Consider the following 70,187-nt stretch of genomic DNA (forward strand, 5'->3'; position numbering starts at 1 on the left):
ATTCCAAAGAGGCTTCAATTCCCCTGCTGTGGTTGTCCAAGCTGTTTATTCCATGAGACGAAGGGGAAAAGAGAGAGGACCAGGAAGGGACAAGGCCTCATCTATGCTCAGAACAGGGAAGGCCCTTTGGCCCTTTGCCAACCCTGCTGGGGCAGGAAGGAGGGGACCAAACTATCAGATCCCAGTCACAGGGGTCTCTGGAAAGGGAAAAAGCATAGACCGAGAGCAATGCAACACATGGTGGCCAGAACAACATCGTGGCCAGAATAAATGCCTTGATCCTCTGACAATAAAATGTTGACAGAGGGCTTTTTTTATCTTGAGGTTTCAGTGACATCTGGACATGCCAAGCCCAGCACAGTGGGAAAGGGCCCATAGCAGCCTCATTCCTCCATGGCAGCGTCATTGCCCCACTGTTGCTTCCCTAGAGGAAGGAATGGCTCCCTGGCAGCCTCTGCTGCAGGAAGGAAGGCAATGCCAGGCACGGGCACAGGCACAGGAGGTGATTGCTGTGCCGGGCTCAGCCGGGCTCAGCCCTCGGCGGGGCTGTGTGGCAGCAGCTCTTCCCCCAGGCCCTGCCCTTGCACGGCCCGGCAGCAGCCAAAGCTGGAGGCGCCTGGGCTTCCGGGCCTCTGGAGCTCGTTGGCAGCCCCGGGGAATCGGGACTCTGCACCAACGTCCCTCCAGCTGCAGCTGCTCCCGCAGCCGCCCTGAGTGCCCAGAGGCCCCAGGCACAGGAGCAGCCCCGAGCAGGAGCCCTGCTGCCAGCCCAGGGCCAGAGCCAGCCCTGGCTCCCGGCTGGGCAGGGGCTGCACTGGCTCCTGACAGGGCCTGGCTCTGTCCCCTGGGGTGGGGGAGCTGTCCCAGGGCAGGGAGGGCCAGGGCTGGCAGGGGCTGCTCAGGGATGGGTTTGGCCCCTGTCCCTCCAAGCAGCCACGGCCCAAGCAGCTGCGCTGGCCCCGGGCTCTCCTCCCAGCCTGCTGGGCTGTGTTGGGAGGCAGGGAGCTGCCCAGAGCCGTCCCCTGCTCGCCGGGGCCTCGAGGGGCAGCTGTGCAGCTGGGCCAAGGTGTGCCAGCCGCTCCAGCCGTGCTGGGGAGCCCTGCCAGCTCTGGGCCCTGCTGTGCACGAGGATCCCTGTTGCAGTGTGATTTCATGGTTTAACCCTGAACCCCGGGTTTCTCCCCTGATCATTTCCTCCCAGGTGTGTCAATCACTCCTCCTTTCCCCCCCCGACCCCTGCCATGCACTGTCTGTCACTTCTGGAATTCCAGAAGGGCATTGAGTGATTGGGCAGATTCAAAAGATGTCCTCTACCCCTTGGGACTTTGGACCATCCAGGTGTCCTTTGTCCCCTGAGACCTCCTCTCCCGTTCCTGGTTGTTGGGCTCCCTTACCCCTTCCCTCCTCCCCTCCCCCAGGTAAAAGAGACAGCAACTGTGGGCAAGCACATTTCTCTCCCTCTCAGTATTTTTCATAGATGTGCACAGAGAGAAATGAAAGAGAAAACAATTTCTATTTCTGCTCCTTGTTTTTTTATGTGGAATGTGTTTGGAGAATTGTTTACCTGGAGTGAGTGCTTGATTGGATTCTGGTGAGGATCGTTTGAGCCTGATGGCCAATCCAATCCAATCCAATCCAATCCAATCCAATCCAATCCAATCCAGTACACATGTGTCTGGACTCTCGAGAGAGGGTCACAAGTTGTGTTAGAGTTAGAAAAAGGAGTATGTAGTTTTAGTCTCTTCCTTTTTATATAGTATTGTTATAAATGAAAATTTATTCAGCCAAATTAAAAATAAAAATAATTTTATTAGCGGTCAAATTCTATCTAGCCAGCCACGGAAAAAACCCAAAACAACACAGTGCCAAGCCCAGGTATCGACCCTGGGTGTGCAACAAGGAGTTAGCCTCAGGAGAGGTTTTTCCCCTATGCCCACACACCTCCATCCTGGTACAAGCAGATTTTATGGGGAAAATTCTGCCTGAGGCCAAGATTTCAGCAATCAGTCTTTTCTTCCATTCAGAGTCCATAGGTTAATAAGATTTTCTTTTTTAGTGATGAGGAAGAACAATTCAGTGTCTGGAGTTGTTGAATCCCTTGATGAAATTTACAGGAGCGCTGCATTCACATGTATGTGCCTGAGGATTTCCACGATATCCATCCCGGGTCATTCAGGCGATGATCAGCACCTGGGGTCCCATATCTCTCCAGACATGGCTCATCTCCTGGCCGAGCTGCACCTTCTTACTTGTAAATCAGTTTCCAATATACACCCTGTCTCGCCTGTGAGGGTGGAGGCAGGGATAATACAAACGAGCATAATCTAACAAGCATCCAATATTACACATTTCATTCAAGGAATGGCGCAAATCATGTTTACTACACATAGCAGTATATTAATGTATATTAGCCACAATTATAATAAAGAAATCAGTCAGCCTTCTGAATTGAGTCAGACATTGTCATTTCTTCCCATTGGGTTCACCTGCATTTACAATAAGCAACCATGCAGTCGGGGAGTTCTGTTGGAGCAGTTGCTGGATTCAGAGTCCCGCAGGCCAGAATAAAAGCTCTGGATTAAAACCCTCCATCAGAACTGACTCTTTTCCTTCACTTTCACTTCAAAAGCATCTCCAGCAGATAGAATCCTGAGGGAGCGGACCCTCTATGAGAGGAAGCTCCATCCCGCCGCCACCGGAGCTCTGGCATGCCTGGATTTGTCTCCTTGTGCCCAGCTGAAACATCCAGCTAGCCAAAAGTGTCTCTGGGGTGAGAGACCACAGTTGCCGCTATTTGGATCAGCCGAAGGGGCCAGACAAGCCAAGGCATGTCCCGGCCTCATTATTGGCAATACCAATAGGTCCCAGTGTGCCACTGGCAGCTGGGGCCTCAGCCACCTCCTCTCTCCACAGCAGCGCCTGTGCAGCCTCACAAGATTGGACAAAATCTTCACTTGCAGAGACCTGTACCTGCCATCAGCCATCCCCAAGCCAGGTTCCAAGATCTCGTCCACAGCTGCATTATCAGCTTGTTGCTGGGGCATGGTGACACCGCCCAGAACAGGACCCTCTGTCCCCGAAGGTGCTGGCCCTGGTGTCTGGCCAGGACTGAAGGGAGGCCCCTCCTGCCAGGGAAGGGCTTGAGCAACATCTTTGGGCTTCAGCTCAGGTGGTGCTACCACCAGCACTGGCGGAGCTGCTTGTCTGGCACAGCCAGGGGTGGGCAGGCAGCGGCTGGGCAGGGGCTCCTGGGACACCATGTTTTGGCTTTGCTTTTCATTTTAGAAATTACAAATTTTTAGAAAGAAAACCCCAAAAATTTCTTCAGTTTTTCCATAGTACTTTAAGAATTTTCAAAGTAGTTTTAAAATTTAGAAAAACTTAGAACATTTTTACACTTCTAGAGTAAAAATTAGAATTACATTTAATTGGTCATATTTACTCTGGGAAGAACTGAGACAACCCATGGCACCTAGTCTACTGGAGAGGCTCTTTTCCCACTGCAGATTTGTACCTAGCCACAACAACTAATGTAAAACCTTTTCCCTGATGTTTTCCAGGATTTCTGACAAGCTCGCCTCTTAATCTTCAGAGGCAAACTTTGAGCACAGTGGGAATCTCCTGCTGTGCAGGTAGGGCTCCTCTTTTTATCTTGGTTTAGGGCAAATTTGGGAGATGACCTCCAAAGGGGTTCCTGAGAAAACAGCAGCCCTGCCCCCAGCTAGTTTGGGAAAAATATTTTTTTTTGAGAAAAGTGGAAAAAACCTCTATATTTAACAGGCAAAGCATTCACCATCAGGGAAAAAAAAAAAAAAAAAAAAAAAAAAAAAAAAAAAAAGAACATTATTAAACAATAAAACCTCTCGCCACATAGAAGAAATTACAAACTCAGAAAGTCCCCTCTGTGGGCTGTGGCTCTGCAAACTCATTCTGTTATCAGTCCCTCTGGCCCTGGAAATGCCGCAGCCCAGGCCCAGCCTGGTGGGCCACAGGTGTGAGCTGCTGGGGCTCTTCTGGGTGTTCAGTCCAGAGCAGGTTGAAACAGTTCCATGAAAAAAGAAAAATCACAGTCCAGAGAAATTCCCTTCCTCAGCTAGCTAAATACTAACTAAAAAGCAAAGGAGAGCTCTATCCTGCTGTCTTGTCTGTCTGCAGACAGCAGAGTCCAGGAGAAGGATGTGGGGGAGCAAGTGCAGTTTCTGACAATAAACTCTGCGCTTCTTCTTGCCTCCCCCTTCACTCTTGGAACCAGTTTTAAAGGTGCAAAACTTATTTCTGGGCTGAACTGACAAATGGGGATATAAGCATCATAAAGGCACCCAGGGACAGTGTCCCAGCTGCAACTGGGGCCTCAGCTACCTCCTCTCTCAGCAACTGCTCCTCTGAATGGGGCAAAGAATTCCAAGAACGGCCAAACAACTCAGTCAGGGACACATCTGCCCACATTTCCCATCTCCATGCCCATGCCTGATGTCCCTGTCACAGCTGCATTACCAGCTTGTTGCTCTGCAGATGCTGCCTCCACCCAAACAAAACCCTGTGTCCCTGAAGGTTTTTCTGAGCAATGGCCCTTGGATGAAGCAAAACCTTTACAGTCAGGGCAGTCCATTTGTACAGAAGGGGGTACACTCTGGGGGTACAGCTAAGAGCATGAGGTCACAGCGGGCTCTGGGTCACAGCAGGCCGAGGTCACAGCGGGCTCTGGGTCACAGCAGGCTGAGGTCACAGCAGGCTCTGAGGTCACAGAGGTCCCAGAGCCCCGTGGCTGCACAGCACCACAAGGCCCCAGCAGGCAGTCCTGGAGCACAACTGCTGCGGCAGCAGCGGCGGTGGCAGCAGCGGTGCTGACATTGGGACAGCGGCCTCAGGACAGTGGTGGCAGCGAGAGCGGTGGGACTGGCACAGGGCAAGGCACCATGGCCCTTGCTCTGCGCCTCCTCCTCCTGCTCCTCCTGGCCGTGGCCCTGCCTGCCAGGGCTGCCCAGGCTGCTCCGCTGGAAGCTTGGGGAGCAGGTGAGCCGGCACCTGGCTCTCCTTTCCCAGGACAGCGCTCCCTGCTCCCCGGGAAGCGCTGGGGATGGTTTTCCCGTGGGCTTTAGGGAGGGTTTCCTCTGTAGGAGGGAGAGAACCCCCCCATGGGCCCTGGGCAGCCCCATTTTCCTCTCCAGGGATGTTACACAGGACAGGGAAAGAGGGTGGAGAGTGACCAGGAGCCAGCCCAGAGCTCCCCAGGCCCCTGTGCATCTTTGGCCTTGCCCATTGCCACCTGGCTTCCACAGCCTTATTGATCCCATTGCAGTGCCCAGTTCCCGGAGGCAAAAGGGGATCACAGCACAATGGAAATGGGTCTGGTCTCTGCTTCCCTCTAGATTTGGATCGCGACTTGAATGATTTGCAAGTGCTGGTGAATGACACGTTAAAGATCTTGGAAAATGCTGAAGGCAAGTTCTGCATTTCCATTTTCCTGACAGCATAATCAGTATCAAGGTGGCAAGAACTCACACATGCCATTTTTGTTGAAAGTTGAAGAATGCTGAAAACTTTTCCCTGCTCCCCTTCTGGAGCCCTGAGTGATCCCACAGGATCACTGTCAGTGGGAGGAAGGAGCATTTAGCTGTCCATCTTCCTCCCATGTGCAATGCCAGTGTGTCCTTCCATGTGCTCTGCGCAGCCACAGAGAAGAGCAGAGAGGGAAGGGGCAGAGCCCAGGGCTGGGCCCTGGGGCTGAGCCTTGGTGCAGCCTGAGGATCTCCTACATTGCCACAGGAGATGTTTTGTCCTGCCTTTCTTTGCAGCTGAACCTGTTGGTGAAGGTGGTGCAGCTTCCCCACCCATACGCATTACTGAGCCTCTGGGAGATGCTGAGGGTAGGTCAAGGCCTTTCCTGCTGTGAGAGCTGCCAGCTCAGAGCCCAAAGCTCGGCCAGAGGGGCATCGCTGCAGGTGCCAGGACAGAATCACGCTCATGTGTGCCCTCGCCCTGGGCCATCCCCTCACCGCTCCTGCGGCTCAGTGCTGCCCGTGCAGATCTGCAGAGATGGCAGAAGCTCCTGTGGCTGTTGAGTTACAGGTGTGGCTGCAGGGAGGACTTTCCCGGGTCCTTTGCTGATTACTACCCACAAGCCCAGCTCCCATCGCAGGGGTGAGTAGTGTGTCCCTGCTGATCCCGCAGGCTGGGCATGGGTTTTGTGGGATCCATTCCTGGGAAATGGCATTGTTTTGCTCTAAGGTCCTCCGACAGGAAAGAACAAAGCTACAAGACGCAAGAAACCCCTTGAGCCATCCGAAAACATGAGGCAAATGCTGAAGGAAATTCTGCAGGCAGGACAAGGTGGGTGCATTTCCCTCACCCTTCCCCTGGGACTCAGCAGCCAAGGGGCTTTCCCTGCACATCTGGACAGGCCGTGCCCGGCACAGTGGGAAGGGATCCATGGCAGCCTCACTGCCCTGCTGCTGCTCTCATGCCCTGCAGGGCTGTTTCCCAGGCTGGCCTGGCTGCAGCTTCTCCCCAGCCTCTGCAGGAAGGCATTTGGCACCAGCTGACAGGGAGCCCAAATTCCACCACAGCCCATGCCCACCCTGAGTTCCTCTGCAATTTCCCACTCTCAAGGCCGATTAGGAGAGGTGGCGGTTTGGAGGAGGGAGTGGGTCGTAGCCTACCCAAAAATTTTATGGGGATTTCCTGATCCTTAACCATGCTTTCCTTTGACAAGCATTGCCTCCTGAAGATGCCAACTCCACTATGTGGAACAGCCCCGCCTGTGTCTTTTCTTTTTTCCAGAAGTGGATGTAGAAGCTGGTCTGAAGGCGGCATTTCCCAGAGGAAGCAGTGGCTCATTGGCAGCCTCTGCTGCAGGAAGGGAGGCAATGCCAGGCACAGTCACAGGAGGTAATTGCTGTGCCTCTGGGCCTGAGCCCTGCTGAGCCTTGAGCTGCCCTCTCTGCTGCTTGGCAGTGCGGGCACAGCCCAGACAGGGCCGGCACAGCCCTGAGGAATTGTTATGCTCAGGGCACTCGGGTACTGAGCAGTCCTGCTGGGGTCCCTCCGTGGGAGACACGTCCTGAGACCTGGGAGCGACTGCACGGGGTGCCCATGGTGGGGAAAAGACAGAGGGGGAGAGCAAGGCTCCAGGGTGTGCTGTAAAAGCTCTGCCGTCTCCCGTTGTGACAGGGGAGCTGTTTCAGCCGAAGGATGATGGGCAGTTGGTAGGACAGGAGGGAGGGAGGGAGTTAGGAAGGGATATTTGCATCACTGCCTTCTGCAGTTTTCCCCAGGGATTAAAGAGAGTTTCCTCTGTGCAAATGAAACATCCCCATGGGCCCCGTGCTGCTCCAGTTTCCTCTCCAGGGATGTTGCACAGGGCCTGCAAAGTGGATGGGGATTGATCAGGAGCCAGCCCAGAGCTCCCAAGACCCCTCTGCAGCATCAGCCTTACCCTTTCACATCAGGCTCCCACGACCTTCCCCAACCCCCTTGGAGAGCCCCTTCCCTGAGGCAGAAGGGGATCCCAGCACACCATGGAAATGGTTCTGATCTTTGCTCCCTTCTAGACTGGGATCAGAACATGGATTATCTGGAAGCCCTGCTGGATTACGGCTTGAGACTCTTGGGAAATGCCGGAGGTAAATTCTTGATGTACCTTTTCTGACAGAATAGGCAGCAACAAGGTGGCAAAAGCTCATACATTTGCCCTTTCCCTTAAGACCATCTCAATTTAGATGGATTTAGGAAAATCAGCCTGCTCCCTTCTCAAACCCTGAGTGATCCCACAGGATCACTGTCAGTGGGAGGAAGGAGCATTTAGCTGTCAGTTTTCTTCCTGTGTGCAATGCCAGTGTGTCCTTCCGTGTGCTCTGTGCAGCCACAGAGAAGAGCAGAGAGGGAAGGGGCCGAGCCCAGGGCTGTGTCCCAGGGCTGAGCCTTGGGTGCAGCCTGAGGATCTCCTAAATTGCCATGGGACCTGTTCTGTCCTGCCTTTCTTTGCAGATAACCCTGCTAGCAAAAGTGATCTGGCTTCCCAACCTACGTTCAGGATTGAGCCTCCAGGAGATGCTGAGGGTAGGTCAAGGCCTTTCCCTCTGTGAGAGCTGCCAGCTCAGAACCCAGAGCTCGGCCAGGGGGGCATCGCTGCAGGTGCCAGGACAGAATCACACACATGTGTGCCCTTGCCCTGGGCCATCCCCTCACTGCTCCTGCGGCTCAGTGCTGCCCGTGCAGATCTGCAGAGATGGCAGAAGCTTCTGTGGCTGTTGAGTTACAGGTGTGGCTGAAGGGAGGACTTTCCCAGCTCCTTTGGTGGATGTTGCTCACAAGCCCAGCTCCTATCGCAGGGGTGAGTAGTGTCTCCCTGCTGATCCCACAGGCTGAGCATGGGTTTTGTGGGATCCCTTCCTGGGAAATGGCATTGTTTTGCTCTAAGGTCCTCCAACAGGAAAGAACAAAGCTACAGGACGCAAGAATCCCCATGAGCCATCCGAAAACATGCAGCAAATGCTGAAGGAAATTCTGCAGGCAGGACAAGGTGGGTGCATTTCCTCAGCCTTCCCCTGGGACTCAGCAGCTGGGGGCTTTCCCTGCACATCTGGACAGGCCGTGGTCGGCACAGCGGGAAGGGATCCATGGCAGCCTCGCTGCCCCACTGCTGCTCTCATGCCCTGCAGGGCTGTTTCCCAGGCTGGCCTGGCTGCAGCTTCTCCCCAGCCTCTGCAGGAAGGCATTTGGCACCAGCTGACAGGGACCCCCAATTTCACCACGGGCCATACACACCCTGATGCCCCCTGCAATTTCCCAGTCCCCAGAAGATCAGGAGGGATGGTGGTTTGGAAAAGACAGAGCCCTGTCACAGCCCCAAGAGCCTGGGCCTTTTCCTGATCCTTATCCATGTCTTTGACAAGGATTGCCTCCGGAAGTTTCCAGCCCCTTGATGTGTAATGGTTCCATCTGATTCACCTGTGCCTCTTCCTTCCTCAAGGGATGGACAGAGACGCTCTATGGAAGGCAGCATTTCCTGAAGGAAGGAAGGCGATGCCAGGCACGGGCACAGGCACAGGAGGCGATTGCTGTGCCGGGCTCAGCCAGGCTCAGCCCTCGGCGGGGCTGTGTGGCAGCAGCTCTTCCCCCAGGCCCTGCCCTTGCACGGCCCGGCAGCAGCCAAAGCTGGAGGCGCCTGGGCTTCCAGGGCTCTGGAGCTCGTTGCCAGTCCCGGGAATCGGGACTCTGCACCAACGTCCCTCCCGCTGCAGCTGCTCCCGCAGCCGCCCTGAGTGCCCAGAGGCCCCAGGCACAGGAGCAGCCCCGAGCGGGAGCCCTGCTGCCAGCCCAGGGCCAGAGCCAGCCCTGGCTCCCGGCTGGGCAGGGGCTGCACTGGCTCCTGACAGGGCCTGGCTCTGTCCCCTGGGGCTGGGGGAGCTGTCCCAGGGCAGAGAGGGCCAGGGCTGGCAGGGGCTGCTCAGGGATGGGTTTGGCCCCTGTCCCTCCAAGCAGCCACGGCCCAAGCAGCTGCGCTGGCCCCGGGCTCTCCTCCCGGTCTGCTGGGCTGTGTTGGGAGGCACAGCCTGTGCCAAGGGGCGGCAAGGTGCCTGCAGGCCCCAGCTCTGGGCAAACAGAGAACGTCCTGGCCGTATGCACCGTGCTGCCAGCTCAGCAGTGCAGCACAGCGCGGGCTCACGCTCCCCATTGCTCCCACAGATGCAGCCGGCCCCACAACAACTGTTCCCGATGCCCAGAACAGCCTCAGAAGTGGTTGCTATTGGGAAACACACTGTGTGCTACAGTTAATTGCAGGTCTGCTTTTTTTGGAGCTTATCTTCATGTTGTCCTGTGTTGGAATCTGGTGTTACTGGAAGAGAAAACGGTGAGTGTTTTCATCATCTTTCCCTCAAACAGTTTCTTTTAAAAGTCTAATGTAGATGGGAAACATTTACAGTGAGCTGCAGTGGAGTTGTGGCCAGTCCATGGCTGTCCAAAGCACTCTGCTGAGGGTTCTGCTGCTGCCCAGTGCTTTCCTTGGCCTCTTCATTGCTGGGCCTTGTCCTGGGGGGCCGCTGGGGCTGCAGCCAGTGCTGGGTCCCCCTGAGTCTGCCTGGCCAAGAGCAGCCCCAGGGGCACAGGGCAGAGGCACAGCAAGGTGGGCAGGAGAAAGAGCGGGGACAAGATTGCCCCTGGAAGGCAGAGGGGCTCGGGGGCTGCTCCTGGCCAGGGAGCTGCCCAGAGCCGTCCCCTGCTCGCCGGGGCCTCGAGGGGCAGCTGTGCAGCTGGGCCAAGGTGTGCCAGCCGCTCCAGCCGTGCTGGGGAGCCTTGCCAGCTCTGGGCCCTGCTGTGCACGAGGGTCCCCGTGTGCCACTGGCAGCTGGGGCCTCAGCCACTGCTCTCTCCACAGGAATGCCTCTGCAGCTTCACAAGACCAGACAAAGACTTCAGTCACGGTGACCTGTGCCTGTCATCAGCCGTCCCCAAGCCAGTTTCCAACAGCCCTTCCAGAGCTGCATCACCCACTTACTGCTGGGGACATGTTGCCGCCACCCATAACAGAACCCTCTGTCCCCAAAGGTGCTGACCCTGGTGTCCAGCCAGGACAGGAGGTGCAGCCCTCCTGCCAGGGCAGGGCTTGACTCCAGCAGCATCTTTGTGCTTCAGCTCTGGTCCCTGGCTGCTACCACAAGCACTGGTGGAGCTGCTTGTCTGGGCACAGCCAGTGCTGGGCAGGCAGCAGCTGGGCTTTGGGCTCCTGAGACCAGCAGCTACTGCATTTATTTTTCATTTTGCAAGATTTATGAATATTTTTCATAGATAATTCTCCAAACATTTTGTCCCTTTTCCCACAACAGTTCTATATTTTTCAAAGTAGTTTTAGAATTCAGAAAAACTTAGAATATTTTTACACTTCTAGAATAAAAATTAAAATTGTATTTAATTGGTAATCTATGCTCTACTAAAAACTAAGACACCCTATGACTCACAGCCTGCTTTAGAGGCTCTTTTCTCACTGGACACTTGTGCCTAATCACAACAACTAATCTAAAACCTTTTCCCTGATGTTTTCTGGGATTCCGGACAAGCTCACCTCTCAGTCTTCAGAGGCAAACTTTGAGCACAGCAGGAATCTCTACAAGTCACCATCTTTGTTTGCTTCTGCCTGTGTCATAGAGCGGGGGCTTTGCTCAGCTTCCATCCGCCCCGCTCCCCCCAGGGCTGTCCTGAGCCCTCTCCTGCAGCTGCTGCTCTGCCATGGAGCTGCTGTGAAACACAACAGCTCTGCCACACCCACTCAGCAGGACTGGAGAAGCTTTCTGGCCGTGCTTACATTAGGCTGGTGGCTTCTCTAGACACAAGCTGAGCTTTTGAACGCTATGTCTCACCTGGCACAGGAACTGATGCTGCCTTTCTCATGGAGGCTAAACTCCCATGGGCTTTAAAAGCTTTCTGGCCAGCGTAAGGCTTGGAAAACCATGTAATGCAGCCATATAGTATTGAAAATGTCCGAGTCTATGTATCCAAGTAGCTTGTTTAAATGCTGGAGCCCTCCAGAGAATCCCTCCAGGGCATATCTGTCTCTCCCCCACCTCTGCCTCCATGACTGCCAAACTGCACCTTTGAGAGTTCTTTTCTCCAGAAGCTGAATGGCACCATTTTATTTGGGGGAGGAAAAAAAAAGGAAATGTTCTATGATACTATCAGCATCATCATCACAATGAGCTGCAAATTAGTTCAATGTCATCAACGACTCAGACTGTGGACTTACTTCTCAGAGTGCAGCACTGGCTTTACTATCCCTTGAATCTGCAGATGTGCTACAGTCTTTAAAATCCGTTTCATGATTACCTAATTTGGAGTGAAGCACAGCTCTGTGAGAGCTTTAGGGATTTGGCCTACCCTGGCACTCTCGTGTGTCTGGAGTGACCTGCCCAAGGCATCTGCCACCTGAAGAGCAAAGCAGGGTACGGAAAAGCACAGGCTGCAGAACAGCTCGAACTGCAGGGAGCCCATTCCTGTCAGGAGTAACACGATGTCATGGTTTGACACTGGCACAATGCCAGCGCCATGGTTTGACACTGGCACAATGCCAGTGCCCCCATGAAAATGTAACCTATCAATTGAATGCTGTGAAATTCGATCGAGAACAGAGCAAAGCAGGCCAAACTTAATAACAAGGGGAAAACTTTATTACACTACTACTACTACTACTATAAAAGGAAAAAAAAGGGAGGAAAAAAAACACACACAGAATTTGAAATGAAAATCTTTCAAAACATTCCTCCTCCCACCACCCACCTCCAACAAACCACAGCGAGACACGATTGGACCCTTAATCAAGTCTTCACCCTTCCACATAATCAATACCGAGTCCATCAGGGGAGAGAGGAGTCTCCCTTGCACCATAGACCCCCAGGAAACACAGATGCCACCTCTTGTCTTTCCATGTCATACATGGCACCGCCCAAACACACCAAGCCAGTCTGACACTCTCCTCTCCATGTCACAGTGTTCTCACCACCGTGCATGGACAGAGACTGCTTATAGGGCCCCTTTAAGGATGCTTTGCCAAGGACCAACAGGAACAACAGTCCAGTGTCTCATTTTGGGACTACAGTTCCCCCCATTTTCCCCTGAGGCCAGGGGTCCAAGAACAGAGATCGCCTTCTCTTCTTCTCTGAAGACGGAGAGCATCATCACACCCTCCTCCGCTGACCTCTGTTCATCCCTGAACTGGTATTTGCTGGTGGAGTTTCTTGGCTCACCATTGCATCCCCCTAAAATGCAGTCTCTCTTGGAGAAGTTGGTTCAGTCTATGGCTGACAAGAAGAGTCCAGCCAACAGCCACTCCATCATCTCCCCCAACCTTCTTTCCCTAACAACTGAGGTCCCCGGCTGTCTCTCTTTCCTTCAAATTGAGGAGGAGCAATATTTCACAAAGCCTTCATTTCACAGGAAAGGGTTAAAATTCCCGGACTCCCCAGACATCTGAAATCTCTCAGCCCAGGACTCTGTCTCCCGTTCCCATGCTGGGTATCTCCCCTCTCCTCCCCTTCTCCTCTGCCAGCAAACTCCCAGGTGTCTGCAGGCTCTCTATGTCTTTTCCTCTAGGCTGGGGGGGGGAAACAAAGACATCTCAGACGTTCTCCACCCTTCCATCCGCAGGAACTGGCCCAGCTCGGTTTCAGACCCTTCACCCCCTGGCCTACCTCTGCAGGCCACATGGCTTCCCCTTCCCCACCCAGCTCATGGCTGGGCAGGGGAGGTTTGCACTCTCCAATGACCGGAACCAAAGAGAGTGAGTTCTCCTGGGAGTTCTGCTTTTAACCCCTCTGTGTTCTCAGAGGCGTGTCCACCTTCAATTGGTCACCCCAAGTGTCAGTATCCAAACCTGACCCCTGACTGGACTGACCTCTTCCTTCCAAGAAAATTCTTTTCCCGTGTCAAACCACGACACACGACCATCTCACCTTAGGACTGGGTTTTGTGAGAAACAACTGTTCACTTAAAAAATTTTAAAATGTTTATTAAACATTTACAAAAACATAAGAGAAGGACTAATAAGGAAGAACAGGCCTGGGAAGTGCCCCTGCCCCATGGCTGCTTGCCAGGTGGCTGCCTCATCTTCAAGATTGATGCTTCACCTTTCACATTCCTGGAGGGTGCATCAGCCACCCTGGCCCCTCCCAAAGTCTCTCAGTCAACCCTTCTTTGCCCTTTATTGGTAGAATTTATTTCTTGTAGCTGCATTTGAAGGTCAGGTGTTGTCACATCGTGTTCCCCCAGCAACAAGCATTTCCTTTCCTAACTCTCCCATGCAAGGGGTATATGTCGACACCTATTGTGGTGGACCTCCACCTCAGGGAATGACGTGCATTGACTTCATGTTTGCAGAAGGCTGAACAAAAGATTTATTAAGCTGTCCTATATTACACTATACTAAAAATTATACTACTGCTATCCTGAAGAAAAACCCATGACCCTTAGAGACAGGCAACACAGAGTGGCTCCAGTTGGTCAAATGAAATCAAAACACCATCACCAGAGTCCAATGAAGAAATCCCTCTTTGGTAAACAATCTCCATTACACATGTGCCAAACAACAGATGCAGCAAATGAAGATAATTGTTTTTCTTTCTCTGAGCTTTCTCACAGCCTTTCCCAGGATTTTCCTGGGAAAGTCTGTGTCTCTCACTGTTCAAAGGATATGTGAATACCACACATGCCTTCTTTCTACCTGTCCTAGAAAGCCCACCTGTTCCATGTGGGAACAATAGGGAGTGGGGGGGAAGGGGACTGTGGGGAGAACAGAGAACATCTAAACAACAAATCACAATAACATAACTCTACATCAATAAAGCTTCTCTTAAGATACACACAATATTCATCCCTTAATTGTGAGAGCCAATCATCTCATTATCTATCTATTACAGTTTGGATGGAGACCAGAACTAATACCTTGCAGAAGGAAAAGAGGGTACAAAGGTCCCTGCAGTCCCCTGGCCTGGTACCCCAGCCAGTGGGGAAAGGAAGAGGGCAGCATGTGGCCAGGAGTTTAAAAGGGGGCTGTGTCCTCCAAAACTTTGAGAGAGAAAACCCCAGCAGCAGATGTCCCCATGGACTCTCTCCGTTTATTCAAATAAAGATGCAGGGCTTCTCTGGCTCCCTTATGGACACTGGCTTTTCACAGCCTGGTTTGTATGCACACCCGTTTCCTTGTATCAGAGTATCACCAGCCTGCAGTGACTCCCTGCCACTCTGGTCTGCAGGAGAAATGGAACTAATTTCCATTAAGGCCCTCCCAGAGGGAAGGAAGAACACACCCAGAGGAGACAAGCAACCCCTGCAGGCATCCAAACTTCTTCACCAGATGCCAAGTGAGTCACAGAGGGGTTGTAGTGGGTGCATTTCCCTCAGCCTTCTCCTGAGACTCAGCAGCCGGGGGCTTGCTCTGCACATGTGTGTTGGATAATACACCAACTTTAATTTTTTTTCATTTCTCTAGTCAGGCTTGTTATGGACAAATTCAATTGGGGAGGCTAATTATAGATAAATCAATTAACATGAATTTATTAAGCAAGCAGAATTAAGCAAAAGAACAGCGCTGGGTGGCCGGGGAGTCTCTGTTCTGCCAGGGCGCACCTTCCCCCTTTGACCTTTTTGTTTTTATAGTCCCTTTTTTTTTTCTGGTTGACGTGTTTTCTCTCGATGTACTCTTCACCGGTGCAATTGGTTGCTGGGGGTCTTTTTTTCTGCCCTTGGTGGTCATAGGAATGAAGGCTCCTCATCTTCCTTGCGGATGGTCCTTGGCCTAAAAGTTAACTTGTATATAATTAGTTACACAGTCTTCTATTCTAGTTACCTCTGCACAATTCTTAAGCAGAATACTTGCTGTTTCCCCCCCTTTCTCCTTCTCCTCCCACATCTTGAGATTCCCTACTCCGTTCAAATTCTTATCTCCTTCAATGCTCGTTTGATGAACAAAGACCTTTTTATTTATTACAATCCCTCCTTTTTCTCTTTACCAATTTGTTCATTAAAACACTTTAACTTTTGGTAGCCTAAGACCAGGATTTTATCTGCTTTTGAATCTCTGGGCAATGCTTCGTACCCATCTCTAATAAGCATTAGATGAGCTGCCTCTAGTCTTCCTTTTATAATGCCTATGATTTTATTAAAAATGCAAGGTTTGAAAGTTAAACTTAGTAACAACAATAACCTGCAATCTCCCTTATACAGAATTTATCCTTGAGTGCCATACTCTGGAATTTTGCACCTCTCAGGGTACCATGAGACCTTTAAAAATTTATCTGGATGGGTGACAGCCTAGGCAGTTGCTATGGCTTTACAGCCCTAATACTCACAGATATTCCCCAGGATAATTTCAATATCCCCCCCCCAGGATTGGAACTAGGACACCAATAGGTAGCCCGGAGTTCAGGTTTACTCCATCTCCACATAGAGTTTACCAAGTCCTCATTAGTAACAAAAAAATGGGAGCTACAGTGGTGGCATTATGCTTAACAACTTTCCCTTGGTCTATTTCGGTCAGAGTCCAACCAACCCCTACCAGTTCCTCTATAACCAGGAAACACCATCCCTACCTTATAATTAGGGTCACTGCCTGTAGCTGCTGCTGGGGAAAACTGGCTGGTGTGCATAGTCCCCTTGTACAGGCCAGGTACAGCATATAACTAATAGGCACAGAATTTGCCAGCAAGGGTGGAGTCCAAACTGCCCCAGGGTTTGATTATCATTATCTCCTCATTCCCAGTGTTTGTTTTGACATGTTATTGTCAGGCTCACCTTTACCCTTGGGAGATCAGTATCCTTGAGGCAGTTCTTGAAATACTTTGAATTGTCCCATTTGAGGGCTCTTTCCTCCACCGCTTCTTATCCCTCTGCCTCGCTCGCCGACTCGGTTGCTCCAAGCCGCGAGGCGCACCATCTTCTCGGAGCAAGGATATTCTTCAGGAGGACCCTTACTCTGTTTTTGTTGCCTCTTTTTGAATAATTTCCAGTTTTTATCCTTCACTTGTGGTGAGTCACACCGAAACCCAGGTAAAGTTTTTTAGCAATTCCCTTTTATAATTTGAATAATTAAGGGAATTGGTTCATTGGAGTGGAAACAACAATTTTCAGGTCTGGCCCCCTTAGTAAACACCTCCCACGACTCTTGGGATTCCCTTGGTAGGGTCCCGTTCTCTTCTCCAATCCTTAGGACTGACTCTGTCAGTTCTCTTTCTAACTGATAACACCTTTACAAATACCCCTAGGAGGAGTGCCTCTGTAACTATGGACCCACCACCGTTCCTGGCAAATTTTACAAATAGAGCATACAAAAGGGTAACAATCACTATCCTTATTTGCACAATATACTCTAAAATCATTAGTTATAGGATATCCATAGTCCAATATCCCACTCTACCAGCTGGTTTGTACAATTCTTACTGAGTCCATTCAGTCCATTTAAATGTGAACTTAAGGTCCCCGGGCTGGCTGGTTATTCTCCAGGGCTCTTTGGCAGCAGCAGGAATCGCTCCCTTTATTTGGCTCGCATGGGTCCACCCCTTCTCGGCGGTTCTGACTGCAGTTTCTGTAGTGAGTAAAACAACACAGGGGGCTTCCCAATTTGGGGTTAGTGAGGTTTCTTTCTAGGTTTTTATTAACACCTTATCACCTGCTTTTATATTATAGATTGCTAGGTCTAAAGGAGCTTGTTGCACTAGTAACCCAACTCTTCTAAGCCCTTCCCGAGCCTTCATAAGTTGCATGACATATTGGTTAATTTGTTGATTACTTATTTCAGGGTGATCTATAGGAGAATCCGTGTCATAAGGCATCCCAGAAAGCATTTCAAATGGAGAAATTCCAATATCGGTTCTGGGCAGAGTTCTTATATTTAACAAGGCTAAAGGTAAACATTTTACCCGAGATAACTGTGTTTCATACATCAATTTAGTTAGTTGTTTCTTAATTTTCCCATTTACCCTTTCCACTTTACCCAAGCTTTGTGGATGCCAGGGTGTATGATGTTGCCACTTTGTTCCTAGAGCTGTAACTACTTCTTTAATTATTTTGGAGGCAAAGTGTGGCCCTCTGTCTGAGTCTATTACTTCTGCTAGTCTGTAGCGGGGGATTATCTCTTCTAATAGTATTTTTACTACTGTTTGTGTAGTTGCCCTGGAGGTAGGGAATGTCTCTACAAAGTGAGTCAAGTGATCTATTATCACCAATAAGTGTTGATACCTTCCTACTTTAGGCAAATCAGTAAAATCTATTTGAATGTGGGAAAACAGTCTATGTGCCAATTCCCGTCTCCCCCATTTCCCACACCACTCAGGATTTCTCACACCTGGGTCTACTCCTGGGTCAGGGGTCTCTTCAGCCCCCCTAGAAATCTCAGCCCTCATTCTAGAGAGACTGCAGACTGTGTAGAGAAAGCTTACCAGATTAAACACCAGGAAGATGGTCTCTTTAACAGTCAGGGGAAATGGAACATTCTCTAATAGGGAGCTGAGAGATTCAGAGGAGAAGAAGGAAAGCAACGGCTGAAAAGCCTCATCCCCTGCTTCCCCTCTAACAAACTGGCTGCACAACCATGACCATGAGCTATGCATTCCTGGAACAGACTTCAGCACCTTCATAAACCCCTGAAAGCCATGACACCCAAGCCCAGCCCAATGGATATTCTGGTCAGTGCCCTTCTACTACAAAAACTACATATTAGGGACAATACCGGAGCTATTCCTGAATAAGAAAATAAACCTAGGGACCATAGAGGGATTAAGATCTCAAAAAACCCTAGGGACCAGAAACACATACAGGTCTGCACTCTAAAAGACACTATGAATTCAAACAACATAGCCAGTAACTGCTCCATACTAACACAAAGTAATTGGAACCAAAATATGATTAGAACAGGTTGGTTTTTTTTTTTTCACTCTCTCCAGACACGAAATGGGCAGCAAAATATTTGTCCTAGTTTAGGGCAAATTTGGGAGAAAAACCTCTGGAAGGAGCCCCCAGAAAACAAACCCCCACGGCCCCTCCCCACCCACCTGATTTGGGAAGAATTTTCTCTGAGAGAAGTGGAAAAGAACCTGTTTATTTAACAAACAAAACCCTTCCCAGCAGTAAAAAAATGAACAACATCAGATGACAACAAAACTCTTTCACCACTCTGCAGAGATGACAAATCCAGAAAGTCTCTCCTGGGGGTGGTTGCCCAGGTCTGGGCGCTGGGGATTGCTCTGGACACTGGGGATGGCTGCTGCAGATCACAGAGCGCAGGCTCCCGGTGCTCCTCGGGGTTCCCAGGTCCCAGTCCAGAGCAGGTTGGATGGTATTCAGGAAAGGGAAAGGGAAAGGAAACAGTCCAGGCAAAGAACTGGACTGCTCAGCTAAACTAACTAGGAAGAAAAGGCAAAAGCAGAAGCAAGCAAAAAAAGCAAAGCAAAGCAAACAAAAGCCAGCAAGCAAAGCAAAGCAAGCCAGCACTGGCCTCTTCTAGACAGCAGACCATGGGGGGAGGTGAGCCGGCTGATAACAAGGCAAAACAAACCTTCACTTTCAGAGTCAGTTCTGAGAGCACAGAACAGAATATCAAACATGAACAGAACCCACGATTGGAGATACAAACACCATAACATCACCCTCGGACATTCCACCCCTTATCTCCATATCTTCAACATCATGTATAAACTTCATCAAGTAAAAACTTCTTTCATTTACTCAAACCTTTGACACTTACACATTTCCTTCTATTTCACTTGCTCAAACCTTTGACACACATTTCCTTCTGTCTCATGTCTGTGTGTTTTTGTGTACAGACACTGGCAGCACCATCCAGCAAACAGTGATATTTGCACATGAGTCTCACCCCACAATCAGATCCCCCTGAGGTACAACCTGGTCCCTGAGCAAAGACAATCCCACAAATGGGTTTGTCTGTACTCGAGACAGAATTGATCCACACTGATTTCCTAACAAACCTCTGGCATGTGCCACTGGGACTTTATCTCCATCTACTATATTCAGGGGCTCAGACTGGGCAGGACCTGCTCGACTGGTGGAACCTCGGCTGTTAACTAACCAGGTGGCCTTTGCTAAATGTTGCTCCCAATTTTTGAAAGATCCCCCACCCAATGCTTTTAAGGTGGTTTTTAACAGTCCATTGTGCCTCTCCACTCTGCCTGCAGCTGGTGCATGGTTTGGGATGTGGTACACCCACTCAATGCCATGTTCCCTAGCCCAGGTGTTGATAAGGCTGTTCTTGAAATGAGTCCCATGATCTGACTCAATCCTCTCAGGGGTACCATGCCTCCAAAGGACCTGCTTCTCAAGGCCCAGGATGGTGTTACAGGCTGTAGCATGAGACACAGGGTAGCTTTCCAACCATCCAGTGGTGGCTTCTACCATGGTCAGCATGTAGCGCTTGCCTTGGCGTGTCTGGGGCAGTGTGATGTGGTCAATCTGCCAGGCCTCCCCATACTTGTACTTGGACCACCGCCCACCATACCACAGAGGATTCACCCGCTTGGCCTGTGATGGCAGCACAGGTCTCACAGTCATGGATCACCTGAGAAATACTGTCCATGGTTAGATCCACCCCTCGGTCTCGTGCCCACTTGTAGGTGGCATCTCTGCCCTGATGGCCTGAGGCATCACGGGCCCATTGTGCTCATAGCAACAACCACTGGTTGAGGCTCACAGTCTGGTTTAGCTGCTGGCTTAGGCTCACTGTCTGGTTTAGCTGCTGGCTTAGGCTCACGGTCTGGTTTAGCTGCTGGCTTAGGCTCACTGTCTGGTTTAGCTGCTGGCTTCGAGCCGGGGCTGTTGGCTGCAGCCTGAGTGACTGGGATCGCTGATGATTTATCTCCCTGCCCCCCTTCCTCTGTCTGCTGCCCTACAGTATCTAGCAGGGTGTGATAAACATATGTGAGGGCCCAGCTCGCTGCAATGATCTTTTTCTCCTTAGACTTATCATGGCATTTATCTTTCAGGTACTCTGCCACCTCCGCTGGATTCTGAATTTGTTCACATGGGAAGTCCCGGCTATAGGGTCAGAAAATTCCTTTAAGGTTTTGCCCATATGCTCCCATTTCTTTCTTGAACTCCCTCACATCTCCTGAGTTGAGAGGTACCTCCACATAACCTATTCCCAGAATTTGGGTTGGTTGTCCCTGCTGACCAGCACTGGGGTTAGGGATCATTCCCAAAGCTACTTCCCTTCATGGATATAGAGCTTGCCTTTCCCTTTCTCTTTCCCCCCTTGTTAGACTGTGAGTAACGCAGTGATTTTCCTCAGGGACAGGCTCTGGGATTTCTACCTCTTGGTTATCAAAATCTCCCCCTTGATCTAAATCGGGGTAGACTGCAGGTGGTGCTGGTGGAGGTGGAGGAGGAGGAGGAGGAGGGATGTATGGTAGAGGGGGTGCAGTTGGAACTTCCTCAGGCTTTTTATTTTTCTTTTTCCCTCCCTGGGTGCTTCAGGCAAAAAGTTTTGCTCTTGTTTCCCCCACTATCCAGAGAGCAGCATACTTGCTCTCTTCCATATCAAAAGGTTCTTTAGAGTTTACATAAATGTTTAATGCCTGGCAAATCGAGTCCTTGAAGTTTCCAAACACTGGCCAAAATAAATTATCACTACAGATTTGTTTTCCTCCCCATTCTTTTATACAATAATATATCATTTTTGCCCTAGCCTTCCCTTTCCTTGAAGGATATTCATCCCAAGATTTTATCATTAGACCTAACGGACTGTCAGGGGGGATCTGGGGAAGCGTTACCGGGGTCCCCGTCCCCATGGAAGCAGAGGGCTTGCTTTTCCTCTGTCCCATCTCCCAGGACACCTTCAGGCACACACACACTCGCGGCCCCTGTTGGTGCCCAGCCCCTCGCGGGCTCTGCAAACCGCACTACTCAGAGCTCTGCCCGTGCCTCGTCCTACAAGGACGTCTCACGCGTTATGTCCTGGGATCCCAGCCCAACCCAGCGGATCCCCACTTTTATACTCACGCTGTCCTGCGTCTTTGCCCGGCTTTGTGCACAAAGATTACGGGGTTACTGGTATCCCTTGTGCTCAATACCGAATTTGGGTTCGTCGGTAAGGGCCTGGGAAGGAAAAGCCTGCACCAGGGCCGCTGCAGAGGCAGCGGGGCGCCTCCCTGATTAGGAATTCCCACCCGGTCGCCCTTATCCGAGTCATGGCACTGAATTTGTTATGGACAAATTCAATTGGGGAGGCTAATTAGAGATAAATCAATTAACAAGAATTTATTAAGCAAGTGGTATTAAGCAAACGAACAGCACTGGGCGGCTGGGGAGCCTCTGCTCTGCCACAGCGCACCTTCCCCTTTGACCTTTTTGTTTTTATAGTCCCTTTTTATTTCTGGTTGACGTATTTTCTCTCTGTGCACTCTGTGCCGGTACAATTGGTTCCTGGGGGGTCTTTTTTTCTGCCTGTCTTGGTTCGACAAGACAGGAGTCTGTGAAAGAAGGCAAAGCCTCCTGTGTAATGGAGAATGGCAAACCCCCCTCCCTCTGAATTACCAGGATCTTTAAATTAAAAGGCTCTCAGGCAAAGATATGGGAGTGGGAGTAACAATTCTTTACTAGGAGAAAACTAGACAACAATTTAAAAAGGCAAATGCAATCGGTACAAACAAAACCAGTGAAAGAAAAAAGTCCAGAACCTGAGGGGTGCCAGTATCAGTTCTGCTGGGACGATTGCTCCCCTTGCAGTGGTTGATGAATTGCAGCTGCAGTGGTGATCTTTAGAAGGGTATAGTTTTCCTCTGAAGATCTGGTGGCAGTGGGGCCGGTCTTCCTCTGCGCCGGGGTTGCCTCTGAGCTCCGCTGCCGTCGCCTCAGCGCGCTCCGGCTGCTTCGCTGCGAGTGCCGCCGAAGAGAGCTGCTTCTCCGGGAATCCCGCGAAGAGAGAAAAAACGAGCTGCTTCTCTCCCTAAAAGCTACCCCTTTATACCATAATAGAGTGCTTGGCTTCCCCCTCTGGGCGGGACTCCCCTCACTTACCAGCCCGGCAGGGAGTCAGTCAATAGTGCATAAACAAACCATTGCCTTTACGGGGCAAACCATTGTCTCTGAGAGAGATAACAAAACCTGTCTGACAGGTTTGCCTTCAACAGATGGCAAATAGAATACAAGCTTATTTTACAACCCAGGACACTGCCCTTGGTGGTCATAGGAATGAAGGCTCCTCATCTTCCTTGCAGATTGTCTTTGGCCTAAAAGTTAACTTGTATATAATTAGTTACACAGTCTTCTATGCTAGTTGCATTCCCTACTCAGTTCAAATTCTTGTCTCCTTTAACACTCATTTTGATGAACAAAGACCTTTTTATTTATTACACCCACTCTCTCCCACTGCCTCCCAGCATGTCCATCTCTCTGCTGCCCTCGAGCTCCCGGCCCAGCCCCGGCCGCCTGCTCCCATCCAGCTGAGGTGGTTCCAGGGCCAGCAGGAGCTCTCTGTGGTGGCCACCAACGTGGTCCCCAACGGGGACTGGACCCACCAGCTCCTGGTGCTGCTGGAAACCCAAACCCGGGCCAGGCTCACCTCCACCTGCCAGGTGGAGCATGTCAGCCTGGAGCACCCTGTGAGCCGACACTGGGGTACACGGGAGGAACTGGGGGTGCTGGGAGAGCCACTGGGATGTGCTGGGACCACCTGGGAGGGAGTTGGAGGGAGCCTGGTTTCAATGGGAGAGGAGGTTGTGGGTTTGGAAGGGCTAAGAAGGCATTTGAAGGATATTGGGGAGGGTGGGATGGGGTTCTGGGGGTCCTGGTGGCACTGAAGAGGGACTGGGAGAGGCTTTGGGGGTCCTGGGGCAGTGCGAGCGACTGGAAGGAGGCTGTGGGATCTTGAGCGGGACAGGAGGGGCTTTGGTGGGTCCTGGGGAGGTCAGGAAGGGATCAAGAGGAAGGTTTCAGGGGATCCTGAGTGGGCTGGGAGCAACCAGGAGGGTGCTTGGAGGGCCTTTGGGTGTCTGTGAGAGTTTTTGGGAGATCCTGACCCCTGCGGACCCCCAGAGATGCTGCCGGATGCTGCCGCAGCAAGATGCTGACAGGAACTGAGACTCCCAAGTTGGGTTTTGTCTTCCTGGCACTGGGGATCGGGTTCTACCTGTGCAAGAGAGTCTGGGGGGTCCCGTGAGTCGTGTCTCCCCTCCTGTGGAGTGTGTGTGCTCCCCGGGGCCCCCAGCCCGGTGTCACCCCCTTTTCTCTGCCCATAGAGTTCCTGAGCCGCCGGCGGCCGCAGCCGCTCCCCGTGGCCTTGGGCCCAGCCGGGACCCCCGCTCCATCCCCACGCTGATTTTGGGGGGGTCGTGTCCCCCCAGCCCTGCTGTCACTCTGCCCCTGCCCGCCTGCTCCCAGTGTTCCCAGTAAAGCTTCCCAGTTAAACCCAGCCCAGTTCATGGGGGCAGTGGGGAGGGACTTGGGGGGACCCCACGGCGGGGCCGGCCCTGGGCAGGGAGGGCGGGTCCAGGTGGGGAACACTGCCTGCTGCGGGTCTGCCCGGCAACTGGTGAGTCATCAGCCCCGCTCTCGCTGATTGGCTGACTCTTCTCCACCGCGTTCTCTCATTGGCTGAGGAGAGGCCCGGCAGTGCAGAGAAGGAACGGGAGAGATCCCGCCCCGAGCACCGGCACGGGGACAACAGACCCGGCCTGGGCACAGGGAGGGAATTTATTACCAACCAAACCACGGCAGCACCAGGAGAAGGGAAAGAAATCCCTCCAGCACCTTCCCCCACCCAACGGGGATCACCCACAACAGGGTTATCCACCATGGAGAGACGGGGACATCCCAGTTTAGAGCAAAGCCAATTTTACTGAGTGTAGCAGGTGTTTATACAGGGATTTACTTGTATGGGGCTTATAGAGGGCTCTGTTTTTGGTAACAATTTCTCATTCGTTACACATTCTTCGAGACATCCAGTAACCTGGGAACATTTATCTTATCACAAAGACTCACACCATTTTTTCTGGTCACTTCTTGCCCAGGGAGACTTAAACTGTGTCTGTGTCTCCCACAGTTTCTGCTCAGTCAGGCCTCAGATGTCGGGCCCCTTGATCAGCTCCATTGCTTTACTCTCTGTTTTATTCCCCATACGGGGGCACCAGGGCTCTGCCCCATGGGGGTCACTGGGGATCATCCAGCCCGGATCCTCCCATGGGGGATGGAGCTGCAGCAGCACACCAAGCTCTTCCCTCACCCTCTTCCCTCACTCCAAGCTCTTCCCTCACTCTCTTCCCTCACTCCAAGCTCTTCCCTCACTCGGGGCACTCACAGGACTTCCTTTAGTGATGCCTCCGTTGGTGTCTGATCAACTTTGAGCTCATGGAGAAGCTCTTCCCACACTTCCCACACTCGTAGGGCCTCTCCCCGGTGTGGATGCGCCGGTGCACGGTGAGGCTGGAGTTGTGCTTGAAGCCCTTCCCGCAGTCGGGGCAGCGGAAGGGCCTCTCCTCTGTGTGAATCTGCTCATGTCTGAGGAGATGGGAGCTGGTCTGAAACCTCTTCCCACACTCCCCACACTCGTAGGGCCTCTCCCCAGTGTGGATGCGCTGGTGTGTTCTCAGGGCAGAGCTACGCCCAAAGCTCTTCCCACATTCCAAGCACTCATAGGGCCGTTCCCCAGTGTGGATCACCTGGTGCACCATCAGGCCAGACCTGTCTTTGAAGCCCTTCCCACATTTCCCACACTCGTAGGGCCTCTCCCCAGTGTGGATGCGCCGGTGCACAGTGAGGCTGGAGTTGTGCTTGAAGCCCTTCCCGCAGTCGGGGCAGCGGTAGGGCCTCTCCAATGTGTGAATCCGCTCATGTACGAGGAGATGGGAGCTTCTCTGAAACCTCTTCCCACACTGGGGACACTCGTAGGGCCTCTCACCAGTGTGGATCCTCTGGTGCTCGATCAGGTGGGAGCTCCGGCTGAAACCCTTCCCACATTCCAAGCACTTGTGGGGCTTCTCCCTGCCATGAGGCTTCTCCACCAGCTCCAAGCTCCGCCTGGATCTCCGCCCGCCTTCCTGGCTCAGGGGGCTCTTTCCTCCCCGCAGCTCCCTGGGCTGGGTTTGCAGCTCCTCCTCCTGCAGCATCTCTGGGGCTTTTCCTCCTCCTCCATCCAGCCACGCCCTGGCAAAGACAAATCCTGGTTTGAGGGAAAAACAATAGAAGATCTTCTTGGACTGGAGGTTCCTCCTTGCCCAAGTTCATCTCAGGAAGTCATTGGGAATCCTGTGTCTGTAAGAACCTCCAAAACACCAAGATTCAGACCAAAAATCCCACAAACTTCAAGACACAAATCAAAAACTCCCCGAACATCACAAGTCAGCAAAAAACTCCTTCAAAAGATAAAGATTCAGCTGCCACATAAAACCAAAGCACCAACATTTAGCCCAAGAAAGCTCAGAAACACCAAGATTCACCCCGTGAAAATCGTGGATCCCCCTCCACAGTCACCTGCTACATGTGGGGGGAGCAGCGCTCCTGGGGCTGGGGGGAGGCTGCAGACACAGGGAGGGGTGGAACCTTCTGCTGCTTCCTCTTTCTGCTCCTTCTCCTCCTCCTCCTGTGTCTTTGCTCTTCCTCACACTCCTCTTCCTACTGCTATTCCTCCTTCCCCTGCACAATCCCACCCTCTCCTGCCACCTGCATCGTTTGACCATTCTGTTCCTCAAGCCTGCTTCTCCTTCCCTTCTCCTCCTGCCCCCAGGCCCAGCACCCACTGCCGGCTCCCTCTTCCCCCCAGCCCCACAGCATCCCAGCGCAGGGGCAGGGATGGAGCTGGGGCAGGTCGGGCTGGGGCAGCGCTGGGCTCTCGGCCGCTCCCGCCCGCACTCGGTCCCCACTGCAGCCGCTCCCGCCAGGACAGCGCGGGGGGCCCGGCCTTGGCGCTGCCCCACTCCCACCTCCCCAAATTCCCCTCGCGGGGCCATGGGGCCGAGGGGGGGCGCAGGTGGGGTCCAGGTGGGGAATGCTGAGATAATTTTAAGAGTGGGTCCCCTAGAAGAAGAATTGGAATTTGTGGTAGACACAGGGGCAGAATGAACCTTTCTGTTAAATATTCCAAAAGGTTATAGTGTAAGCAAAGATACCGTAATAGTAACAGGAGCAAAAGGAGAGAGTTTCACAGTACCCGTTATTAAAAATGTGGTAATAGAGGGAGAAACTAAATTTTGGATGAGGGATGTTTTCTTGGTCCCAGGGGCAGGTAGCAATTTATTGGGACAAGATTTACAGGTGAAATTAGGAATAGGGGTTGTTCCAGAAGATGGGAAGATGACAGCTAGACTTTTAAAACTAGGCCAGGAGGATGGAAGAAGAATTAACAAGGAAGTTTGGGCTGGGGAGGGAAATAGGGGAAGATTAAATATTGACCCCATAAAGATTACAACTGAGGAAAAAAAATTGTCCCATACATGTACGGCAGTATCCTGTATCTTTAGAAGGACAGGAATGTTTAAAGCCAGTAATAGAAGGACTAACAAAGGATGGGACATTAGAACCTTGTATGTCTCCCCATAATACCCCAATACTCCCAGTAAAGAAGCCTGACGGGAGCTATAGACTGGTACAAGACTCAAGGGAGGTTAACAAAGGAACTCAGACCCGCTATCCAGTGGTACCAAATCCTTATACTCTTTTCAGTAAAGTTCCTCCCCAGCATCAGTGGTTTAGTGTAGTGGACCTTAAAGATGCCTTTTGGGCTTGCCCATTAGCCCAGGAGAGCAAGTTATCTTTGCTTTTGAATGGAAGGACCCACTAACTGGAGAAAACAGCAATTAAGATGGACAAAACTACCACAGGGGCTTACAGAATCCCCAGATTTATTTGGACAAGCTTTAGAAACGATACTACAAACTTTCCCCACTCCCCCTGAAATATAAATTATCCAATAAGTGGATAATCTTTTACTTTCTGGGGAAGCTGAAGCTGGAGAGGCTACTATAAAGTTTTTGAATTTTCTTGGGGAAAAAAGATTAAGGGTATCAAAAGGGAAGCTGCAATTTGTAGAATCAGAGGTAAAATATCTTGGACACTTGCTTAGTAAGGGTAGTTGGAAGCTCAACCCAGACTAAAACACAGGGATTCTATCCCTTCCCCCTCCCTCTTCAAAGGGGGAAATCAGAAAGATACTCAGATTATTGGGATATTATAGATTGTGGATTGAAGGAAATACACAGGCAGTAAAATTTTCGAATAAAAAAAACTGACAGAGGGAGATGATATAAAATGGATCAAAAAGGGTAATGAAAAACTAAGAAAAAAGAAGTAAAAACTAGCCCCAATATCAACTTTAAGCTTACCTTCACTAGCAACACTCTTTCATTTGTATGTAAATGAAAAAAAGGGGGTAGCTCAAAATAGGGTTTTGTTTCAAGAGTGGGGAGGAGTAAAGAGACCTGTGGCTTATTTATCAAAGATGTGGGATCCAGTAAATCAAGGCTGGCCAGTGTGTATTCAAGCTATAGCAGCTACTGCAATCCTAGTAGAGGAAAGTCATAAACTGACTTCTAGAGGTAAATTAATTGTAATTGTGTGCACACCTCATGCAGTACTAAATTTCTTCCAATTTGCTTTGTGATTTTTATCTTGAAATACATAACTTACTGTACTCTAGGATTGAAAAACTAGTTTACAGCTGTGACATAGCAAAACCTGCTATTAATTTGAGTCAATGCAGGCTGTTCAATCAAGTGTTCTCAGTGTGTAAAGTTAAACTAAAGGTAACACCAGCTGCTTGGTAGGTCAATGAGAAACATTTTTCCTTCCAACCAGTCCTTTTTCATGTACCCAAATGTGTTTTGCTTTCTTCGTTTTTTTGTTTTGTTTGTTTGCTGTTTTTTCTGGAAGTGCTAACTACTTGCAGTGTATCTAGAACAGCAAATAAAATTGTGCATACAAAACACTTGTAAAAAACATAGGGCTCATTTTTTCCCACAATGGGAGGTGGCTACATATAGAAAAGGGAAACTACAAAGCTAGATGAAGAAAAAGTTTCAGTATCTTCTAATGTAAACAATTTGTTACTTCCAGCATCACAGTGGGTGTGTGACACACACATATGAAAAAGATGGTGAGGGAGATCTCTGTTTACTACAGTTTCCTATTTCTTGAATGAGTTAGAGAGCTATGAAGCAATTGTGATTCCTTGTGTGGATTGCCCAGGCCTGCAGGGAGGGCTTGGCCATGGTTCCCTCTGTGCTGCAGGCAGCCCTGCAGCGTGGCAGCAGTGGCTTGCCTCTGGTGAGTTTGCAGGCAGGGTGCTCCAGCACTGCAGTGCTCAGGGGCAGTTTCCTATTTTGACACCAAAGCTTAAATTCAAGAGTGCCTCTTCCCATCCAGTTATTGTTTGTACCGTAAGAACCTCTTCAGAGAGTGTCTCCTGGCAGTCAAAAAGAGAGTATTGCAGAGATAAATTCCTTACTTCCTGTCTCCCCCACTGTATCCACATTTTGTCTATTCCCTCTTCAAATTATAGATTTGTAAAACTCATGCTCTGTGTCCTCAGATGCCCTTCCCAAATCAAACCTTGGCTTCTTTGCAAATTATATTGCACTAACAAGCATTGCCTTAAATTTTTTATTGCAGGCAAGATCACTTCAGCAGTAAGTTTTTGTTTACCTTGTTCCTACAACCCTTTCAAGCTTGTGAATGGAAAATTGTGACAGCAAAATAAGTCTTTAGTTTTAGCACTGTCAGCTGTGGGTAGCTGGTAGCCCTGGGTGGAGGGTGCCGTGAATTAAAGGCCTGCAGAACACACATAACAACAGTAATTAAATTTGTAAGGAACTTGAAAAAGGAGGGAGAGGTGATTGGCAGACTCACCTCTCCAGGATGTAGGACTAATGTTAGAAAGTGGACTGATATTGGAATGTGGATGTTGAAATGTGAACACAGAAAAAGAGCGAAAGAGAGAGAAAGGCAGAAGAGAGAAGAAGAGAGAAGAAGAGAGAAAAAGAGAAAGAGAGAGAAAGGGAAAGAGAGAGAAAGAGAAAGAGCAAAATACGCCCCAAAGTCCCCATACCGCAGCTATTTGTAAGTTCTCCCCCATTCCTGCTAGACAGAGTGACAACAAGGGGAGGGGAGTGAGGAAGTACAGTCAAAGGCAAAGCTGTGAAAAAGAGGGAGAGCTGGACCACCAATAGAGATAAGATCAAAGCAGAGATAGCTGACTCTCACAATGTGCTTTATTTTTTTAAACAAGACTTCTTTTTTTTCCTTCTGATTTTTGTTGTTAAGGAAAGGAGGCTTTTGTTCTGAAGAATGGGTCTGTAAGACTAAAACAGTTGGATGTTGCCTAAAAAGCAAAAAACCAAGAGATGTGATACATCTTGTGTTAAATTTGGGCTAGTCTTTTTTTATTTAACTAATTATAGCTCACAAGAAGAAGAATTGGCCTCTGCAGCAATTAGCACAGCTGGATACAAGAAGAAGAAGCAGCTATAGAAAAAGTTTTTAGTTAAACCCAGAAAGTTTTGAAGAAAACTAATGGTGAAAGTTAATGCAGTATTGTTTTTCTTTTAACACTGTGTTATTAAGAAGTCCTTTCCAGGTACTACTAAAGCAGCAATCCCAACCATGGAAAAGAGGGTGAATTCATGCCAGCAAAATAAAAGAATTGGTGAAGAAACGTGAGGAATGGACTATCACATCTAAACCAGGTGATACCAAATTGACTTTCAACCAGGACTGGGTGGTAATGGTTTGGGAAGAGCCAAATGATCCAAGGCAGGTACAAAGAATAACACCTAACTGAGAAATAAGGCAAAGCTTGCATCACTGGTTCTAAGCCCTGCCTGAATAAGCCCTGAGACGCCTCCGACACCTCCTTGGCAGAGGAACACTGCCACTTCAAACAGGAGGATCGGGAGTGTTTGAGTCAAAGAGTTCTGATAGTCTGGCCTTAGCCTGTGACTTGTACAGGCAAGAAGGGAAATTACCATTAATACTATGCTGTATACTTTATTTGATTCATCCCCATATTGGACATGGCAGCTGGGTTATAAGTGAATGTTTAAATTATGAGAATAATTGGCATTGTAGCTCACAAAATCTATGTTCTCGTGGCAAGAAGTATTGAGTACTGAATCAATCCCCTATACAGAAAGACCTCAAAAACTGAAGTAATAAATTGGTTTTGTAGATGGGGATTATCAATGCCTGTGGACTGAGAGATACCTGAGGAATGGTGGGAAACCACAGTTAAAAGGTGTCAAAAACAATTTGCCTGGAAATGAGTAAAAAAGGAGTGACAAGGGAAACAGAGGGCAAGCCTGGATTGAGCACTGAACTCACCAGCGAGAAGATCACACGTACCTGCTGTGGGCAGCAGCCCCACAGGCAGGGGAGGTGGGGGTATAAGCCATGCCAGACCTCTGTCATTCCTGTTTCTGTCTCTCATTTGTTGTCTTTTCCCTTCTGAGATAGCAGCAAGATCGTGTCACAAATGCTACAGAAAGTATCACATGGAAAGAAACCAAAGTTCCTTTTTGTTACACACACCCATGTCAACAGCCACTGTTATAACCCATCCAAATTAAGTACCTTCAGGAAAAAGGGGGAAAATTATCACATTACAAAGAATTCAGGAAAAAGTAGTAATACTTGGGGCATGGAATGTCCAAAAGGAGAGAGATGGATTTGTTTTACATTTGATCTTAGAAATATAGTCCAAGATTCGGTAGAGACAATTAGTAAAAAAAAAGGTAAAACAAGCACAGCAGTCTAGCTTTGTATTAACACCAAATTATATCCTGAATCATATTAAATGACTCCAAGCAGTTATAGAGAAGATAATAAACAAAGCTGCTCAGGCATTGGAATTAATATGGAGTCTGCAAAGCCAAACATCACCTGCAGTGCATTAAAATAGGTTGGCTTTACGCTATTTATTGGCTAAAGAATGGGGTGTACAGATTGTTGAAAATAGATGGCAATGAGGATGTCATCCTGGAAAAAACAAAGGATATCAGAAAAAAATTATGACCCAGGTATCAGTCCAAAAATGGGAAAATAACGTTAAAAACTAGCAGGTGGGGTAAGGTATTGAGAATGGGATGCTGGAAGAAATTAGGATTCTTCCTTTTATGTGTTACAAGTGTTTTGATATTTCTTCTTTGTTTAATCCCATGTTTTATTTGATTACCAACAGAGTCCAAAAAATGCAAGAGGACAGGAAATATTGCTCAAGCCAAATGATTTATAATTAATAAGAGGCGGGATTGTGAAAAATGCATATTTATGATTGGCTTTTCGCAAATGGTACAATGAATAATGTATATGTAATGTTAGAAAGTTATGCTGTATTAATTCTCTTTATATATTGTGTTAAGTGTAGTTTTAGGTTACAACATTATGTTAAAATAGAGATTATGTATGTGGGGGGAGTTTTCTTTTTAGGAATGAGATACTCACTTCGAAGAACACCTAAATCTTCCAAAGGAGAGGAATTTATGGCTTCTGATCAGGAGAAGCTAATTTCTTCAGGCCTTGCTCAGACTTGAAGACGCCAGGGGATTAAAGGGAACAGTTGACATACAACAGAGTTTCTTGTTTAGAATAGGATGTATGCATAACCATGAAGGATGTATGAATATGCAACAAGTGTCTTGGTTTAAGGGTGATTCCTTTGTTCACAAGTCAAGCTTTTCTTGACTTAGGGTCCAAGAGCATCTGGACATCCGTAATTCTTTGCTCTTTTTGTCTTGTAATTGTCCTAACTCTAATTGTATTGTTATTTTTATAACCATGTTATTATTATTAAACTTTTAAAATTTTAAAAACCAAGTGATTAGAGTTTTTCAAAATTTTCAAAACTAGATGAGATTTAAAGGTGACCCTTTAACTCATAAACAATAAATAGATGATTTGAAGGAAAAAAAAAAAGCAGCAGGTTGTGGGGGGGTGCACAACTGAGGCTGCTGAAGGCTGCTGTGGAAGAGAAGCTGCATTCCAGGCACCCAGGAGGAGCTTCAGAAATGCAAATTAACACTGCTGGGGCAAACTGGGGACAATGTACCTGGCTCTTCTTGCCTGGGGCAGGAATTGGCTGATTCCCTCTGCCCCTCACCCCAGGCTCTGCCTGCTTGCAGGGATGGAATCTGCACAGCTGAAGGCAGAGCCCATGCTGAGGATCTCTGACTCTGCAACAGAAATGGCTGAAGCTGCAAAGGGAAACAGCAAATGGAGAATGTTGTGAAAACTTCACTAAAATAAGGGGGGGATCATCCCTCTGCCCACTCCAACATCTGCTGTCCCTGTCTGTGCTGTACAGGGTGTATCAGAGCACTGGGGGTTTTGCTAGAACAAGTTCAGGGAAATCAGTTGGAATTCAAGTATATGATGAAGGAGTAAGAAAAAAAATGGTCAATTGATGCAGCCCCAGCTTGAGGGAGCACCCAAACATGGGGAAAAGATGAACGGCCACCAGAACAAATCCTACAACACCATGGACCAGCCCCTGGGAACCAAAATGATTTTGTGAAAAATGCATGTTATATGGCTCTGTGCAGATAGTTACTATATGTATTATGTTATATTGATAACTTGTGCTGTATGAACATTTTAATAGTACGGTAAACGTAGCTTTGTAGATAAAATGAAGCTTTAGTAGTTAAAAGAGAAAACATGCATATGTGTGTGTGGCGGGGGGGGGTTAAGGAATGAGAACACCTAAATTCGCTCAAGGAACACCTAAATTCTCCAGAGAAGAGCAATTTATGGATTTCTTACTAGAAGAAGTTAATTTCTTCAGGCCATGCTCAGACTGGAGCATGCCGTGGGGATTAAAAAAAACAGCTGACATACAACAGACAGAGTTACTTGTTTTAAATAAAATGTATGCATAACCATGAAGGATATAAGAATATGCAACAGTGTATTTTTTTAGGGGTGATTCCTTTATTCACAAGGTATGGTTGTTGTGGCTTAAGTGCCCAAGAGAGCATCCGGACATCTGCAAGTCTTTGCTTTTTAATGTCTTGCAATTGTCCTAACTCTAAATTTTTATTAGTCTAATTGTATTCCTACTTTTATAACCATTTTACTAGTATTAAACTTCTAACATTTTAAAAACCAAGTGATTGGCGTTTCTCACAAATTCATATCAGGAGACAGAGAACCCATTTTTCATTTGAATGGCATAATTTGATTACAAGCTGTCCTCAGAATAAGGACCAACCAGACAGCTCCAGCTCCTGACCTTCCTGCCGACCAAGCCACTGAAATGAGGAACACAACATTTCACCAGAGAATGGGATCAGATTATCTCTTAGCAGAAAAAGCAGGAGTTTGTGGAAAACTAAATGGCTCAAACTGCTGTTGGCAAAGAGATGACGAGAAAACTGCTAAAAAAGATAAGAAAGGAAATAGGAGAGCAGTTTATGTATTGGTCCAAACATGGAAAGGATGGGAATGGGACACGCTTTCCTGGCTCCCCAGCACACCAGGGGTTAAAGGAATGCTGCTTCTCCTCTTCTGTGCTGCAGCAACTCTCATCTTTTTACCATGCTCCACACCTTGGCAGTGCAGCTCATCCAGCAGCTGAGCCAGGGCATGCAGGTGGCAGCCAGGCCTCCTGATCCACAAACGGCTACAAAAGGACAGGGAATGAGGGCACCGAGAATAATCCCAAAACCAAAGAGGACCCGGGAAGGACAAAACAGAGTCAAGGAGTGAATCTGCCTGGAGATAGGGCCGGGCACTTGTAGATAAGGGGAGAAACCATCAGTTCCAATAAATGTTCCAAATTGACCCAGACAGCTGCTCAAAGTCCCGCTACATTCCTGAACTTGGAGGAGAAGAACAAAGACTTAACAGAGCCATGAATATCGGCTGTTCTACAGAAGGAGGGTGCACATTAACGAGGACAGGCTCCAGGCGCATCGGGAAGTCGGAACCTTCCAAGGAACTCAGCCGGTGGGCAAAGGCAGAGGGAGATGCGGCCGGGAAAATGAGGATAAAAAGGAGGCTGCGGGCTACAGCCACGGCAGAGAGCGCACGGCAAATGCCCCACGGCCTCTGCCCCTGCTCGGCAATAAAGTCACTTTGACAGGACTCCTCGCTCTGCCCCGGGCACACGAACCTCCGGCGACGGGAATTTCCCCGCCCGCTCCCGGCCGCGGGGCAGCCCCTCTGTCCTACCCACAGCAGCCGGGCCGAGCCAGCGCTGCTCCGGCAGCGGCTCCTGCCCGGCCCCGGCGGGAAGGAGACCGCGGGCAGCCGCTCCCGCAGCGCCCTCGGCCCGGGGCCGGCACGGGCCGGACACGGCACCGGCGAGCCGCCGGAGCCCCCTGCCGCCCCCTCCGCCCGCAGCCGGCCCCGAGCCCCCGCAGAGCCCAGCGCGGCTCCCACCTGCGCCGGGGCCGCCTCCGAGCTCCGCCGCCGCCGCCTCACCGCGCTCCGGCCGCTGCCGCCGCTGCCGGGCCCGCACAGCCGCTCGGCCAATGGCGGCGCTGCGCGGCCACGGCCGCCCTCAGCCCGCCGCCGGGGCCGCGCCGCGCCCCGCTCCCACCAATCAGCGCGCCGCAACCGCGACTGACGGCACCGGCGGCCAATGGCAGCGAGCTCGGGGCGGGCTCTGCGCACGGCCCCGCCTCGCCCCGCGCTCTCGGCGCCCCCGGGCTGCGTGAGGGGAAAGCCGGAGATGAGGAACAGCCCCGGCACGGGCCCGGCCCGAGCCGGGATTGAGCTGCCCACACAAACAAACTTCTCCGCGCCTCCCGCCACGGCTTTCCCGGCCCTGCGCCTCCCGTGCCTCCGCCTCTGCGGGAAGCCCAGGAGCCTCACTTCTCCTGCCCCTCGTTAGCGCATCAGTGCTTCGCTTTGATTTCCCCCGAAAAGGGGAATCTGCCCCAAGCCCTGTGGGTGGGTGGGGCAGGGGAGAGATTTCTGTCAGAAAACTCCAAAGACTCGGAGCAGGAGAAGGAGAAGTCGGTGCAGAGCCTTAAATGCAGCTTTCCCCACGCCTCCCTGCTCCCAGCTGCACCTCCTCCCCCGGCAGGGCAGGAGACAGGGAATGGGGCCATGCTCAGCTCATCCCCCGGGGCTTCTCCCTCTGCTCAGGGACAGGAGTCGTTCCCTGCTGCAGCCTGCGCTCTCTCCCGGCCGAGACTTCTCCAGGAACTTCTCGGAGCGGAGTCCATCCCCTGGGCACAGCCCCCTCCGAGTGCTGCAGCGTGGGTCACTGTGCCACGGGCTCAGTCCTGCCAGGACAGGCTGCTCCAGCGGGGCCCCTCTGCCCGCGGGCTCACAGCTCCTCTCAGGCATCGCCGTTGTGAAAAACGCTAATTACTGGGTTTTTAAAATTTTTTAACTTTCATAATAATAACATTGTTGTAAAAATAATAATACGAATAAATTAGTACAGTTTAGAGTTGGGATAATTATAGGACAATAAAAGCAAAGAATTACTGACGTCTGGATGCTCTTGGACACTAAGTTATGAAAAGCATTCTTTTTGGACAAAGGAATAGCTTTAAAAGCAATAGCTGGTTTCATATTCCTATATCTTTCATGGTTATGCATACATTCTATTTAAAATAAAAACTGTTGTATGTTAACTGTTTTTTTTAATTCTTAAGGCATCTTCGAATCTGAGTAGGGCTTGGAGAAATTAATTTATTTTGATAACAAAACTATTTTTTTTTAATGATCTAGGTGTTCCTCGAAGCGAGTATCTCATTCTAAAAAAAAAAAACCTCCCACCACATACATAGTCTCTATTTTGACATTATGTTGGAACCTGAAACTTACACAATTAATTTATTTCACACACTACTTAAGTGAATGAATACAGCATAACTTGCTAACATTACACATATAATATTAATTGTAATATTTGTGAAAAGCCAATCATAAAATATGCATTTTTCACAATCTTTCTTCTTATTTTTTATAAGTCATTTGGCTTGAGCAATATTTTTTATTTACTTGTATTCTTTGGACTCCATTGGTAATCTAATAAAACATGGGATTAAACAAAGAAGAAACATTAAAACACTTGTAACACATAAAAGGAAGAATTTTAATTTTTTTCTACTATTTCATTCATAATACATTACCCCACTTCTAGTTTTTAACGTTATTTTCTCATTTTTGGACTGATACCTGGGTCATAATTTTTTTAATATATCTTTTAATTTTTCTTTCTTTTCTTGGATGACTTCCCTATTGCTATCTATTTTTAATAATTTGTATACTCTTTTTTCTAGCTAATAAATAGTTTAAAGCTAACATATTTTAATACAGTGCAGTTTTTGTTTGGTTTTCTTGACTTAATATTAATTCTAATGTTTGAGTAGCTTTGTTTGTTATCTTCCTTATAACTGTTTGGAGACTTATAATATGATTTAGTATATAATTGGGGGTTAATAAAGAGTTAGACGGTTGTGTTGGTTTTACTTTTTTTTGTTTGTTTGTTTACTATTTGTTTTTTACTGGATTTTGGACTATGTTCTTAAGATTAAATGTAAAACAAATCCATCTCTCTCCTTTTGGATATTCTATGGTTTTTGTATTACTACTTTTTCTTAAATTCTTTGCAATCTAATAATTTTCCCCCTTTTTCCTGCAGGTACTTAATTTGGATGGGTTATAACAGTGGCCAGGAAACCCTCGGCTTCTTCTCTCCACTCTCACTCCTCTTCTTCCTAAGACCCGGTCCCAGTTTCCCCGGGGGGGATTCTCTCTTTTTTATCACTCCCTTGGTCTCTTTACTGGCCGCTTTTCCCACGAAAAAGACGAAAAGCAGCGTGAGAGGCTGCAGCAATCACTTGGCAAGTCTGGGGTACCCAGCAGCCTCTGTCACACACATTCATTCCCCCCTTATCCGCCCCATCCCAACAAATACTCACCTGTCCTTTGTCCTTGGGTCTTGGTTCTTCGTGTACACTTTAGTCTCAGAGGCTAATTACCGCGGTTTTAGGGAATCCTTTCCCTTTTCTTTGTTTTATTGTCTCCTTCTGCCCATGGATCATAACCTGTGTCTGTGGTCACACCCCAGGGGAACAGAGCGAGGCTGCCTAAATAGGGCAGGACCCGTCTTCCTCACCCTGACTCTCCTCAGGCCCCGGCAGAGAGGTGTTAGAAACCATCTTTGCTACCATAATTGTGAAAAACGCCAACCACTTGGCTCCCTGGGCTGGGCTTGCAGCTCCTCCTCCTGCAGCATCTCCGGGGCTTTTCCTCCTCTGCCATCCAGCCACACCCTGGGAATGAAAAATCCTGGTTTGGGGAAAACCAAGGTGGGAGCGCCTTGGACTGGAGGCTCCTCCTGCCCAAGTCCATCCCTAGAACTCAGCAGGACTCTTGTGTCCATGAAAATCTCCACAGTATCAAGGTTTAGCCCAAAACAACACTCCCAGGAGTTCCCTATCTCTGATCTCTCCACTTTTGGGGTTCCAGAGGTTTCCTTTCCTTGGGATGATGGGGGTCCAATGGCTCCAGGGGTTCCCCCTTCTCAGGTGTCCTGCTTAGGGATGATCCAGGGGCTGTTGGGGCTCCATGGGGTCCCTTCTCCCCTGATGCTCTACTCTGAGATCCCAGGTGTCCCAGGGGTTCCTCCTCTCCAGGCTCCCCCCCTTTCCAGCCAGCCGGGGGTCCCCCAGCTCCAGGATCGCCCCTCTCTGCTCTCCCCACTCCGGGGGTCCCAGGGGTTCCCCTCCTCTGCTCCCCCGGGGGTCCCCAGGACAATGTCCTCCCCCTGGTGACACTGGGCAATGGCCACGTGGACTCCCAAAATCCCCCAGGGGGCTCAGCTTTGGGGTCCTGCAAGATCCAAACCTACACACACAGAGAAAAAAACCTCCCAGGGTTTATTTGGGCCTCCCAGACGAACATCTGGGGCTCAATTCCACAATCTGCAAGCTCCCAACACACCCCAATAAAAAACCCTCTCAGAGACTCCCCGATATATTTGGGACAAGCTCCCCCTCCCCTCTCACCTGCAGGATGAGCTGGGGGCAATGGTCCCGGGGCCAAGGGTGCTGCGGCCTCAGGGGGCACTGGAACCTCCTGTTTCTCCTCCTTTTCCTGCTCCTCATCCTCATCTTCCTCCTCCTCCTTCCTAATCCCACCTCCTGCCCAGTTCCTGCCTTCTGTATATTTCGAGTGCAGCACCTTGCTTGTTTTTAGAGCGAGAACAAAGATCCCCGCGGGAACACGGCTTGCTGGCTTTAGTCAGAAGTAGCGGTGACTAAAGGTCCTGTTTCCTCTGCTGTGCTCCCGTCCTTGTTCCTCCTCAGTGTTCAGGCTGGGCTATGGGGTGTCCCTGTTTGCTGCATTTTCAGAGCTCCTCCTGGAGCCTTTGGGCAATAGGCTGTGCCCTGGGAGGGTTCTTTGTGCTCCTTTGTGACCCAGGAGAACCTTCCGGGCGGTTTCTGCGTGAGCTGCTGCTGTGATGTCACAGGAGCACTGCCACGTCCCCGAGGTGCTCCCGTGGCTGTGGGACACGGAGGCCTCAGTGTCCCCAGTGGCTCTGGGCACTGCTCCGTGCCGGAGGATCCTCCTGCCCGAGGCATTCTCAGCACCAGCCCAGCCCTGACGGGTGTCCTTGTGTGCTTGCAGGGCTGCAGTCTGCAGACGTGTGCAGCGCAGCCAGAATGATCCAGCACGTGGCTGCTGCAGTTTGCACGCTGTACTCTGTGGCTTATTCGGGATATTTTTTAACCCACTTGGCACGTAAGTCGAGGTTTTCTCTCGGTGCTGTGGCTTTGGGCTTGCTGTGTGCTTTCTGTTCTTCCTCTGGACCCGAGCTGACTTTGTAACCAAATGGCCATGAAGGCACCATTGCTTTGGGAGAGCTCCTGCCAGCAGCTGCAGCTGAAAAAGGGGGTGTCTGCAGCCAGCGGGGCGTGCACAGCATTTGCAATGAGCCCTGGGGGGTTCTGTTCCCTCCAGCGGGGAGTCTGTGGCAGCAGAGCCGGGAACTCCCTGCCCAGCCAAGAACTGACCCAGCCCAGCATTTTGTGCTGTTCTCTTGCTGTGGGAAGGGACTGTGGCTCCTGGAGGGACGCTGGGAAAGCAAAATGCTCTCTCGGGGTTGCCTTGCTCTGTGGCATTTCCCACCACAGGCAGTTTTTTCCTGACAGCATCTGGTTCATGTTCCCTCTCCCGTTGCAGGGCACCTCATGTGTGGATTCCGAGCAGCTCCTCCTCCGGTGAGTGGGAAAGGAATCTTTGGTGTTTGGAATTGTGCAGCAAGCTGTGAGCTCGGAGTGTGGCAGCCGAGTGCCAGCCTGGGAGGCTGAAGGAAAGTTCCTGTCAGAGTCTTTGCAGCAGCAGCAGCAGCAGCAAAGGGATCCCCAGCAGATTTCTCCTTTTCTGCTGCAGAGCTTTTGAAGGGCTGCAGGTCTGGTTTTGCAGGCAGAGGATTGCTTGCTGGCTTTAGCCACAGTGGAATATCGTTTTCCCAACAATAAGTGGCAACGTCGACTTTAGCCCATTGTTAGTTTGAAGGACTCCAAACCCAATTTCTGCTTTGTGCAGCTGGATGTGCAGCTGAAGGCAAATAAGGTGATCACTGAGATAGAACTTCCCGTCCCTCACGCTGCCGTCTGTCCACAGGGCACAAAAGCAGCACCAGCCCCTCCTCTGGCTCCCTCTGCTTCCCAAGAGGAGGCCAAAGAGGAGGAAGACAGCAGTGAGCTCCCCGCTGTTCTGGGGGACGCTGGTGAACTTCCCTCGGTGCCGGGAGATGACAGTGAACTTCCCGCTGCTCTGGAAGACGAGGGCGAACATCCCGCGCTGTGGGAATACAGCGGCGAGGCTCCTGCGGCGTGGGACAAGGACAGTGGACATCTCCCGGCGTGGGACGAGGGCGGTGGATGTCCCCTGGTGCGGGACGAGGATGGCCAAGCCCCCATGGTGTGGGATGAGGACAGAGGACATCTCCCGCTGTGGGATGAGGACAGAGGACATCCTGTGCCTTGGGAAGAGGAGGCTGAACTTCTCCCAGCATGGGAAGAGGACAGTGAACATCCCCTGGCTTGGAAAGATGATGGCGAACCTGCAGCGTTTTGGGAAGAGGATGGAGAACCTCCCTGTGCTTGGGAAGAGGATCCAGAACCTCCCTGTGGTTGGGAAGAGGACACTGATCCTCCCTGTGCTTGGGAAGAGGACACGGAACCTCCCTCCGCTGTGGGATCCTGGGCTGAAGGTTCTGACAGCAGCACAGCCCTGCAGCCAGAGGGGAGAGGGGAGTGGTGCCTGGTGCAGCTGAGTACGTCTGCTCTGTTCCTGTGTTCAGAGCAGGGGCTGTGTGTGTGTCTCAGCATCAGCTGCAGCCAGCGTTGCTCTGCAGCTGAATGTCACAGGGGCATTTATTGTCCTTCCCCAGCTGAGACCAAGGGGCTCACGGCCCCAGGGAGTGGGGCTGCATTCTGGCTCTGCTCTGGCGGGGTCTCACTCTGGGAGGGAGCCTCTTCCACGTGTTTTCTTTCAGGGAACATCGTGAGCGTGGCGGAGCCTGCCGAGAAATACGTGGAAGTGGAGCAGATTGGCCAAGGGTAAGTGCACGGTAGCTACTTCTGCACAAGCAGCCCAGGGGCTGTGCTGGTGCAGGATCAAGGGAGAAGTCAGGAGAGCTCCAAACACCTTCAGACACTGGGGTGCCATCCTGCTGTCTCTCAGTCCTGATCAGAATTGAGAACTGTGGTCAGAAGGAGCCGTCACAGGCCCCTGAGGCTGGCAGTGTCCTGCCTGCAGCAAGGAGCAGGACCTGGGAGATCTTCTGTGTCTGGAACTGGATTGCCTAAAAGAGCCACTCACCATCTGGAGACTGTCAGACAACATCTCTCAAGGAGATTTCTTTCAAATATTTTACTTCATAAAATATCTTCCGGTCAGAATTAACAACCTAAAGGTTTAGAAACAGGAACCAGAGATGAACTAATGAGTGCTCTATTCTAGCACAACTCGTAGAGCCCATACATTCAGCAACAGACACAGAGCTGGTGCACTCTGGGGGAAAATGCATCACCTGCCTGATGGCAGGGCCCTTGTGGATCCTGCAGGTCTTAGGCAGGAAATGGAAAAGGATGAAATGCATTCTTTTCCAGTTCTTTAGACACCCATTGCTCACCTCAGGTTTTGAACTAAAGCAATTCAGCGTGGACATTTGGGATTTGCTCCAGCCCAATTCCTTCGTGTTGGGTCTCAGTTTTCTCTTGCACACCTGGCATGGCAGAGGGCTGGTGGCTGCTGCGCTGTTGTTGCAAGGGTCGATGCACCCAGGTGTTTGTGAGCGCTGCAGGCAGCAGAGATCTCCTGTCTGGGCTGGCTTTCACTCCCAGGGCCTCAAGCACTGCTTCTTTCTTCTCTGCTGTTTTGTCTCCAGGGCTTTTGGAACTGTTTCCAAAGGACTCGACAGGGCCACTGGAGGAGAGGTCAGTGCCAACACGCCCAGCACGTCTGGCAGCTCTCCAGGGCTCTCCCCTCTGCTGGGAGCTGTGGCTGCAGCTCTGGGGGCCAGCAGAGCTTTCCTGCACAGGCTGCTCCTCTGAAGGCAGAGCAGTGTCAGCCTGCAGAGCACAGCTGGGACACACTCAGTCCTTCTGGAGTGCCCAAAGGGATGCAAGGAGGGCAGCAGTGTCTGTCAGAGCAGGACATGCTGGCTTGCTCTTCATATCTAAAAGTGTGAATGGATCAGTGTTGGAGACTGAGGCCCAATTTATCTTCACCCCAGCTGCAGACAGGAACACTATTTAGCAGTTTTTCCATCCTGCCTTTCATCTTCAAAGGGTACCTCAAGGCCTAATTAGGGTGAGATCCTGCTTGGGCTCAATTTGGGACTTTAGTTCCACTTCAGCTGTCCACAGAGAGAGAGGGACAGAAATGAGAAGATGGATGTCCAGAGCAAAGCTCTCTCCTAAACCCTGCAGTTGTGTTTGGGTCTGGGGTCAGTGACAGCCTGTGACAGGGATCACCTGAGCAATGGATGTGTGTGTTTGCTTTGTTGTGCAATCCCAAACAGAGCAGCTGCATCTGAAATCATGACCAAATCCCATGGAATTGCTAAAGGGTTCCTGGCTGTTTTGCTCTGTTTTCACAGAACCAGAATTACCTCCCGCTTGCAAAATGTGTTTGAATAATAATGAGAGTGTTGAGGCCATTTGAGAAGACTGTAGGTGCAGAGAATGTGGTTAGAGCTGGGAGGCTGACAGCTGAGGGGCCATTTCTGCAGAGCTTGCAAGGCCAAATGTCTCTGGCCATGTGTCCTGTAAGCAGCCCCAGCAAGCAGAGCAATGGGCTGTGGGAGTGGCCCTTGCTGAGTTCTGGTGCCCATCCCAGGGCAGTTTGGCACAGCCCGGCTCCGTCGCTCCAAAAAGCCTCGCCATGTGTTTGCTGTGGCCTCCTGCCACAGACTCCTCCAGTTAAAGGTCTGCAATGTCCCCTCAGGTGGCCATAAAGAAAATGAGTCTCAGAGGGCAGAACGGGGAACACGCTGTGAATGAGCTCCTGCTCCTGAAGGACAAGAAGAACCCCAACATTGTCAACTCTTTGGACAGGTGAGTGCTCCAGGCCTCATCCCGTGCACGGGCCCTGCCTTAACCTTTCCTGGCACCCGTAGTCTGTAGCCTGTTTTGAAAATGCCTGACCCAGCCGTATCTTCCCAAAACAGCAGCCTGGCAGTTCGCTCCCTCCGTGTGCTTTGGTTGCTTTGGTTTGGTTTTTCCTTCAAGCTGACCCTGTTTTCTGTGTCTTACAACAAGTGCTGATAAACCACAGCAGAAATTATTTCCCTTGGTTTCTTCTTCCCAGCCCTTTTCCATTGCTGCGGATGCCAGGAAGACCAGGTCCTTGTTTCCAGAAATGCCTCATTTGCCCATTTTGCACTGGCCTTGCCTGTTTCTGAAGGGACTTTCTGAAAGGTTTCTGATTGCTTTTGTCCCAAGTGCTGCACGGCCTCCTCCCCTGGATAACCCTGGGAGTTGTGTTGCCTTGTTCTGCAGGGAATGGTGGAACTGATGAGCTCAGAAGCTGAACCAGCTGGGGGCCAGTGTTGTGGTTCCACACTGATCTGGGCTGTTGCTAAACTGCATTTTTCACCTGCTTGCCATCTAAGGACTCTCCTTTCTCACAGGTGTCTCTTCCCTTAGACTGTGCAGATTCCAAGGGCTCTGCAGCCTCGCAGGAATGTCTCTCCATGGGATTCTGTCCTCATGGACAAGTGACCTGGAAACAAAACTCCACTCCAGGCTTTTCCATGGGGGAATTGAGCACTGCACATTCATCTCCATGCCACTGCTTTCCTCTTCCAGCTTCCTTGTTGGCGGAGATCTCTGGCTGGTGATGGAATACATGGATGGAGGAACTTTGCAGGACGTTGTCAGACAGACACACATGGCTGAAGGAGAGATGGCAGCTGTCAGTCGGGAGGTGAGGGATCCTGCCTGTGGCTGCCACGGCTTGGACACGATGGCCCTTCCACACAGGCGTGAGAACAGGAGTGGCTCCATGCTCAGGGCTCTGTTTGTTGGTTTCATGAGCTGGAGAAGAAAGAGCCTCTGCAGTGAACGGCCTGCCAGCATTGCTGCACTTCTGCTCTGTTCTTGCTCTCTTTCCTGCTGTTGTGGCACTCTCTGTCTGTTCTGGATTTGATGTGCTGTTCTCAGCTTTGCCCTGAACCGTTTGCCTGGAGCCTGTCTGCTCTGCACTCCTGGCCTGTCACAGCAAAGCTGCTGCTGGCAGAATTCGGAACTGTCCTTTCTTGTGTGATAGATTCCGGCCATTGGTTTTTGTCCTGGTGTTTCTTGTTCTCTCTCAGTGCCTGCAGGGCCTGGATTTCCTCCATGCGAACCGGGTGATCCACAGAGATCTGAAGAGCTCCAACATCCTCCTGGGCATGGCCGGCTCTGTCAAGCTGGGTGGGTGTTCCTGGCCAGGCACGGCGCTCCCGGGTGCGGCTGTGGGGCTGCTTCCCAGTGCCGGCCAGAGCCCCACAAGGGCTGCTGGGGGCACTGCCCGGCCCCTGCTGCCAGCTGAGAGCGGCTGCCCCTGCAGAGAGCTCCGGAGAGCAGCAGGGTGCCAGGGGTGGCTTTGCTCTGGGTATGGCCCTCCCAGAGGGCAGGAGTTGGAATCTAAATCTTAAAGGGAATCAGTAAAAGCCACTGCATGAAAGCTGAGGGTTTCTTTAAGGGTCCAGTTCCACCTTCCCTTGGCTACAGCCCTCAGCACTTTTCCAGCTGACTTCACTACTCCATTCTCAGACTGAGAATGGGGAGTCTTGGTGCTTGGTTTCCTCATTCCAGCTGCCTTTGACAGTGTTTGTTTCTGTCCTCAGCTGATTTTGGCCTCTGTGCTCAGCTCAGCTCTGAGCAGGACCGGTGCAGCTCCATGGTGGGCACTGCTCACTGGATGGCCCCAGAAGTTGTGACCAGTTCTCCTTATGGCCCCAAGGTGGACATCTGGTCCTTTGGCATTGTGACCATCGAGATGGTGGAAGGAGAACCTCCTTACTTCAAGGAAACGAGGGCCATGGTAAGAGGCAAATTCTCCAGGGGCTGCAGAGCCCTGTGAGCACAGGGTGACCCTGCACTGGGAGCAGCAGCTGGAGGTTTCTGCACCTGGGGAAGGGAATTCCCAGAGCACTTGAACCTCAACACAGACAAATATTCTGCAGTCTCCAACAACAATTTGCTTTGGGATTTATGCTGTTCCAGCTCTTCTGTCTGTAAGGATGACCTGAAAATGTGAATCAAGTGCATCAGCTCTTTCCAATGGCTGTGGCAGCACCAGGGTTTGGGTTTTTTTGTTGGCACAGGAAAATGAGCTGTGAGCAGCATCTCTGCCAGGGAGGAAAGTGCTCCTGGAGCTGGGGCTGAGAACCCGGGGTCGCTGTGAGCACCTGTGGGTGGGAAGGAAGCTGGCAGAGCGCTGAGTTTGCTTTTCCTGCAGGCTCGCGCTCTGATCCGGCACAACGGGACCCCGCAGCTGCAGGAGCCCCGGCGCCTGTCGGCTCTGCTGCGGGACTTCCTCGAGTGCAGCCTGGAGCCGGACGAGGAGCAGCGCTGGTCTGCCCAGGAGCTGCTGCAGGTGAATGCCGAGCGGCCGAGGGGAAGCAGCAGCGCCAGGGAGGGGTTTTCTGCTGGGGCCCCTCCGATAGTCTCCAGCCTCACTGCGTTCCACACGCAAAGCAAGCAGAATCCTCGCCGGGTTTGGCTTGGCAGGGTCCTTTCGAGGGCATCTGCCCCTGGTGCCCCACAAGGAGCAGGGCCATCTTCAGGCAGGTCCAGTGCTCAGAGCCCTGCCTGGCCTGAGCTTGGATGTTCCCAGGGAGGAGGCACCTCCCACATCCCTGGGCACCTTCTGTCAGTGTTTCACCACTTCTGGCAAAAAGATTCTGCCTTCGATCTAACCTGAGCCTGCTTCCCTCTCCTGAGTTTCTGACCATTTCCCTTTGTCCTGTTGCAACAGAGCCTGTGAGGAAGTAACAGTTCATTTCTTTCTTTTTTATCCTTTGGGCAGCACCCATTTTTATCATCAGCCAAGCCTCTCTCCAGCCTGACCCCTCTGATCACCGCAGCAAAGCAACTGAGGGAGCAGCGGAGGAGATGAAGCACTGGAGGACAGCTGTTAGTTACAGTAGTTAGTTAGGACAACTAGTTAGTGATGGTAGTTAGCAGTGCTAGTTGGTTATGGTAGTTAGGACAGCCTGTTTGTTACGGCTCTTATGACAGCCTGTTTGGTATGGCAGTTTTTTGAATAAAAACTCTCTTAAACCTCAACTCCCTTGAGGTGTCCCTTCCTCCTCCCTCCGTGACTCGGCTGCCCGGAGCAATGTGAGGGGAGAGCGGGCCCAGCCTGGCCCAGAGCTGAGCCCCAGCAGAGCCCTGGCAGAGCCCAGAGCAGCCTCGGATCTGCAGAGTCAGCCTGGGAGGAGGCGCTCGGAGCCTTCTGGGCTGCACCCGACTCTTGGTTACAAACTGCGTGTGCTGGAAAATGCCACCGGCTCTGCCAGAGGGCAGAAGGGGCCCGGGGAAGGCCCCAGTGCTCCCTGCAAGGGAAACACCGGCCCTGGGTTTGTTATAGAGAACTATGTAGTTGGTGGCTTTTGCTCTTATGTCTTGACTTCTGCAACTTATTCTTAATCACAACGATTTTGATGCAGTATAGTTTGTAATCACTTTTAACTGCTTTTGCTGTAATATAATTTGTCAGCTTTTTGTGGCCAATGCCCTGGCCCCTGTGTAGCTCATATCCTCAGAACATCATTCTTGGATGATAGTTTAGTTTGTGCACAGTGTGAAAAACATACATACTAGTTTTGGCTTTTGCAAAATATTGAAGTGGATGCCATGGGTTGTGCATTAGAATGTTAACTTTTGCAGAAGTAGCTGTAGTTGTGAAATAATAACTAATGTTTTTATTTTTGTAACTAACTGACAGTAATAACTCAGAGGTATTTGTGAAACAGCCAATGTTGATTTAAATACTTGTGGAAGTAGCTAAAACCGTCTGCATGGCCAGATAACATTTAAGGAACGGGTGTGATGAGGGCCCTGCCGCTGACCCTTCGACTGGAAGGAACTGTCTCCTGCTGATGTGGAAACCCAGGTGTGCCAGGGTGAGGTTCTGGTGTTTGTATCCCCAATCGTGGGTTCTGTTCATGTTTGATATTCTGTTCTGTGCTCTCAGAACTGACTCTGAAAATGAAGGTTTGTTTTGTCTTGTTATCAGCTGGCTCACCTCCCCCCATGGTCTGTTCTCCATAAGAGGCTTGTGTGGGCTGGCTTGGCTTGCTTTTGCTGGCTTTGTTTGCTTGCTCTTGCTTCCGCTCTTGCCTTTCCTTTTTCCTGTTTGTTAGTTTAACTAGGCAGTCCAATTCTTTCCCTGGACTGTTTCTTTCCCTTTCCTTCTTCTGAATACCATCCAACCTGCTCTGGACTGGGACCTGGGAACCCCGAGGAGCACCGGGAGCCTGCGCTCTGTGATCTGCAGCAGCCATCCCCAGTGCCCAGAGCAATCCCCAGCGCCCAGACCCGGGCGACCACCCCCAGGAGAGACTTTCTGGATTTGTCATCTCTGCAGAGTGGTGAAAGAGTTTTGTTGTCATCTGGTGTTGTTCATTTTTTTTTAGTGCTGGGGAGTGTTTTGTTTGTTAAATAAACAGGTTCTTTTCCACTTCTCTCAGAGAAAATTCTTCCCAAATCAGGTGGGTGGGGAGGGGCTGTGGGGGTTTGTTTTCTGGGGGCTCCTTCCAGAGGGTTGGGGGATTTGCATTCCAAGAGCACTCAGGGTTGCAGATTGAGGTTATGCCCAAGGGGATCTGGGGTTGGACAACACAGCTGGACTGAAGGTTAAAAATGTCCAAGGGGATCTGGGGTTGGAAAACAGTAACACCTAAAATTCTGCTGGGTTGGGAGACATCCAGGATTAAACCTGCTGGGTTGAAGGATTAACATTCCATGAGCACTCAGGGTGTAGATATGTAATGTAGACTGTTTGAAAGTAAAAGGTACCTTGTATGTGAGAGTGAGTGAAAAATAAAAGTGAGTAAATGTAGATTAATGGAAGTATATATAATGTAGATTGTTTATTTTGAGCTTTACTTTATCTCCTTGGAGGCAGGTGGATTGTGTTGAATGGTATTGTGAGAGAAAGGACTTTTTGAGTAGTTGAAAGAAGGTGGTATTCAGGTTGTTAGAGAAAGTGGGAAACAGAGGCAGAGGACTTGTGAAGAAACGTGAGGAATGGACTATCACATCTAAAATGGGCAACACCAAAACACACCAAAGGAGCGTTGAAAAGGACTTGCATAGAAAAATCAGCAAAAAGGAGTGACAAGGGAAACAGAGGGCAAGCCTGGGTTGAGCACTGTACTCACCAGCGAGAAGATCACACGTACCTGCTGTGGGCAGCAACCCCACAGGCAGGGGAGGTGGGGGTATAAGCCATGCCAGACCTCTGTCATTCCTGTTTCTGTCTCTCATTTGTTGTCTTTTCCCTTCTGAGATAGCAGCAAGATCGTGCCACAAGTGTTACAGAAAGTATCACATGTAAAGAAACCAAAGTTCCTTTTTGGTACACACACCCATGTCAACAGCCACAGACCATCCAAATTAAGTACCTGCAGGCAAAATGGGGAAAAACTGCAGTGTATCAGAATAGGTTGGCTTTAGACTGTTTATTGGCTAATGAAGGGGGTGTTTGTGGAAAGTTTAATATATCAGACTGTTGAAAATAGATGACAATGGGATGGTCATCCTAGAAAAAAACAGCCCAGACACCAATCCAAAAATGGGAAAACAATGTTAAAAACTAACTGGTGGGGTAATTGTTATAAGTTGAGGCGAATAATTTGATTCAGCCTTTTAAGATCAATTAATAATTTTATTAATTACAGCAAGCGATAGCAAGCAAAACAGCGCTGGGTTCAGCTGGGAGCCTGGCTCCGCCAAAAGCTGACAACCTTTCTTTCTCTTCAGTCCCTTTTTATCTTGCATGAGTGGGGGTGGTGAGTCTCGTTCCACCGTGGTTATCAGTCCCAAAAACAATGGATTTCACAAGTGGGGTGGTGTGTCTTCTTCCACTTTGGTTTATCAGTTTTCAGCAACAATGGGTTTCCACTGCGGTTATCAGTTCCAGCCAGTCCTGCAAAATCTTTCACAATCTTTGTTTGTGGTTACCAGTCAAGCCTGCAAATTCCATGTCCCGACTTCCCCCCCTTTTATCCTAATTTCATACTTTTGATGAACAAACAGGTCAATGCAGTTTCTCACAATTTGCTGTCAAAAAGAAATTGTGTTTTTTTGTCATTGTCATCATCAGAACATTTCTTTCATCCTTTTCCAAGCTTTTGGCCCCACTTTCTCCAGGGTAATATTTTTGTGTCCTTCCTCAGCCACTTGATGGCATTTGGATGGGGGGGTAAGCAATGTGAAAAGTTCAACAACAGCTCCAGTTGCCAACTGCAGCAGCCCCTTCAGGAGCCCTGAGCTACCAGCGAGGTCCACGTGTGCCTTGCAAAAGGGAGTGGTTTGCAGCGATGGGGTTGGTGCCCTGCTGCAAAAGCTGGGAGCAGATCAGAAGTGGCAAAATGCCATTTTGGCTCCACCCCCACCCAGGTTCTTTATCTTTTCCCTCTGCTCGGTGATAGGCAGACAGGGCTGGATGCAGCGAGGTTCAAGTTCTGGCTGCTCCCTGGCATCAAAGGGATCAACTAAACTCTTGTATGCAGTGACTGCAATAGGGCTACAGAAGGAGAAAAGGGAATGTCATGAGATGGGGAATCTTTCTTGTCTCCTTTGTCTCCCCAGGAGCCCCTTGGAAAGGGAAATACCCACTGGGTTTATCTGACTCCTTCCCAGCCAGCCCTTCCCTCACTCCCGGGTCTCATTTGCTCCGCAGGATTCACCAGCTCGCTCAGCTCAGAGGAGCTCTCAGAGGAGAAAACGCTGCCTGGCGTGGGGCTGCCTGATCCCTGTCTCACCTTGATTCCATTTGCCCCCTCCCTGCCCCATCCAAGAGACCGAAGGATCCCCCACAGCCCCACGGTCCTGCAGCAGATCCCGGCACGTTCCCTGCTCCGCTCCTTGGTGCCCTGGGAGGCTCCAGAGCCCTCCCTGTGTGCGGGACAGCGGCTGCAGCACCGCTGCGCCCGCGGGCGAGCAGCGCCCAGGAGCAGCTGCGCCAGCTCCGAGCCTGAAGGGAATCCTCAGCGCACACAAATGACAGCTGGCACTTCAGGGGCTGGCAGGAGAAGCTCAACCCATCTGCTCGCTGCCCTTCCCAGCCATGGCCACGCTGGTGCAATTGGAAGAGTCGCCCCTGCCCAGGAAGCTCTCAGGTCGAAGAGAGGAGCAAAAGCCACGGGTTTCTGAGGTGTTAGCTGCCACTGCCTCTGGTTTTCCTTCCAATTCCTAAGGGGTTTTGACTGGTTTTACCATTTCAACACTTTCTGTGTAGAATGCTTATTTTATGATTGGCTTTTCACAAATGTTACCATGAATATTATCTGTGTAATGTTAGAAAGTTATGCTGTATTAATTCTCTTAAGTAGTGTGTTAAATAGAGTTTTAGGTAACAACATAATATTAAAATAGAGACTCTGCGATGTAGGATTTTTTTACTTGCCCAAGCAAGAGATGAGATAACCAATAAACTCTTCACACAGGGATGGCGGTGACTTGGGGCACATAAAGAGTTACAACCTCCTTATCAGAAAAGACAAACATTCTTCCATCTTGTCTCCATCTTTATGGAAGCACCAGGATTAAGGGAAAGAAGTTGACAAAATCCAGAAAAGTTCCTAATTTCCAAGGAATTTATGCATCATGTATGAGATACATGAATATGCAATAGGCTATTGCTTTTAAGGTTATTCCTTTGTTCACAGGGCATGCTTGTCCTGGCTTAAGTGTCCGAGAGCATCTGGACGTCTATAATTTTTTGCTTTTTATTGTCTTGTAATTGTCCTAACTCTAAATTTGATTACTCTAATTGTGTTACTATTTTTATAACCATTTTATTATTATTAAACGTTTAAAATTTAAAAAACCAAGTGATTGGCCTTTTTCACAACGTTCCAGGCTCCCGGGAACCCCCTTATCGGTATGTCCGACCCCGCAGGCTGCAGAGGGTCCCCCAGCTCCGGTGCCGCCCTTCTCCGCTCCCCAGCCCCGCCCCGCCGGTACCGGGCGATCCCCGGTGGCTCCGGGCTGACGATGCAGCGCCTGCCCCGGGCAGCCCAACCCCACCGCGGGAGGGTCCCACGCATCCCCGGCCCAGCGCCGGGGCTCTGCCGGCAGCCAGCACCGGGACCCCAAAATTCTGCTGTCCCGGGGCCACCGAGCGGGCACCCGGCCCTTGGCCCTGTCATAGATACATATTATAATATTGGCTTTTTGCAAACATTCCACTGGATTTTATATGTGTGGTGTTACAATAACTTTGTTATATAGTTTTTATTTCTGTTGTTCATTGATTATGCTCAGACATAGTAGTGCCATAGCTGATAGAAGCATGCTTGTGTTAAAATGCCTGCTTGGATGGGATAACATCCAGTGAGCACAGGATGAGGACACCTGTACAGATCTGCCAACCATCAGCACTCACCGTCTGAAGGCAGTGTGGGCCGGGGCCAAAACCGAAGATGATGATAAAAAAGGACCAAAACCACAACCAAGGAATACACATGCCCTAAAAAGGTGGAACCGAGGAGGAGCCATGCTGAAGAGTTCTTGGAATATGTAAACTAGCTTGGGAAAAAGTTTACTATGCATAAGGGACTATGAATATGCAACAGGCTGGTGTAAGGGAAAAGGTATTCAAGGGGTATCTCCGGAGATAACCGTGTGCTCTTGGCTCAGTGCCGAGATGCACCCGGCCGTAAGAACCTTTGCTCTATGGCCTTGTCTCCTCTTGTCCTGTATTAAACATTTTAAATGTTCCCAGGGCAGTGAAGGTGTTTTTCCCAGCCCCGAGCAGAGAGCTCTGCCCGGCGGCTCCCGGGAAAGGCGGCGGCGCTCGGCAGCGGCCCCGGCCCGCCCGGCCCGCGGGAATTCCCCGCAGCGGGACAAAATCCTGCCCCGAAGGAGCGCTCGGAACGCCGCCTGCGGCTCCTCCGTGCCCCGCAGGTGCCGCAGCTGCCCCGCTGCGGCAGGCGCGGCTCTGGAGCAGGGAGGCTCTGCGGGACCCCCGGGCTGTGCCCCCTCCCGGGCCGTGCCCCGGGGCTGATGCTCGGCCCGGGCTCTCTCGCTGTCCCGGCTCCCGCAGGCTCCCGGCGGGAGCGGCACCGCCCGCCCGGCGCCGCAGGGCCGAGCCCTGCCCAGCAAAGGCTCCGTGTCCACGGCCGGACCCTGCCGGGGCTGCGGCCGCTGCCCGGCCCGGCACAACCCGCAGCGCCCGGCGCGGCTCCCTCCAGCCGGGCACTGCGGCTCCAACCAGGCGGAATATTCAGCGCACGGAATCTCTGTCAGCGCTGCTCACATTGCAAAACCAGCTGCTGCCGAGGCAATCCCAGCTCCCACTGAAGCCTCCCACCCAAAATGCTGCTTTCAGCTTGGACACACCGGTAAGAAACCCAAGAGCAAACTGGAAGCTGATTAGAGAATCTTGCACAATCACATCCAAGAACATTTTGTTACAAAATCACAAATATTAACAGAAGCTGAGAAAGTCAACAATGTTAGAAAACAAGCTTCCAACAATGGGACTCGAAGAGCTAAGAGCATGTGTTTGAATGGAATAAGCCCTCTCTGACATGTGAGCAATGCCATGGAATTTCTCAAACCAGGGAAATAGGGAGGCCTGGCAGCAGCAGCTTCACACACAGCAATGACAGAGAACAGGGCAGGGCAAGAGGCTGACAAAACTCTAACCGCTACTTGCAATGAAGTACCTTTGTTTCCAGTTCTAATCTAGCCACTATTAATATAGAGTCCAAAAGACTAAAAATACTAGTAATAATAATAACAACTGTACCATTAATAGCAAAAAATTGAGAGAATAGAAATAATAAGAATTAATAGTGGTAATAAAAACCCTACCATACTTATACCAGGTTTGCATGGCCAGGTTTTAGTAAGGCAGGGGATCTAGGAGCAGCTTCTGTGAGAGCAGCTGTTCCTCCATGTCCCACAGAGTCAATTCCAGCTGGCTCCAGGACAGACTGGCTGCTGGACAAGGCTGGCCCAGTTAGAAATGGTGGTAACACCTTTGGAATAAGAGATTTAAGGAAATGGGTGATCCTGGAATTGTGAGCAGGGAGGAACAGGGTGAGGACCTGTGAGGGGAACAGCTCTGCACACCCCCAGGGCAGGGCAGGGCAGGAGGGGCAGGAGCTGCTCCAGCTGCTGGAGCTGATTGCCCTGAGATTCCCTGGTCAGTCCCTGGGGAGGCAGCTGGGCCCTGCAGCCCATGGAGGGCACGGAGGGCAGAGATGCACCTGCAGCGCCTGGAGGAGCCCGTGCTGGAGCAGGGGGATGCCTGAGCGGAGGCTGTGACCCCATGAGAAACCTGTGCTGGAGCAGGGACCTGGCAGGGACCTGCAAACCCCTGGAGAGGAGCCCACGCTGGAGCAGGGCCCTGCCAGGACTTGTGAGCCCATGGAGGAGCGAGCCACGCTGCAGCAGCTTGTGGAGAACTGCTGTCCGTGGGATGAACTCACCGTGGAGAAGTTCATGGAGAAGTGTCTCCAGGAGGGACCCCTGGCACAGCAGGGGAATGACTCCTCTCCCCAAGCAGCAGGAGAAACAACCGGGGATGAACTGACCAGAGCCCCCATTCCCTGTCTCCCTGCACCCACTGCGGGGGGAGGTAGAGATGGGAAGGAGGGAGGAAAGGGCAGAAGGTGTTTTTAAAGCTTTGTTTTACTTCTCACTATCCTGCCCTGATCCAGATAGCAAAAATTCCATTAATATCTCCAATTTTGAAAATGGTTTGTCCATGATGGCATTTGCTGAGTGATCTGTCGCAGTCCTTAGCTCAACCCATGAAGCCTTCATTCTGTTTTCTCCCTCCTGTCCATCTCTGGAGGGGAGTGAGAGAGCAGCTTTGGTGGGTGCCTGACATCCAGCCAGGGTGAACAGACAACACTTCCTTTCCTTCATTCATTCTTTCTTTCCAGAGGTCACTGTGAAGGGGTTGAGTGGGGCTTTGACAGAGGGAGTGAAGGTGGTGGGGAGTGGTGGGGACAGAAGCCACAGGGACGAGGGACAGGCATCAGAGGGTCCTGGGCAGCTGGCAGGGGGCACGGCCTGTTCCCTGGCCCAGCAGCAGGGGACAGGGGGCACGGCCTGTCCCCCTGGCCCAGCAGCAGCCCCGTGCCCTGCCCAAGGCGCTCCCAGCAGGGGCTGGGCCCCAGAGGCAGGGGGAGACCCCAGTCCCAGGGCAGCGTTTCTGCCCCGTCCCCTGTCCAGCCCAGCCTGCCCCATGTGTGCAGTGACCGCTGGCACGGGCTGCCCTGGACACTGTGACCTGCTGGGGACACTGAGAGCTGCCCCGCTGTGACACTGCCCTTGGGATTGCACAGGCACCAAACAAACCCCAGCCAGCACAGCCCCTTGTCATGTCCCAGGCACTGGAGAGCATCAGAGCCAGCCCCGCTCCTGGTGATGTCCCAGGCACCAGGGCACATCCCAGCCCCGCTCCTGGTGATGTCCCAGGCACCAGGGCACATCCCAGCCCTGCTCCTGGTGATGTCCCAGGCACCAGGGCACATCCCAGCCCCGCTCCTGATGATGTCCAGGCACCAGGGCACATCCCAGCCCCGCTCCTGATGATGTCCCAGGCACCAGAGCACATCCCAGCCCCGCTCCTGATGATGTCCCAGGCACCAGGGCACATCCCAACCCCGCTCCTGGTGATAGATTTCAGGGGCACAAAAACAGTTGCAGACTTCCCATACTTTAGGGATCCATTAAGCACAGGAAAACGGCAAGGATTCATTTGTCACGTATGCATGGGAAAGGCAGAAAGGTCAGAACGAGGAAGACTTATTTTGCTTCTTCATTTTGGAGACCCCTCCCCAAAATGGACCCCCAACTCATTTCAGAGAACAGAACTACACATGCTTAATTGCCTTTTTGCCAATTAGCACATGAAGCGGAGCAGAGGAAGTGACAGGGATATGAATATGCATTCATATTTGTGTATTCAAGACTTCTGCAAATAAAAAAGCTTTGTAATACCTGTGATTTTTGCAGTGTGCATTAGGGAATTATCCCATGTACTGCCCGGCTGTCTCAATAAACATACACTTTCTAACTTTAAACCCTTAGAGAGTTTTTGTCCATCTCAGTTGGATATCGATATTAAATTGATACTCATATTTCAGTAAATCATTGTCTTAAAGATGTCCTAGTATGTGTATTAACATGTCTTTTCTTAATATTCTAGTAATTATTCTTGCATTGTTTCAAGATAAACTGGTATGATTCAAAGAATATCCACTGAGGTACACATAGAACATCGATTTATCATAAGCAAATTGCAGTTGCAAAGTTTTTTCACTGAAATTCTGCCACTTGTCATCATTTTAAAAGTCAGCTATTAAAGTCAACAACAAAATTTCTAACTTTGAACAAAGGGAAAAAAGTATATGGTTTGCACTAGAAAAAATAGAAATACAGAAAATATCTCCCAACCAAGTTCCTTGCCCTGATCAAAACATCTCCCAATCAAGTTCTTCACCCTGAACCTGGCTGGTAAAGAAAAATATTATCAGTAAACGTGGATGAAATTTTGCATAAGTTAATAGTATTAAAAATCCATGTTCTAATCCTATTATTATTTCTTAGACAAAGAAAAAAGGGGAAAGGGGTTGGATTGAGGGTACACCCTCCTCCCCTCTGAGTCTGTTCTCATGTTTTACAATAAATCCTACAACAGTACAATACAGCTGCCTAAAATATGGACACTGGAAACCACAGACAGCATTAAAAATGATCACCTGCCTCATGGACAGTTCATAGAAGGACTTGATTTCTTTACAAATTATTTCTCATGTTTACAAACAGTTTTTCTGTTTACAGATTGTTTTCTGGGAGTTCAGTTTTTCCCCAAGGGATCAAGTGCTTAAAGGTTGTTTTTTAAAATTGGGTTTTTCTCCAAGTGTTAAATGGGCTCAGGGTTAAATAGCTTTCTGCTTTTAGAGATAAGTTCAATTTGTAACCAAGAAGCATTATGCCTGTGGCCTGAGTTCTCCCCTAACAGTTCCTGGAGGGGAATGCTGCAGCTCCAGTGCAAATTAGATGCACGCTGTCCTCTGTCACCATGTTGGCAAAGGGCCCTTGCAGATGGGTGACAGAGAACAATACACAGAATTTTATAAAGAAAAGAAGGGTGAGGTGTTACCATGATTGACAGGGGTCTTGACCAATCAAATATCTCCCAAAACTGCAGGCACCTCACGGGCCAGAACCTGAAGGGGCGTGGAGCTCAAACCAATGAGAGCTTCCAGGCCTGGTCTTTCAAATGCCCTGTCTAAGGGGGGGCTTGGGAAATAAAATCTCTCTGTTGCCCCATGAACTCGGGAGGAGCAGTCTTTGTCTCCTGTGCCCTCGCTGCCCCACGAGACCAAAGAGATGTTCACCAGGGCCCTCCCTGTTTGTGGCTGTCCATTGCCCAGCTGAGCAGGCAGCCAGTTGTGTTTGCAGGGAGCTGCCACAGGCAGACACACAGCAGCTGGAGATTTGAATAGCAGGGCTTGGGCCAATTCTTTTTCTTTCAGAGTGCAAGAAAGACACAAAAGCACAAGGAAACATGACAGTGTTTTGGTGGAGTCTCTTTGTCCTGTGAAGTTCAGTAGCTGTTGGTGTTTCTGTGCTGCTGCTAATCCCTTCCATGAAAAAATCATCCCAGGAAGGAGCAACAACATCTGACACGCACCAAGTGTTGCCACCAGTTGCTCCAGGTGCTGCTCCCAACAGCCCCTGTAGGACGGAGCACAGGCCCCAGTGCACACCAGCTTTGGCTGCCCTCGGGCAGAGAAGCCCTTTTGGGGCACAGGTTTCTGGGGCAGGAGACGGGCACCGGTGCTGCCAGGGCTCGGGGGAACTCTGCTTGGGCAGGGACTGTGCCTCACCTGCTGCTGTCAGCGCTGCCCGGGCCCCAGGGCTCAGAGCAGCATTCCTGCCCTGGCCCACACGTTCCCGGTCTGTGTCCCACGGCCGTGCTCAGGATGGCCACCATGTGGGACGTGTCCCGAGGAGGCCGTGCCAGCTTCTGTGGACGCCCCGTGCCCTTCCCAGCGCGGCTGCGTCGGCAGCTGCGGGGGCTCCTGCTGCTCTGAGCCCACAGAGCAGGGCAGCGTTTGCTGATGGGCTGAGCCCTTCCTAAAGATCCTGTTGGGCTGTCTGACACACCTGGGCCAAGGCATTCCTTCCACCCTGGGCCACTCTGGGGGGCTGGGGGTGGCCCCAGGGCAGGTGGCAGTGAGTGCAAGGGCCCTTGGTGACACGGTGCAGCATGGTCACCGTGGAATGGAACGGGACAGGGGATCCAAGGGCCCTTGGTGACACGGTGCAGCATGGTCACCGTGGAATGGAACGGGACAGGGGATCCAAGGGCCCTTGGTGACACGGTGCAGCATGGTCACCGTGGAATGGAACGGGGCAGGGATTCCAAGGGCCCTTGGTGACACGCTCTGGCAGAGGTGTTGGCAGTTACAAGTTACAGTTACACTCCACAGTGCTCGGTGCACACGACGAGAGAGGACGCGAGAGAGCGGTGCTGTGAGGAGCCCTCGCACAGCCACTTGTTCCTTGCTGACCCAGAGCTTTCCCGAGGTATTACTCCTGCAGGTGAGCTTGTGGCCAGACCAGAGCATTTGGTGACCCCTGGCCTTCCCGAGGCATCTCTTCTGCAGCTGCCCTCGAGGGCAGACTGTGGCATTTGCTTTTCACTGCCCTTGACAGGAGTCTCCTGTCCTTGTGGCTGGAGCCCCCAGGACCAGAGTGCAGGACTTGCTGTCCTGTAGCCTTGCCAAGACTTCACTCTTGCAGGTGCCCTCAAGGCACGACTGCAGCACTTGCTGACTCGGACCTTTTCCTTTTTACCTTCTGCAAGCAGCCATGAATCCAGGCAGTGACGTAGAGCTCAGACCTGCGAGCGTGCCCAAGCTGGCCTGGGGGAAGGAGGAGAAAGAAGGCCCTGGAGCTGCCCCAGCACAGCAGCCTGAAGAGCTGGAGCAGTTCCAGCCACGGCAGAAGGGTGAGTGGCAGAGCTGGGCCACAGGGCTGGTACCTGCAGCCAGCTTGGCTCCATGCCATGCCATGCCATGCCATGCCATGCCATGCCATGCCATGCCATGCCATGCCATGCCATGCCATGCCATGCCATGCCATCCCCTGGGGCCATGCCCATGGACAGGATGGAATAGGGGCCGGGCAGACATCCCACAGCCGTGCTCCGTGCCCTGGGCTGTCGCGGGGCTGTCCCTGCCTGGGCAGCGCAGGGCTGGGCTGTGTTCTCCGGCCTCTCCCGCAGCCCCTCAGCTCGGGCTGCGCTCGCTCTTTGCCAGGTGCAGCCGTGCAGCGCACACGAGAGCAGGAACGCACCCGGGGCCGCTTCCGCAGAACAGCGCAGGTACCTGCAGCCATCCCCACCTGGGCTGGGCCTGCTGGCACTGCTCAGCCCAGCACTGTGCTCGGAGCACTCCATGCAGCATCCCGGGCTTCTTGCCCTTCTGCTGCAGATGGTTTGCAAATTCATGAAGAGGATTCGGGAGGAAGAGAGCAGCGCCATGGGCACCGTGCTCAGAGCGTACTCTCCCATCTTCAAAACCAAGACCAGCGCTGCCCTGCTGGATATGCTTGTGGAGGAGGGTCCTTCCAGCCCAAAGCAAGTAAGCAGCCTGTGGCCTGGCTTTTCTCCTCCCAGCAATTGCTTGGCCTCCCAAGCCACACCTGCTGCTCCCTGGGAGCCTTTGAGGCCATGGCAGTGTGGTGGCAAGGGAAGCACTTCTCTGGGGCAGCTGGGCACATTCCTTCCTCCAGCAGCTTTCCAAGTCTCCCCTTCCTTCTCCAGGTGCCCGCCATGGTGAGGTTCATCCACCAGTGGCTCATGGCCAATGAGTTTCCTGAGTACAATCTGTACAGGCCCCTTCTGGATCTGACAGAGGCACAGCCCTCTGACGTGGTGATGGCTCTCCTGCGTGTGGCCCCATTGTGTGACAGGTACGGGGCCCACCTGCCCAGAGGGCTCGGGGCTCAGCAGCCCTTCCCCCTGTGCAGCCTGTCCCAGGTGTCTGACACAGAGAATTCCAGGGCCCTCTGGCTGCTCCCTTTGCCAGCCCTGGCCCCTGCCAGCCCCCCAGCGTGCTGCCATGCTTCCCCCCTGCCCCTCAGGAGCCAGTGCCCACAGGGCTGGGCTGCCTGCGTGCTGCCAGTGAGGGGCAGTGGGCAGAGGCAGGGCTGGCAGAGCAGCTCAGCTCCCCGCTGCTGCCCAGGCCACGCTGCTGTGTCCCAGACTCCTCTGAGACAGAGCTCTGACCCCACAGAGCTGCTCTGGCCATGTGGAAGAACATCATGTGCTCGCTGAGGACTGCAGAGCCGGCCATGCTCGTACTCCTGGATGTGCTGGGGAGCTGGCCAGAGCACAGCACGTGCACCTCCGATGGGGACCACACGGCTGTCCTTGCCCTGGCTGTGAGTTTCTGCCTTTGCTGGCCCCAAGGCCACCTCTCCAGCAGCTCTCCATCCTCCCTTGCCCACGGCGTTTCCCTGCCTCAGGCACTGGGCTGAAACCTGGCCTCGGGGCAGCTCCAGGGCCACCAGGCCCGGTGCTCCCCCTGCGTCTCTCCGGGCCTCTCCCTCCCGTGCTCGGGCCCTGCCACACGGACACCTCGGCACTGAGCGCTGTCTCGGGCTGCTCTGTCCTTTGCAGGCAACCGTGGTGATGTGGAAGATCCTCCAGCTGCCCTGTGTGCCACATGTAGTGACCGTGAATTTCCCCGGCCTCTTTGTGCATCTGCTCTTCCAAGTGCTCTTCAGCACTCTGGATGTGCCAGAGGAGGTCAATACCTTCTGGAAGGGATGCCAGCAGCAACACGGTCTTGCCACCAGCCCCAGCAGGTGCTCCATGCCAGTCCTCCTATCCCTACCACGTGCCCAGGGCAGGGCCAGTGCTCCCAGTGTAACCTCAGCTTTGCTCTGTGCACAGCTTTGCAGAGCAGACCCTGAAGGCCCTGCTCTGCCGACTGCACTATGAGGATGTGGTGGTGGCCATGGAAGACAAGCGTGGCTGGGACACACTGCTCTGTGCTGACACCCACCACTGTGCTGTGGGCGTGCTGGCCAGGTGAGACCCCCTGCTCCCCAGCTGTCCCCAGCATGTGTGCCCTGTGCCCGAGGTGCCCCACACAGTCCCCGTGGCCGTGGGCCAGAAGGCCTTGTCCCCAAGGGACGGCCAAGGAGGCTGCAAAAGGCTGGGAGAGGAGCGTGCCCAAGAGCAGCAACCTCCCAGAGGGCTCAGCTGCCCCTTGCAGGGTGGTGGAGAAAGGCCAGAGCTCTGTGAGGCAGTCCTGGGAGAGGTTTGCCCCCGCTGGCTGAGGGCTTTGACTCGTGTTTCCTCCTGTCAGAGAAATGCACCGCGCATCCGAAGCCGCGTGTTCCGGGATTGCATTCCACCTGCTCGGGCTGCTCAGCAAGGACACGCCGTGCCGGGATTTGGCTGCCCTGGCGTTCCTTGTGGAGGTGAGCCTGAAGGCCGGCGCTGCCTCGCTGAGCTGCCTCCCGGCTCTCTGCCCTCTCTTGGCCGCAGTGCCTGGGACGGAGCCCGCGCCCTGTGCTGCTGCCTGGGCCTGGCCCTGGGCGGTTCTGGGCTCCCGCCGGCCGCTCCCCGTCACCGGCCTGTGCCTTTCAGATCCTGGAGCACCTGAACGTGAGTGAGTGCCGTGACAGCGTCCTGCAGTTCCTGTCCAAGCACCTGCAGGGCGAGTGCAGGGGGAGGCGTCGCTTGGCACTCCGAGGCCTCGTGGCGCTCGGCACCACCAGTGTCTCGGTGAGAAGAGCGCAGGGGCTGAAGCCGTGCTGCCAGCGTGGGGCTGGGGAAGGCAGTCCCTGGGGCTTGGCTGGCCTTGGGGCACTGGGGCAGCTGCTGCCAGCTCTCCTGCCTCCTGCTGCAGCTGCCCCAGGGCATTGGCACAGGCCTTTGGCCCCTGGGCCCTGTGGCAGCAGGATGGTGTTTCACACACTTGTGATCCACAAGTAGATGGCCATAAGGATGTGGAGCCTGCATGAAAAGCTCGTGGAGCTCCTGCACGAAGATGACAGCGTCATGCTCAGGATGACCACGGTTCTCCTCAGGGGTTTGTTCCTGTGCAATGGTGCCCCAGTAACCAGCACCCTCGCCCTGCAGCTGGCTGAGGCGCTCCTGCCACTCTTTGACAACGTAAGGCTCTGCGCCTCCAGCCACAGCCAGCGGGTGCTGCCCACACACTTTGTGCCCTGTGCACTCATAGGCTGTGCCCAGGTGGGCCTGAAGCAGCTGACATTGAGGTCTTTCTTCCTTCTTTTCCTACAGGAGGACAGCGAGGTGCAGTTGTGCTCCCTGTTTGTCTTCCGAGAGATGCTGGATTTTTTTCCAGAAGAGGAGAGAAAGGTCCTGAATGCACACGTGCGCCAGAGCCTGGTGCCACTCTTCTTCCACTGCCACGATGAGAACCAGCGAGTGACAGAGGTGAGGACTCGGCAGCTGCCGCTGGCCCCTGGCAGGGGCTGGGCTGGCCCTGCCCTGGCGCCTCGCAGGCTGCAGCTCCTGCTGGCCTTGGCACAGGGACGGGGTCCTGCGCCCTGGGCTGTGGGGTCATCTCCGTGTCTCTGCTGCTCTCCAGGCTTCTCAGGAAACGCTGCTTGCTGCAGCCGAGTTCCTCAAGAGGAGGGATCTTGAACAGCTGGTGAAGAACCAGAAGCTGTGGCAGTTCCCCGAGTGCCTGGTAAGGAGGGCCGGGAAGCCGCAGCCCCAGCCTGGAGCAGCCCCTGAGCGCGGTGCTCGGTGTGCGGGCAGGCAGCTGTGCCCCTGCCCGCTGCTGCAGCCCGAGGCCGCGCGGGCTCTGCTCCAGGCTCCTGCGGCCCCAGCCGGGTGCCCATGGAGCCCCGGCCCGGGGGGCTGCGGGGCCAACCCTTCCCTCCTGCCGCTCTCTCCAGCTGGCAGAGGACAGCAGCAGCGTGGCCGAGCACCTGCGCCGGGCCCTGCCCTACCTGCAGAGCCCACAGGAGCCCCTGCGAGAGGCGGCCGTCAGGTTCATGGGTGAGCCACGAGCCGGGCCAGGAGGGCGTGTGGGCACAGGGCTGGCGGCGCCGCTGGCAGGGAGCTGTGCCCTGGGCCTGACAGGCTCTGTGTTCCCAGGGACGGCCGGGCGGCACCTGAGGGGGAGGAAGGAAGAGCTCCAGCTCCTCTCTGAGGGTGAGCGAGGGCAGCGGGCTGCCAGCGGGGGCTGCCGGGGGAGCTGCGAGCCCTGCCCCGGCTGCGGAGGGCTCTGCTCCCTGTGTGGACCAGGGCCGGCGTGGGCAGAGCACACAGAGCTTTCAGGGCACCTGGGGGATTCGTGGCCAGCAGCTTCGGGCTGATCCGGCTGGTCCCTGCTCCCTGCTGGCCATGGCCAGAGCCAGCTGGGATGGCCCTGGCACAGAGTCCCCTCGGGTCCCCTCAGATGTGGGAACTGACCATGGCTCTGTTCCTCTCTCTTTCAGCCCTTGAAGGCTTGGAAAATGACAACAGTGACGCCGTTGCAAGCCTGGCAGTTCAAACACCATACATCGTCCAGGAAGCAGAGAGAGCTCCATATTCCATCTTTGACAGCCTGCGTGATCGGCTCTGCAGGGCATGGAGGAGACGGCCTCGTCTGTCGGGGCTCGGCTGGCTGCGCTGCTGGAGCTCTGCAGAGAGCTGATTCCAGAGGCTCTGTCTGCTGGGGCCACCTGAGCCAGCAGGAATGTTTTGTTTCTTTAAGATTGTTCTTTTCTTTCTTTTTTTTTCTTTAGTGTAGAAATATAGGATGTGTTGCTATAGACAGTCTCGCAGGATCTTTCTTTGGCTGCCCAGGCTCTGCAGGGCTGAGGGGAAGAGGGAGAAAAGGGTTCCTGGGCTCAGCAAGCTGCTCAGGCTTGCAGGGTTGCAGGGAAAATGGCCAGAAGCCCCTTGGCCTTTGGTGGTTCTGCTGAAGCCTCTGTGCTGCCCACAGAGCAGACGGGCAGGGGCTGGAGCTGTGGGGATCTCTGTGAGAGCGGTGCCTGGAGATGGCCACAAGCCCTGTCCCAGGCAGGAAGCGCCATCCGTGTCCTCCTGCCCGTGTGTTGCTGGCTGGATTGCTGAGGGCTCCCAGGTGCCTCTTGGTGGGGCTCCTCTGGAGCTCCTGTGGGGCTGCGGCGCTGCTGCCGGGCAGGTTGGCCGGGCTGGGGAGACCCTGAGGGGACGGGGCCATGAAGGGATGAGGGGCTGCGGAAGCCCTGACAGGACAAGGCAGTGGGAAGGCACGAGGGGGACGTGTGAGGGAGAAGGTAACGTTGGCTCAGGGAGGAAAGTGGGTTGGAGCCAAAGAGACCACTCACCCTGATGTTTGTGTGGCAAACAGAGCACGTTTATTCTCAAGCCCTTCCTTCTAAAGGGCCTTTGAAAACCCGGTCTGGATTATGTCACTGCTCTGATCTCTGTGCCCCTTCAGATTCTGGCCTGGGCAATACCTGCAGCCTTGGGAGAGATGTGATGGGCCCGGCCCCTGTCAGTCAAAGCAGGGCTGGTACATTCACCCCGTACAAGCCAGCCTGCACGGTGACACGGCAACAGAGTGCGAGGCACAGCTCCGGGAGCTCCCCGTGAACCTCAGCTCTGGGACCACTGTCTGCCCCAAGCTTCAGGGGCTGCAGTGGGAGCCCGGCTGGGCTCTGCCCTGGGGCCATCCTGCAGGGACAGCTGCAAACAGGGAGCATTCCCTGCCACAAAGAGCCAAGCCAGGGCTGCAGGGCAGCTGCTCCAGCCCCGACTGCACTGCTGAGTGCTGTGCTCTGGGGCTGGGGCTCCCCGCACAGGAGACTGCACTGGTGTGCCAGAGGAGACAGAGAAGCTGCTGCTTCAGCCTAACTGAGGTGGGTGCGTGGGCTGGAAAGAGTGGGGAGGCTCCAGGGGATTCACAGAGCTCATCCTGCTGCAAGGATGAGGAAAAAGGAGCGGGAACTCAGCAGTGAGGAGAGCTGGGGGCTGGAGAGCAGCTCTCAATGACACTAAAATCCCACCAGACCTCTTGAGACATTGCTGCTCCTCAGCCAGTGACAGGATGAGTCCCTTAGCTTGGGGCTTGGCCTTCCTCATGGCGAGGGGCACCAAGGAAGGGAACAGTGTGATGGAGACTGGAATAGGCTGGGAACTCACTGGGGGAAAAGAGGAAGCAGTTGGGATGTAAAAGGCAGGGAGAAGAGAGAACATTTCAGAGAAGGGCTGAGCTACTGCTTGAGCAAGCTGCAAAAAGTCATTTGGGGTCATCCCAGATTGATTTAATTTCAGAAGTTATTGAACAAGTTTATTTTTTGGGTGGCTGCATGTTTTCTTGAGCTGTATTGCTAAAATGCTCAAGCCAGTCTGTGCTGCAGGTCACCCCATTTCTCCTTTGCCTGATTGCAGCCCCGTGCTGAGCTCCAGCAGGGCCCTGGCAGAGCCCAGAGCAGCCTCTGCACCCACAGAGCCCGGCTGCAAGGAGAGAAACGAGAAAGCCCCATCAGCTGAAGGCTCCTGTCCCCTTGTCCCAGCCACCCGCGGTGCCCAGGCCATGCTGGCCGTGCCAGAGCTGTGCCCAGAGCTGCCCATCACTGCTGCCTTTGGGAGCAGAGCAGGAGGGCAGGACATGTGCCCAGCCTGCAGCCAGCCACGGCACCTCCAGCCCTCAGCAGCTGCCCAGAGCAGGACGCTCCTGTGCTCGCTGCCATCTCCCCAGAGCTCTGACCCCACCATCCCCAGCAGACAGGACCCACCTCACGCCATCCCCCGCTGGAAGAAAAGATGCTCCCAAACGATGCCCTCAGCCTTCTCCAAGGGCACGGCCCATCCACGCCGCAGCTGCTCCCAAGCACGTCCTGATCCAGACTGGGCCCCACCTGAAACGCTTCCTCTAGAAAGACAAACATCAAATTATGGAAAATAGGTTACAGAGAAAAAGGGGAACAAGAAAAAAGGTCAAAAATCTTACCTCTGTCAGGGCCTTAAGGAAGGCCCAACCCCTGCGTGCCAGGGAAAAACCCACCATGGGGGAGGGAATCCCAGGCTTTCTCCCTTCCCCTGCACTGCCCCCATGGTGATCCCAAAGCAAACAAGGGCAGTGGAGCAGCCCAAGCCCTTCCTTGCCTGCAAAGCAAAGCAGCCCCTGCACAGGGTCTGGAGTCCCACCTCTGCTCCCACCATGGGGGTTTGTTTGTGTCAGGCTGGCTGCCCCAGCCCAGCCCCAGTCCGGGGCACGGTGGGTGCTGGGGGCTGTTGGCAGGGCCAGGAGCCCACTCCCATTTCGTACCCACCCCAGCCCATGCCCCCAGCCCTGCCAAAAGCAGCCTGGCAGCCGACTGAAGGATCAGCTGCATCCGCCCCAGCAAAGGGGGAACCTTTGGTTCCCGGCCAGGCTGTGCAATGCCTAAATCTGGGAGCATTCCCCTGTGTCCTCACTGTCCCCAGCAGCAGCCCCACCTGGGACAGCTTCTCCAGGGGCTCCTTCTTCCCTGGGCCAGACCAGGCTGTCAGGGCTCTGCCCAGGGCCCCAGCCATCCATGAGCCATGGCAGGCAAAACCAGGGGGATGTTGGCCACCAGTGCTTGCCACACCAGGTCTCCAGCTCAGCTCCAGCCCATGAGCTGTGTTCCCTCCTGCTGACCCCTGCTCAGAGCTACAGGCAGGACAAAACCTGTCTGGTTGGCTTTGCTACTGAGTGCCAAGAGATGTGTGGAGCTGTTACCTGCCAGGCCCCTGGATCCAACTGTGCATGTGGATCTCTCCCATCTTCTAGGGCAGAGGAACATGGATCACGGAAAATCTCTTCTAAGGATGGCCTGTCCAAGGGCTGCATGGACAAACACCTCTTAATGACATCCTGGCACTCTGGGGAGAGAAACCAGAAATCACCAGTCATTTGGAGAAGTTGCCCCCTTTTCCCGTGCCCAGGCCATGCTGGGTGTGCTTAGAGGTGGGCCTAAACTTCCCCATGGATTTTCTGTTTGGAGGAGAGCAGGAGAGCAGGACATGTGCCACCTCCTCAGCAGCTGCCAGACCAGAATGCCCATGAGCTGCTGCTGTCTCCCAGCACTGGTATTGCTCCCGAGGCCAGAGATGAGGATCCACCTTGAGAGAGCCATCCTGGGAACAAGATCTGACCCCAGATATCTCCTGGCCCCTCCTGAACGGGTGCTTCCCCGTGACCAGGTGGTGCAGCAGGAGGCCCAGGGACCAGATCGTCGCTGCCTCGCCGTGGTAGCATTGCTGGTGGATCCCCTCTGGTGGGCTGTAGGACAGGGTTCCTGTGGAACACAGACACAGTTCATCAGGGGGATGCTGCAGCCTCCAGCACCTGGCGGAGCAGCCCCCGCGCCTCCTCCTCCGGCAGGAACCACCGCTCCGCCAGGAAACCCGACAGGTCCTGGCACCGCTCCGGATGCTCCAGCACCAGCACAGAGCTGTCGGGGAGCTGAAGCCACTGCAGGAGCTGAATGACACCAGCACAGCCAGAGGAGACCTTGTCCAGCAGCGCGATCTCCAGGGCTGCGCTGGTGCCGTGGGGCTGCGGGAGGAGCACGATGCCGTCAGTAGGGCTGATGCCGTGCCGGGGGTCGGGAACCCCTCAGCCAGCCCGGGATGCTCTGCGCCCTGCGCTGGCCCCACGCCCGCTCTCCCTCCAGGCGTCCTGGCAGCTCCCACCCTGCCGGGCCCCGGCTCAGCCCCGCCCGGCACGGCCCGGCTTCTGCCGCTGGCCCGGCTCATCACCAGCTCGCCCCGGTGCCGGACGCGGTTCCCTGGCACCCTTTTGATGGCCACCTGCGAGCCGAGGGCAGCAGCGGGCTGAGCTCGCCGCCTGCCCCGCACAGCCCCATCCTTCTCCTCCTTCTCCTTCTCTCCTCCTCCTCCTCCTTCCCCTCCTCCGTGCCCGCCGCCGGCCCCGCCGCTCCCCGGGCGCCGTCCGAGAGCCGCGTGGCCGCGCAGCCGCCGCCGCAGCCGCCGCTGCCCAGCAGCGAACCCGCCGGGGCCGCTCCTGCCGGGCCTCCTGCGCCTTCCCTGCGGGCGGGACGCGGCTGTCAGCGCTCGGCCCGGGCCAGGAGCGGCCCCGAGCGCCGCCCGAGCGCCCCGGGCCGGCCATGCCCCGGCGTTCTCCCCCGGCATCCCAGATTCGCCATGAAATGGGAACCCTGAGCTTGTGGAAGTGCCTGAAGGATGCCCTGTTCCTCTGCAGGGACACTCGGGCTGAGACAGGAGCCGGAGCCCTCTCTGGGGAAGCCTCCTCCGAGCTGGAATTTGTGCCGTGCTGGGAGAGGAGGAGGAGGGGAGAAGGCTGGCGCTGTGTGGCAGGAGCAGGAGGTTTGGGCCGCAGGACATTCCGTCTGCGCCGCTGCCCCGCAATGGGCAGGAACGCTGTGGGGAAGACTGGGGGACACTGGAGCGGGATATGGATGGCACTGGGGGGACTGGGAGGGCCTGGGAATGAACTCAGGTGTATTGGGAGGGACTGGGCTGTGCTGGGAGGGACTGGAGGGGCACTGGGGCTGTACTGGGCTGTACTGGGGATGAACTGGGCTGTACTGGGAGGGACTGGAGGGGTTGAATGGGCTGTTCCCACCTGCACTGCCTCCCATTGGCCGAGGCTGACGTCCATCACAGCTCCAACCAATCAGCGCCATGGATCATGGCTTTGGGGGCGGGGCCTGGGGTCTGCGACATCTTTTCTTTTGCCTACAACTCCCGTCATGCTCTGCGGCCCCATAGAGCCCCATTAAAGCCGGGACTACAACGCCCTTCATGCCCCGCCCTCCACAGAACCCCGGTACCGCCCCCATCTGTCCCATCAGTGTCCCCCAGACCCTCCGGGACCCCCAAGTGCCCTCAGCGCCCATTCGGGACCCCCAAAATTTTACTGGCAAAATACAAAAGAACAAGGAACTTTGGAAAAGCATTTAATACAAATCCAATCCAACTTAAACTACTTGTCACAGCAGTAACTTCATTCCCTCAGCCCATTTAGCCTGGAAAGCCCTAAACACTGAAGTTGTACAGGTACCCAAAAATATCCCATATAAAGAGCATTAGAAGGAGAGGAAAGAGAGAGAGACAGGAAGAGAGAAGCTCCACAGGAAGACACACATGTGGCTCCCAGTTCCTGGGGCTCCAGTGTGGGCATGACACAAACCCCAGGAGAAGGCAGAGTCCATACCAGGGGCTGACCTTGTGCTCCTTGGTTTTAAGCCCCTGGGCCTTCGTGGGCCTCCCCCCAGCTGGGACTTCTGATATCTCAGGTGTTCAGAGCTGGGTGAGCGCTGTCCCATCTGTGTGACTGACTGACAGCTCAGCCCAAGGTGTCTGGGGACATTGATCTCATCCAGCCTCTGACAGCGACCACGGTGACACTGGGGAACCTCATGGAGCCTCATGGAGCCATGGGTCAGTTGTGACAAGGCAGGTCCAAGGACACCCTGGTGACACCGGGGAACCTCATGGGACGATGGGTGAGTTGGGACAAGGCAGGTCCAAGGACACCCTGGTGACTCTGGGGAACCTCATGGAGCCATGGATCAGCTGTGACACTGTGGGGACCTCGTGGAATCAGAGGAGACCATTGGGAAGCTCCCATGGATCCAAGGGCCCAGGGTGACACTGTGGAGCCCAGAGTGTCATGGAGGAGCCATTTTAACACTGTGTGTCCCCATGGAAGCAAGGGAACATGGGACAGGCTGATGCCTTAAGTTTTAGCTTCCATATTTTCCCAATTCTGTGCTGTATCAGTCTGTAACTCTGAACTTCATGCAGAGTGTCAGCAAGTTCTTTTACAGTGTAGTCAGACAAAACAGTCCTTTTCCTGCCTGAGAACCATAGACACCGCTGCAGCTTCGGGCCCAAAAATTGAAAACAGCAGGGAATTGAGGAGAGCAGACTGGGAGGGTGGGGCTGCATAACCTGAAGGTGTAATTGGACAATTAACCCCAATATGGAAATGAACCAAATCTTACAAAAGTGTGAAAACGTGTGACCTGGCGTCCATCCTGGGTGTACCCTCAGCCAGGCCCTTGTACTGCCCAGGTGAATCCTTTGAAGGCCTTTTTAATAAATCCCCACTTTACTCCTGTAACACTGTCCAGCCTCTGCTCTAGGTGGCCTCTCAAGGCATCAAGGCCTGGCTGGCTGGGCCACCTGGGGGCCACCTGACAGGTCCAGCTGACCTTGGCATGTCCAGGGCTGCTGCTCATCTGCCTCTGGAGCACTGTGGCTCGGTGCTCTCCTTCCTGTGAAAAGAACTGTCCTTCTCTTCCAGGTGCCCATGGCTAAAATTTGGATTCCTCTTCTTAGTTTGCTTCTATGCAAAGATTGTTCCCAGATGAAATCTGCCAGGACAGACAGACCTGGCTGGCTTGGCCACCCAGGGGCCACCTCTCATCTTCCTGTGAAACACTGGGACCCTGTGCTTTTCTTTCTTATGGGAAAAAAGCACCTTTCACATCCAGGCACCCATGGCCAAAGTTGGGAATCCGCCTCCAGGATTCCCTATATCCAGGGATTTCTCCCAGGTGAAAGCTTTGAGGAGAGACAAGTCTGGCTGGCCTTGGTTTCCAAAGAGCTGATTCTTATCTGCCTTTGAAACACTGGAGCTTTGTGCCTTCCTTTATGATGAAAAGAACTCTTCTTCCTGCCCAGGTGCCCATGGCCAGAACTGAGATTCCACCTTCAAAATTCTGAATATCCAAGGATTTGCCCCAGATGAAAGGTGCCAGGAGAGACAGGTCTGGCTCTCTTGGCCTATGGTGACCACCTCTCATCTTCTTCCAAAACACCTGGGCTCCACGCTTCTCTTTCCTATGGGAAAAACCATCCATCTTGACCAGATGCCCGTGGCCAAAGTTTGGAATCCTCCTCCAGAATTCCCTAGGTCCAAGGATTTCTCAGTGACAAAAGCTGCCAGGACAAACAGGGCTGGCTGGCCCAGCCTCCCAGGAGCCTTCTCTCTCTGCTTCTGCCCCTGCAACACTGGGGCTCTGGGCTTTCCTTCCTATGGAAAAGAACTGTCCTTCTTAACA

The 70,187-nt window shown here is 52.6% G+C and overlaps 1 protein-coding gene across 1 annotated transcript; it reads left to right on the forward strand.

The window, feature by feature from the left end:
- Positions 1-24,605: 24,605 nt before the first annotated feature.
- On the forward strand, positions 24,606-46,221 carry LOC144248868 (uncharacterized). Its single transcript, XM_077790846.1, has 12 exons — positions 24,606-24,711; positions 25,102-25,129; positions 25,557-25,668; positions 40,064-40,741; positions 40,919-41,006; positions 41,837-41,885; positions 42,898-43,007; positions 43,761-43,878; positions 44,267-44,366; positions 44,783-44,979; positions 45,397-45,534; positions 45,967-46,221. The coding sequence occupies exons 1-12, from the start codon at positions 24,632-24,634 to the stop codon at positions 46,054-46,056; spliced, it is 1,788 nt and encodes a 595-aa protein (XP_077646972.1). The 5' UTR covers positions 24,606-24,631; the 3' UTR covers positions 46,057-46,221.
- Positions 46,222-70,187: the final 23,966 nt, after the last annotated feature.

Source organism: Lonchura striata, unplaced genomic scaffold (genome assembly GCF_046129695.1).
Source record: "Lonchura striata isolate bLonStr1 unplaced genomic scaffold, bLonStr1.mat Scaffold_99, whole genome shotgun sequence".
Taxonomy (NCBI): Eukaryota; Metazoa; Chordata; class Aves; order Passeriformes; family Estrildidae; genus Lonchura; species Lonchura striata.

Coding starts and splice junctions, on each gene's coding strand:
- LOC144248868 (XM_077790846.1), top strand. CDS start 24,632: ATGGGGGTCACTGGGGATCATCCAGCCCGGATCCTCCCATGGGGGATG. Junction 44,980..45,396: donor TCAAGGAAACGAGGGCCATG/GTAAGAGGCAAA, acceptor CTTTTCCTGCAG/GCTCGCGCTCTGATCCGGCA. Junction 45,535..45,966: donor CTGCCCAGGAGCTGCTGCAG/GTGAATGCCGAG, acceptor TCCTTTGGGCAG/CACCCATTTTTATCATCAGC.